Source organism: Arachis stenosperma, chromosome 8 (assembly GCF_014773155.1).
Source record: "Arachis stenosperma cultivar V10309 chromosome 8, arast.V10309.gnm1.PFL2, whole genome shotgun sequence".
Taxonomy (NCBI): Eukaryota; Viridiplantae; Streptophyta; class Magnoliopsida; order Fabales; family Fabaceae; genus Arachis; species Arachis stenosperma.
Window position 1 is genome coordinate 16,126,862 of NC_080384.1, and position 72,089 is coordinate 16,198,950.

The following is a 72,089-nucleotide window of genomic DNA, read 5'->3' on the forward strand; positions in this document are numbered from 1 at the left end:
TATAAATACCCTTTTATATTGTACCATTCTAAACAACTTGAATAGATAACTTAAATACACTAAATAATACACAAATCCTTTCTCTAGTTTAGTCTCTTATTTCTAACGAGATGGATCAATGAAGGAGAGAAAAAAGACTTTTGGAGTCTTGCACCATATGCGCACCACACGCTTGTGCTACGTGTGTCCGCAAGTGAGCAAATATGAGGTTTAGATTTGTGGAACTGATCCCTACCGTCTGTTTTCAAACTATTCAACTCTGGCCATCTAACATGCGATGGGACTCAAATTAATTTAAATATGATCGTTCAATTCTTGCATGTGTGTGTTGGCCAATTACAAATCTGAGGGTTTAATTTGATATCAAAACTAACCGTCTGATTTGTCTTAAGGCAAAGTTGATTTTTTGATTTATTTGCTGTCATCATCCATACTTAAACAAAACATAACAACATCCAATATTGATATAAAACACCTCTGTTACAACAATAACAAAATAAAAAAAAACTAAATGAAGATTAAAAAAAATTAGAGTATAAAATATAGTTAGGCTGTCAGTGTCTTCTCAGTTAGGCCTGACAGCATGGACCCTATCCGCGGGTACCCAACTCGACCCAACTCGATCTATTGCGGGTAGGGTTGGGCGCGGGGCAGTTTGGCTTGCGGAGTGGGGTGCGGGTTGAGCCTAAACCCTACCCGCACCCCATCCGCAGGTACCCAACTCAACCCAACCCGGTCGGGTAGGGTTGCCAACCCGATCTGTTGCCGCACCCCCATAATATGTGTTATATATATTTAAAAATGTTACATATGGGAGTTGAACCAATGACCTTAAGCATGTGCAAAAAGTTCCTGGCCATTGAACCAAATTTATAAACTTGTAAACTTTACTCATTTATTTTTATAAAACGTATTTCTCATTTAATGAGATATAAATACAATTTTTAACAATCTAGTGGCCTCAATCATTCATATTACAACCCTTATTTCACAGCCACTCCCTCAACGACACAAGAAGAACCCTAATCCTCTTCTCTCAATTCTCAAATTCAAATCTCTTTGGACTCTGATCGTGTCGCCGGCACTACTCACGTTACTCGCGTCGCCAGCTTGTTCGCGAAGGCTTTCTATTAGGTAGTATTTCTCTTGATGATGCTCATCATCCTGCACAAAATACAGATTGTGGACATCTATTAACTTTAAATCTATGATTCTTCATTCAAGTGATAACAACATCGGTGATCTAGTCTCTGTTGACTCATTAAACTTGTTCCCTAACTTAGTGGTAAGCTTTATACTGTGAAGTTTTATATACCTTGCATAGTATACTTCTTAGCTATAATTATTCTGAGTATTTCAAATTATTTTGTAGCTATAATTATTCGGAGTATTTTTTGAGCATGTCTTCCATGTATGATTAAGTTATTGTGTCTCTTGCTTCTTGTAAACACATTTCTTTTGGTGTATATTCCTTTGGAACTGCTTTCTTTACATCACATGGATGGAGTCAGATTATGAATTCATAATTTACCATAACACTAAGACTCACCTTTGAGACTGAAATTTATTTAAACAAAAAAGGAAACTAGGAAAGACAGCGACATAAATTAAAGGTTGCTCTTCTCGAAACTTATCCAAAGTTGAGCAAGTTTGAAGACCCCTCCCAACCCCCCCTTTTCCTGAAAAAATTAAAGGTCGCAATGATCTATCCTTAACTGCACTCTATTTCTCACTAATGAATCATTTTATTTTTAGTTCTTTATTTGTCTATTATCCTTGCAAGTTTATATTGAGAAAGTAACTAATCTGTCTTGTAAAACTCTTCTTTTCTTTTCACTGTAGAAAATAATTTAAAAATTTTAATGGTGAGATAACCTATATAATTCACCAATTAACATACAATAATGTTTTTATTTGCTAAGTTTTGTCTTTAATAAATACTTAAACGCTTATTGTTTATCTGTTTTTTATTTAGTAATACTTGTTTGATTAATTTTGACTCATTTCTACAACAATAATTCTTAATTTCTTATACCTTTCCAAAAAGAGTGAAGTTGAAATTCTATGACTAGAAAATAGAATTTTTTACTAGTTATGACAAGATGATATTTTTTCTTTTTATTTTATTTTATATGTATGTGTGTGTAATTTGATTTTATTTGGACAAGTTATTATTTGTATATCTGACTATCAGTACAAAGTGTATTTAAACATGTCACATATATATATATATATATATATTTATAGGAAATTCACTTCGAAATGTCAAGTACCAACATGGATGTAGTGGCACAAGATGTGGCTGCAGTAGAACAACAACAAGAACCCCCGGTAGAAGCAACTGCTAATTTTGTTCCAGATGAGTCCGCTTCGATTGAAAATAGCAAAAAATCGAGTGTGAAGAGTGTTTATTGGCAATACTTTAGTCGATTTCAAGAGGAAAAAGGCTGGAAGGCAAAATGCAACCATTGTAAATCTGTTCTTTGAGCCAATTCAAGAAATGGAACTACAAATTTGAAGAATAATGTGATCCACTATTGTAAAAGGATCAAATTAGCAAACTCTAGGCAATCAACAATTGCTTATTCATTGTCTAAACATGCAAAGAGTGCTGCGGATGCTTTTGTATTTGATCCATCTTTTACAAGAAAGTGAATTGCCAATGCCATATGTATGCATGAGTACCCTTTATCTTTTGTGGAACATGTTGGAATGAAGGAGGTATATGCATCAACGCAACCAACTTTTAAGGTGCCTAGTCGAAACACAATCAAGAAGGACATTTTTGAAATGTATGAGTTGGAGAAGCTTAACATGACTAAGCTAATGGATGGAAATGATATTCGGATAGCAGTTACAACTGACATGTGGACTTCCAATCAAGAAAAAGGATACATGGTTGTCACGACACACTACATTGATAGTTCATGAATTTTGCAAATGCGCGTATTAAGGTAATCTTCTAAATTATACTTCTAGTAATTGATATGACTTTTAATATTTTTACTTAAAATTAATTTATCTTTTAGATAATAATTGAAAAATATTTTTAAACGATTTTCAATTTTACTTATATTCCCGCTCCTCATACAAGTAAAGTGCTCTCAAATGCATTAATGAAAGTTTTGTTAAAGTAGAACATAGATAGAAAATTATCAACTATTACATTGGAGAATTGCTCTACTAATGATGCTATGGTTAATGAGTTATTAGGGCGCTTAGATTCAAAATATTTGTTGTTGGGGGTTCCATATTGCATATGCGTTGTTGTGCTCATATCTTGAACCTAATTGTGAAAGATGGTCTAAATTTGGTTAAGAAAAGTGTGAAAAAAATTTGTGGCAATGTGGTGTATTGGACTTCAACCCCTAAAAGACATGAAACCTTTGTGAGTTGGTGTAGTAAGTCAAATGTTCAATTTACAAAAAAAAATTAGCTCTTGATTATCCAATTAGATAGAACTCCACTTATGTGATGTTAGAGACTGCATGGTTGTATCGAAATGTGTTTCCTCGATTAAGACAAAAGGATCCTATTTACAAAAGTTTTCAAAGCAATAAGGAGTAGGACCTTGCTAAAGAAATTTGTGATAAATTAAAGTTGTTTTATGATGTGACACAATTGTTTTCTAGTACTCAAGTTCCAACAGCCAACATTTATTTTAACAAAGTATGTGATATAAATATTGCCTTGAAAAAATAGTTTGCTTCTCCAAATCCACTGATTAGTAATATGGCATGTAGTATGCGAATAAAATTTGATAAGTATTGGGAAAAAATTCATAGTATGATGGGTGTTGCTTGTAAACCCCGATTAAATTAGTAAATAAGTAGTCAATAAATTAGTTTTTAATAAGAAGGATTATAAATGTGAATATTATATCAAATTAGGATAGAGCTCATCGAAACAAGACTTTTAACACTAATTTCGAAGAAATCGGTCCAAGATTGGACCGAACGGGCCAAACCGGGCCGTGGGCCCAACTGGACCAACCCTTTAAGTAAAAGCCACGTTCTTCTTCTCTTCATTTCGGCAGCATCAGAGAGCAATTGAGGAGAGAAAATGAAGAACGTTAAACCCTCACGTTAACTTCCGTAGGCCATAACTTTCCCGTCCGAGCTCCAATCGCCGCACCGTTTGCGGCCACGCATTCACCACATCGAGCTCTACGTTTCTACCGGAACAATTTCACTAGTAACTTGTTTAATCACTCCCAACCATCTTTCTCCCCAATTTTCAAATTTTTAATGGGAAGGTTGAATTTCTTTAATTTCTGATGTTTTAGGATCCAATTAGCTTGAGGAAAACGTTTACTCTTGCTTATGTGAAGCTTGGGTAAGGTGAAGATACGATAATTCTATTTTAATTTCATTGGATTTGAGCTTTGAGTATTAAATTAGATATATATGTGTTATAAATGTGTATTAGGTTGTGAATAAATAATTGGAGATTGAAATTGTGAATACTGGAACTTGGAGGAAGCAGATTAGTTGAGGGTTTGAGAGCTGTGTTCTTTTAGGAAAATTGTCTTGGAATAATACTTGGGAATCGGCTAAGGTATGGATTAAGTTTCTTGCATTTAATATATAATGTTCTGTGAAAACTTAGGCTAGATGACCGTAGGATACGTTGGATTGCATGTGTATATTTAATACTTAGTATCCTGTTGATGAACATGGTTGGTTTGGTGCTTGTTAATTAACTGGTGATTTAGTGAATTATTGATTTGAGGTATAATTATTGTGGAGGTTGTTGTGATAATGAGGTATTTTGTGTTAAGAACCTAGAATTTGTGAACTAAGATTCTTAGTTAAATTTTGGTTGTTGGATTTGAATACTGTGTAAGTATAATTGTTGATCTGAGGTAGATTTATTGTGGTGATTGTTATGATGATGAGGAAGGGTATGTTGAGTTGAAAAGAATGCAGGTTTGGACCCGAAAAAGGTGTCAAAGTCCGAGTTTTAGAGGAGATGCTGCCGAAATTTTATAAAAGTTAGAGATTTTGTTTATATGATTATTTAAAAGAGATTTAGATTTAAAGGTTATATGGCTTGATTTTAAGTTATTAAGAAAATGAGTATGTTTTAAGTTTGAAGTTTGATTCTTAGAAAAGAATGAATTATGTTTTGAATTGGAACTATTGATGGACGGAATGGGAGGTGTGATAATGAAGGATAAGGATTGAATATGTTTAATGTATGATGATGAATGAGATGCAATTGAGAATGATGTGGATGTTGATGAATTATAATTGAATTATTTATATGGCTTATGAATTTGAATGATCTGAGATACGAGATTCCCTGGATTAAGTGCTGTGACTTGCCACCACGTGTACCAGGTTGAAAACTCGATACTCTGTTGACCCTACGACGTAAGTGTGACCGGACACTATATAAATTCCCGGGAATGTTACCCCATTGAGCAATATTGATTATTTGAGATAAATCTATGCATAGACTCTTGGGGATGCACGTCGGGGGACAGTCTAAGTATAATTCAGACTTGTCAGGTTGGCTGGATAACCGACAGATGAGCCTCATCAGCCATAGGACAGGCATGCATCATCTGCATATTACTTGAATTATTTGCTTGTGCATTAGTTGGGTGTGCCTAACTGTACTTGCCATGTTAAATGTGTAATTGTTACCTGCTGCACTTGTAACCTTCTTGTGCTTGCCTTTATCTGTTTAATTGTCTATGAAATGCATGATGGAGTGGAGGTATGGAGGAATGGCGGTATGAGATTTAGATTTAAGATTGAGTTAAGTAGGGTTTAGATACCCTTAGAAAACTACCTTTTATGGCTTCTGTTTAATATTTTAAGCTCTATAATTTGAGTGTCAGAGTTCTAGGATTGCCTCTGGCATTCCCAGGACCTTATATATTATGTGTGTGGCACCTTTACCATACTGAGAACCTCCGGTTCTCATTCCATACTATTTGTTGTTTTTCAGATGCAGGTCGAGAGGCATCTCGTTAGGCGTCTGGACTATTAAAGCGGAGTGGTTACTGGGTTATTTTGTTATGCTATGATGTATATATATGTACTTAGCTTTCTCTCCACATAACTTATTCTTTTTTATCCTCCTAGAGGTGTATGGAGAGGCAGAATTTTGTTTATGTACATTTGGATTTTGGATATGTATATATATGTATATATGTGTGTATATTCTCCGGCCAGTCTTGACTTCGCAGGCTGAGTCAGGAGCTTGTTATTTTGTACCTTTGGCACTCTATTCCTACTTCTGTTATCTTAGGCTGCGTTTGTTTGATGTCCGTGTCTTGCCAAGACATAGACACAATGAGACGTGTCTATTGTTTGGATTCTGAGACACAGAAATAAGAAGGACACGGTTACACACAAGCACACACAAGTTACATGTATTTCATGTCTGGGTAAAATGTTGAGACACGGATGAAGGGCGATGGACACGGATCAGTATCAAAAATTTCAGACGAATTTGTCCTTGTTAATTTTTTGAAATTCCAAAAGGGTCCCCTGTTTGTATCAAACCCTAAGCAGTGAAAATTTCTTGTGTAGTTATTCTGCATCATCGAAGGTGTATCACTGCTGCACAATGTCTACGTTTCTCGCTGACTCTCTTCTTTGAATACTGCATGCTGTGCTCTGGTTGCGGTGAGCTTGGGTTGCTACTCTGCCATCTTTGCGTCTCCATCTGGTAGCCGCGTTAACCTCAAATCCCTGCTGCGTGTTGAGTCTTTCATCCTCCGCCGCTGCAACATCTACCCTCACGGTGTGCTTTGCCTCGTTGTCTCTGGTATGTTTTCTTATGTGAAGTTTCTTCTTTTAATTTTGATTATTGATCAGATGGGTTATGTTGATTAATTGCTAATCCAGAATTTGGGTATGTGGACAATTGAATTGTATGTAAAACTGGGTTTTTGGGTATTGTTCATTATTTATTTTGTTTTCTTCTGAAATCTTCAATAGGCAATGGATAATCTCGGTGGTAGTTGTTTTAAATGCATATTGAAGCTTGATAAGCTATTTTTTCTAATTGAAGAGGAAAAAGAGTGGAAAAAGCCATCTGCCTAATTGAAAGAAACTTATTATAAGTTAGATTTTATAAATTGTTGTCACCATCAAACATTTTCTGGTCAACTATGCAGCAAAATCCTCAAAAAGAAAAGAGTTGTAGAAGGAGTTGTTGCTGCTGTGATAAATAAAATTTTGTTACTGATCTGCTGAGTTTATTAGTGCTGATTGTTGATAAAACTAGTGATAAAAATGTTGCTCTAATTACTGATTAATATGTTAATTAAATTGCTTATGAAATTATTAATAGGTGAGCTTCTTAATTATTATCTATTGAAGAATGCTAGAGGATAATTTACTTGTGTTGTGTTTATAGAATTGCTTATCAAACTGCTTACCAAGTTGTTTCCTATCATGATTTGTGTTATGTGGTTGTAGAAATTATTAGGATTCTTCTTTTATGTATTTACTTGTTATTGTTTCTTAGGAAGTGATGATGGATCGTTCTGAACAAATTAAGCTATGTGTTGGATATTACTGGATTATGAGAATGCAATTTGACACGTTAATGCTGCTTTTTTTAGTCACTCTATATATGTATATTAGGAATAGAAGGCGGGGTCATTCTTCGATTGGTCGAAGAGTGAACACATTGCCACTAAGGCGAGATGCATTAAATAATATCATTGGGGAGGGTGGAGATAGAAATTGCATATGGGAGTTAAGAATGAGTTTGAATGCATTTGCAACTTTATGTGAATTGCTACAAGTTCAAGGTGGATTAGACGAAGATGGTCATGTTGGCATAGGCGAGCAAGTAGCTACTTTCTTAATCATATTAGCTCACCATACCAAAAATCGCAGCGTACAGGTTAGGTTCTATAGGTCTGGTGAAACTATTAGTAGGTATTTTCACAAGGTATTGCGTTCGGTTTTGCGTGTCCAAAGTATCTTATTTGCAAAGGCAGACCCTGTACCGGAAGATTGTGTAGATCCCAGATGGAAATGGTTCAAGGTAGGTCGTGTATGTAGCTCTAATTTTTATTGGTCACGTTTACTCTGCGTGTAATAACTGTTTTTTTTTTTACATTTGATAGGGTTGTCTAGGAGCATTAGATGGAACTTACATAGATGTCACAGTCCCGAGGAGTGATAAATCTAGATATCGGACGAGGAAATCTAGAATATCCACCAATGTCTTAGGAGTTTGCAATCGGAACATGAATTTCGTCTATGTCCTTAGCGGTTGGGAAGGATCGGCATCTGATTCAAGGGTACTTAGGGATGCTATTACTCGACGTAATGGCTTGAAAATACCTATTGGTATGTCTAAATTAATCTTTTGAAAAGAATAATAACTATTGAATATGAGAATTACAATATATTTCTTATATTTTTCCATCCTTCCGTTTTAGGGTGTTATTACTTAGTGGATGCCGGCTATACAAATGGGAGAGGATTTTTGTCTCCTTATAGAAATGTTCGCTATCATGTGAATGAGTGGGTTCAAGGTCATCGGGCACCACAAAATCGTCTAGAGTTATTTAATAAGAAGCACTCTTCAGCTAGAAATGTGATTGAGCGGTGCTTTGGATTGCTTAAGAAAAGATGGGGAATTCTACGAAGTCCCTCGTTCTATCCTATTAGAGTTCAAAGCCACATTATTATTGCTTGTTGTTTGTTACAAAACTGTATTCGTATGAACATGGATGTTGATCCCGAAGAAGATGCAACTCTTGCGCCAGAACACATACCCATAGGAGATGATACTATTGTTGATGAAGGTGAAACAATTGATGTCGTGGAAAGTAGCCATGAGTGGACTCAATGGCGTGAGGAGCTAGCAATCGAGATGTGGGAAATATGGAGGGGAGAACGTGGCGAGTAGAATTTTTATGTTTGCCGTTTTTGTTATGTTTGCAATTGGCCTAGCCTATAAATTGCAATATATTTGAATTCATTTCAGTTTTTTTCTTTGTGCAATATGTATTTGCCAACTCGGATTCATAATTTGTATTCCAATTAAACATATAATTAGACAAGGTCTTGTTTTAATTGTTTTAATAGTGATTATTCTAATTAAACATATTTTAGTTTTATTTGCTATTGGGTTTTAGTTTGCTGTAAGTAATTCTAATACCATTGAACTCTAATTTTGATAGTAATTATGCTGTTATAGTTTACTTTATTTGTTCTTATCTAGCAGCAAATGGCCTCCATACCCCGCCAATGGACTGAACAAGAAACTGAACAGTTTGTGGTGTTTATGGAGGAATTGGTTGTTGAAGGTAAAAGGGCAGATGCCGGTCAATTTAAGCCAGGGGCATTTCAAAAACTGGCGGACAAGATGAATGAAAAGTTTCCTGGATGTGGTCTCACTGTGAAGCACATCAGAAACAAACACAAGCGGCTGAAAGAAAAATATATGTTTGTGGCTGAGATGTTGGGTTGTAGTGGTTTTGGGTGGAATTCCGAAAAGATGTGTGTTGAAGTGGATAGTAAACAAGTACTGGAAGCTTGGGGAAAGGTGTGATCTTAATATTTTTTCGCATTTATTCATTCTTCTTACAAGTACTTGCTCGTCTGAACATGTAATTGTTGGCTTTGTTTTATGTTGTACAGGGTCGCAATGTTACACTCTACACTCCAGGCAAGCCTTTTCCGTTGTTCGAACGTCTTGGGAGCATTTTTGGCAAGGATAGAGCTACTGGTCTTGATGCATGCAGTGGAAAAGATGCTGAAGAAGATGTCACACCGGGCTCTACATTTGCTGCGGCCACATCTGGTGGCTTGGGTTTAGGCGGTGACGATGTTGACATGGAAGATTTAGCAGCTGCCGAGAGCGAACTACCCAATACCTTTTCAACCTCATTTGCTTCATCAAGTGAGAAAAATCAAGGACGTCACACTGCAACTAAAAAAATCAATGATGCTGCGGTCCTATCAAACTTAGCAGAAACTTTTAAATCTGCAGTTGAGGATCAAGGAAAGCATGTGCAGGTACTAGCCAATGCAATGTCTGGTGTTAATGAGCAAGTGAATCTTGGCCGTACACTGAAGAGTCTTGGTTTCACTACAACGGAGATTGTTCAAATTGCAAAAAAATTTGTGCAGAATCCAGAATTGAAGGCAACCTTTTGGAGCTTAGATGAGGAAAAGGAAGCATTCGCACGAGATATAATGGACAACTTTTAACAATTGTTGATGTACTTGGTTATCTTAATTGTTAATTTATTCGGGTGTATTGCTAAACTTATCAAGATATTTTGCAAAACTTAGTAGGGTCTTCTGGTAAACTTAATAGAAGTCGCAGGGTTATGTTATTTTTTTTCTTATGCTGGACAAGTGAAGTATACTAGCTACACTGCAACTCTTTTGTGCATTCTGTTGAATTTTATTGAGTTCTGCATTATGTATGTTAATATTCTGCACTTAAATTATTTATTAGGATTCATTTACTTGTATTGTATAATTTTGCCCCAAAAATTATGCACTTCTGCAGCACTTTCAGCAAATTTTGCTTAGTATGTGATGATTTTCTGCTATTCTACACTTTCTTGGCACAAAATATACTCTTATAAGTAAAAAAAAAAATATATTCTTAGCTAAAAAAATCAGCAAACCAAAATAAATATCAAAGAAACCACTTTTCATTGAATTTTCAATTCATACAAGTTCATTACAAGTGAAGGATCTAACAAACAATTGTGTATTTCCTAAACCTATGCTAATATAACTATTATGCTATTCTTAAAGTAACCAGTGGCTGTGAGAATAGTTTCCTTGTCCCTGCAGATGTACTCTTTGGGAGACCAAGACAGCTTTAACAAAAATAGAAATGGTTATCAAGAATTGGAAGCTGAGTTGTAGTCCTGATGAATATGACTAAGAGATCTTGGTTGATGGAGGATGTATACAGATTTTGTGAAAATCAACATGCTTGATGGATAGATTGCTATGACTAACCACGACAATTCCTACAACAAACCTGCATATAGAAGTAAATGGGAATTTAGGAAACAGTTATATCATCCGTAAAAACTTAAAAAACAGCAAACTACAATGATGGGAATAATTCAAAGATTTGATAGATATGATTATCACTAAGCAACAACAAGTGTAAATGCCTTTTGATTGATTCAATTGAAAGCTATCTATATTTATACAACATAGAAGATGCTTGCACAAAAGCCAGAAAACCTAATAGAAATCAAAGCATCAGTTTTAGACTTTTAGATGATAAATAGAGAGAAAAGGTATCATGAACATTTCATCCAATTCTGATTTAACAAGCTAGAAATTAAAAAGATGTTTCCACCAACATTGATTAATTATTTATCTCAACATACATAGGAAATAATTGCGAAAAGAAGAGTAGGCTTACATACACTAATCCTATTAGAAAAATGGAATGCATCATGCAGAGACACAAACAAGATTTTTGAGGTTTTAACCATAACACCTATTTGACTATTATTATGACTAATCGCATTGCAATATCTGCCAATATTAAGAGATAATAAAAAGACAATAATAAAAATAGCAAAAAAATTCAGATTCAATTTAAGAGATAATATCAAATAAGTTTCTTAATCCTAATGCTTTTGGAGAATTCTTTGTTTCCTTTATGCAGTAGTGTTTTTTGAAATCAACCCACAAAAAATTACATCAAATGAGGTGGTTTCAATCAATTCTTATGATAATAACAACAATCACATGAAAGCAATCAATTTTATTTTCTCTCTGTTTTCACTAATACCGTGAAATTAAAAACAAACTACTGAAATTCCTAACTAACAAATTGCCCAACTTGGAGTTGGTGTGACTAAAATCAGATAGAAAAACAAAACGGAATGTGAATTCAATTTGACATTGGGTTCTTACCTCCAAGGGTTGTGTGGGAAACCTGATGCTAGTCACAAATGTGGATTAAATCAGAGACAAGTCCATATAAGGGCTTCCCAACCACTGGAAGATCAGCTGAATCCGGGAGAATTTGGAGTTTCGAAGGGTCCACATTGACTCCATACTTGAACCCGATATCCTAAACCCAGAAACAAATCATGAAACACACGGTAACAAAAGTGGATTTGCGAACACCCACACAACAATCAAGAAGAAGAAGGAGAAAAGGAAAAAAAGAGCAGAAGAAGAACCAGAGAGATTCACCTCGAAGAAGAAGAATCCTTGACGAGGAGGAACCGCACCGAAAAGATCCAAGAAAAAGCGAAGAATGAGGACGCCAACTAGGGAGAAGAGAGATTTCTGGGGATAGAGAGGGGAACCCTCGAACCAACTTAGGAAAAATAGGAATCTGAATAGCTTTTGCCTTTTTCTTTCTTTTAATTATTTAATTTTTAATTTAAATTAACAGGACAAAATGGTCATTTTCAATTAGGTAGTGTCTTGTTCTTTGTAAACCAAACATAATATTAGACATTATACTAATAACATGTCTATCATATCCAAACAGCATACATGGACACAAATATTTTATGTCTATGTCTCAAATGTCTATGTCTCAATGTCTATGTCTCAATACATACACAAAACAAACGCAGCCTTATGTTTAATAGTTATGATTTTCTTAACACGCAAGTTAACTCGTTCCTTGAGCGTTGTGCTTTTATTTTGCGATTTTTATTTCCTCTATTCTTCAAGGCTCCTAGCATATTATAATTCTTCTGCTATTATGTGTACTTATTTTATTTTAGAGGTCGTAATACCATACCTTCTCTGTTTTACGACTTAAGCGTAAAGCTTAATGTGGTAGGGTGTTATATTGCTATTATTCTAGATCCTAGGTATAAGCTTGCTAGGCTTGAGTATAAATTCTCAATGTTATGTCAAAATCAAGATGAGTGCTCAAGTAAGATTGAGAGGATCAAACAGATATGCTATGACTTGCTTCATGAGTACCAACACAATCTGTCTAATTCAAGTAATGCATTTGAGGATTCTACACAAGAGGTACAGATGAATGCAAAGCAAGGTGATCCTGCTACTTACCAGTTGTATATTAGACAACAGAAGAGAGAAAATGGTTCATTTGTGAAGACTGAATTTAATCATTACATAGAGAAAGATGTTCATCATTTGAGTGCTGACTTTGATATTTTAGCCTGGTGAAAAGTGAATAGGACTAGATTTCCAACACTTCAAAGAATTGTGAGAGATATATTTGTTATCCACGTGTCTACTGTTGCTTCTGAGCCTTCTTTTAGCACAAGTGGTCGAGTAATTGCTCCTCATCGTGGTAGTCTTCATGAAGATACCGTGGAAACTCTTATGTGTAATCAAAACTGGTTGTGGGCAGCATATCGTCAAAGAGGTTATTTATGATTTAACTTTTCTATTTGTTTATGGCAATGTTAAATTTATATATAGATTGATTAATAAATAAATTTATTATCTTTGATTTTTAGGTAGAAAACCTGATTATCAAACTGTAAATGATGATGATGATTATGATGCTGTATATGAAGTCATAAACTAGTGATGGTGTTGTTGCAACAAATAGAATGCTCATGGAGACATAAAATTAAATAATTTATTTATGTTTATGTTATTTACTTAGACAAAGACTTTTATGTGTAATTTAATATTTGATGGTTATGTTGTGTATGAGATACTTGTGTTATTTGTGGAATAATTTGTGTTGTTTGAATACTTGTGTTATTTGAATGCTCATGGGATAACTTATGTTATTTGATGGTTATGTTGTGTATGAGATACTTGTGTTATTTATGAGATATTTGTGTCATTATAATGTTTCTTTTTGTCAATCCACGGGTAGGGTCGGATACCCGCGGGTTGAGTGCAGGTAGGGTTAGGGTTGGGTATTTCTCAACCTGCAGGTAAGATATGGTTGAATGTTGGTTAAAAACTCAACCCGCGGGTAAGATTAGGGTTGGGTTCAAACCCTATCTTACCCAATCCATTGTCAGTTTGCCACCCCTATTCTCAGCTATTTGCGGTCTTGCGTCATTGATAAAGTTTCAATCAAAGTACGTATATGAATAGATTTTCAGATTTATAGAGAATTAATTTAACCTGTTAAATTTAGAGATATTGTAAAAGTGAAAATAAAAAAAGTAAAAAGCATGGTTTAATAAAACTTTGATTTTTTAAAAAAATAGTTTATTAAAATTAATTTTTCAAACATAACTTTTCAAATATTATAACGATTATGTTGGTAAAACAAAAAGTAACTTTTATTTCGATAAGTATAATTTACAAAAATTTTATTTAATGAAATTGTTTTTTAATTTATAAAATAATTTTAATATATATAAATATTTATCAATATATAAATTTGAATTAAACTCTTTAACCTTAAAAGAATACAAATTAATTTAAAAAAATAATTTTATAAATTTTTACAAAATTCTTAACAGAATGAGACATAAGTATAGCACTCCTTTGTCCTTTATGTCAACTAATTTAATTTTATGCCTGTAATAATTGCTGACCTTATTATCATAATTAGCTATTTAGCCATATTTTTCGCTATGGTTAACAGCTTAATACATAAGGCTAACTATATTTACACAAATTATTAAAATCTTTTTTAAAATTACTAATATACAAAGAGAAAATATAGAGAACTAATGAAATATTTGTATAATGTGTATAATGGAAGTTTAAGAAATATTAGAGATATAATCATTAGTGTTAATTTTTTCATCGGTATAAGTTTTTGGGATGAGTAATATCATGACATGGTATTAGAGCTCTAGATATTATGGGTGATGTTTATTTTATAACTCATATAGCCCATTATACATATTATACAAATATTCCATTAGATCCTTAACAGGACTCATGTACAAATATTTTTAAAATTTGATTGAACTCTAACTTAAAAGCAATATTATGGTATATTATACTTTCTAGTAAAACAAAAAATTACTCTTTTATAATAAAAAATCACAAAAAATATTATATACAATATATATTCTCTATAAATTTAATAAAATTCATCACTTTTCACTTAATCTAATTCTGTGGCTAAAAAATTGATACAGAAATAAAATGAATGATATATTTTAATATTGTAATTTTTAGTGTTTTTTAAAATTATAAGAGTATACAAATCAAATCATTCGATTTGTGTTTAAAAAATTAAAAACAAATTTAGAGTACACAAATCGAAAATCCAATTACTGTAATCGAACCGTTCGATTACTCTCCCTCCCGTCAGACCCCAATTTACTTGAAGCAGTCACTATATTCCCAATGAAAAAGATTTCTCTAATCTAATTACACCATTACTTACTTCATATCTAATAACTATGTCGTACACCATTACTTACTCCATATCAAAATTAAAAAAAAGTGTTATATTTTGTACCCAAAAAATTTCTCTAATCTAATTACTTTAGAAAGTACAATGACATGATGTTGAGTTGAGCAGTGACCGGTTGGGGTGACAAGTCTAGCACTTTTTCACGTACGAGTCAACTACTGAATAGAATGACCCATGAACCGACCAACCCCCTTTCTTATTTCTTGCTTCTATTTCTTCATTTTTTGTTCTCTTAAATTCTCACGATCTGTGGTGGAAGAAAAAAGGAAAAGTAAGGGAAAATCGCAGAGAAAAAAGCGCTTTGCTTTATTCAGGGCTTAAGCAGTGGCCGGTGGAGAATCCAACCTCATAAATGGACCCATTAAGGCATTAACCACACCACTTCGGCCCATTTTCTTTTTCCACCCCAAATTGATTATCATTCAATGGAATTCATGAACCCTTTTCGGTCGAAGTATATATTCAAATTAGTCTCAAATAAATTTTATATCAAATATTCTAATTTTAATAATTTTCTATTATTTTAAAAATATCTAAAAACTACACTTATCAGATATATTGATTTCTCTATTATTTTAAATAAATTTTTTAATATGTATTTTAAATAAATAAATTTATAATAAATTATAAATAAAAATTTATATGTAATTATTTTTATATAAAATCAATAATTAAGAATCGTTATGATTTTTACCTAAATTTTATTATTAGACAATAAAATCGTTGATAAATTTATAAGACAAATGAATCCTTATTTCAGACGCACTAGTATCGAAAAATTCTAAAATAATAAAATTTATTTAAAATTAAAATATTTAATTTAATTTAAGAAAGAAACTAATTTGGATGTTTATTAAAATTTCAACCTCTTCAAACCAACCAAAACCGAATACTATTCTTGGTTATAGGATCCATCGTCACACAAAATTCACAATGACAGAAAGGACAATGGGTGCATGTCCAAAAAAAAAAAAAAAAAAAAAAGAGGAGGAGGACAGTGTGTAAGAGAAAGAAAGACTAACCTTTATCGCCCACACACAAGAAGAGGCATCAAAACCCCGTGTTTGCCAGCTGTCGCATTTTTTAAAATTTTAAAAATATCAAAACCAGCGAAGAAATTCCAAATTTTAAAATGTCCAGGTAACCGACAATGGTGCAGAAAATAAAATAGTAATTAATCACACAATAAATACAAAAAATAAAACGATCCGACGGTCCATATCGCGTTTCAGAAACGGCCCCACCCACGCTTCGCAAAACGCAATTATCGGACGCAGCAGACTCAAAAACCACCCCTCTCACTTTCGCCTTCTCCGCGTTCTACCATCTCATCGCTCTCTATTTCATTTTCTCTCTAGAAACCAGATCTCTTCTCTCTCCCTCTCTCTCTCTCTCTCTCTCTCTTTCTCTCTTTCTCGCTCTTACGCTCACTCTCTAGGTTCGGAGAAATGGCGGCAGCACCATCGCCACGGGAGGAGAACGTATACATGGCGAAACTGGCGGAGCAGGCAGAGCGTTACGAGGAGATGGTTGAGTTCATGGAAAAGGTGTCAGCCGCCGCCGATAACGAGGAGCTGACGGTGGAGGAGAGGAACCTTCTCTCGGTGGCGTACAAGAACGTGATCGGAGCTAGGCGTGCGTCGTGGAGGATTATCTCTTCCATCGAGCAGAAGGAGGAGAGTCGCGGCAACGAGGACCACGTTGCGGTGATCCGTGACTACAGATCCAAGATCGAGTCGGAGCTCTCCAACATCTGCGACGGGATCTTGAAGCTCCTCGACACCCGCCTCATCCCCTCCGCCTCCTCCGGCGATTCCAAGGTCTTCTACCTTAAGATGAAGGGAGACTACCACCGGTATCTCGCCGAGTTTAAGACCGGCGCAGAGCGCAAAGAGGCCGCCGAGAGCACCCTCGCGGCTTACAAATCTGCTCAGGTATATCAGTTTTCTTGTTTCTTGTAGATCTCTGTTATATTTCGGTTCAGATCTGTTAAAGTTTTGTTAGCCAGATTTCAGATCTTAATCTTCTATTTTGTTGTGATTCTTCAAATCTGCACTCTTTCTCTTGGTTATTCTTGATATTCTGCGGTTACGCATGTTTGGTTTTAAATATTTTAAATATTTTGGTCATCAGACATGGTTGCTAAAAATTTCCATGATTATTTGTGAAATATCTGTGAGATTATCCTTGTAAACAATTTTGAATTAGGAAATTTTGATGTGACTTTTTTTTGTTTTATCTTATTTTGTTATTACTTTTATGCATGTAGTAAGTTTTACACGTGATTAGGTCTAATACTGTGTGCTTCTTTGTGTTGTTAAGGACATTGCTAACGCGGAGCTGCCACCAACTCACCCAATCAGGCTGGGTCTTGCTCTAAACTTCTCTGTGTTCTACTACGAAATCCTCAACTCTCCGGATCGTGCTTGCAACCTTGCAAAACAGGTTAGATTTTGCTAGATCCTTGTTATTTTACTGTTTACTTCTATCAGATGTTTCGATGGATTGCGATAGAAAGGGAAAAACTGTGGACTGGGCCCGTTTGCAGTGCCATCATCAACGGTTACTGTTTAGTGTTTTTTGAATAACTCAAATCAACCTGTCTATTTTACCACTATGGCAAAATATTTATTGAGTTATTGCTAAGCAATAAATGTTTTGAAGTTCATTAAAAATAAAGCTAATAAGTAATAAAATATTTGACAAGTCATATCCTCGTAATAGATGAGCGATCCCCTTCAAGCGTTAGGGAATAACTTCATGATTTGTCCTGATCTTGTAGTATATTGGTTATATACTCATGAACATGATGATGAATATTTTCACTTCTATATTCAATAGGCTTTTGATGAAGCCATTGCTGAATTGGACACACTTGGAGAGGAATCTTACAAGGATAGCACTTTGATCATGCAACTCCTCCGTGATAACCTCACCCTGTGGACCTCTGACATGCAGGTATTGATCCGAACCCTCATATTATGTTTGTCCGTCACATCATTTCATGAGCTATGTATTGAACTTCTATTTGTTCTTTGTTATGGTTTCAGGATGATGGAGCAGATGAAATAAAAGAAGCTCCTAAACCAGATGAACAGCAGTAAACAAATTTTTACTGCTAATTAGAATTGAACTTCTCCTCTATATGTTTTTCAAAGGAGAAGCTGCTTGTTTGATCTCGTTTGGGTACTGAGATTTTAGGCATTCATGTCTGTTATGAATTATGGATGTATTGGGCCGTTTTTAGTTTGTCCTTCCTTTTAAGTGTTTCTAAATTGCTTATTTTCTTGAGGACACCCAAGTTTTTATTACATGGAATTGGAATTTTAAGATTCACTTCACCTCTAGAGAATTTGCCGCTGCTGACTTGTTCTTAGTCATTGTTCTCTTCGCCTGTGTTCATATCGGAAACTACGTACTCTGAATTAACTACTTAGCCCGAAGTCGCCGTCCATACGAATAATTAACCCGAGATTACTGCTTGTTTTTTACGTACGTACCCAATTCCTGTATTTTCTGTTGATTCGTGCCATTTCTTGATATTCATAGTCATAAAATGCTCACCGCTAAGGACAAACAATGAAACAAGCATAGGACGGCTTTGCTTGTTAGTGAGAAAGCCGAGACACATGCGGTACTGAATTCGTTGTCCTGATTGCAACAAACTGTTTCCTCTGCGCAAAGTACGGCTTTGATAGCTCTATCCCTAATGTCACCGTTCTATTTTAACTTAAATCATATAAATAAAATGTTAAGAGGGACCTAAATGATGCGAGATAAACAAAAGAACCTGAAGCATGAACTTCAACAATCAACAAGTGAGAAACACCATCGGTCCATAGCAACACCATGAAACCACGCTGTCCCGGGAAGTATAATGGTAGTATAAACATGATTGGCGTGGAAGGATTTTGTGGAAGCCTGGAAGGAAATGTGAAAAGGTGTTCGCAATTTGATCTATTTGGAACCTATAGGATGGTTATTGTTGGAGTTGTACCGAGGCCTATGACGCCTAAACTTGATTATCGGAGTACTGAAGAAAACTTACCTATTCAACTGTCATACTCAGAGTCCTCACATAGTCACATGTCTTTTCCAGTTGTCAAAATCGTCTTGATGCAATTTATTCACACGCTCCACCCGTGTTTTATATTCATATTTCCCAGTAAAAAAATAATTAAATAAATAATTTTTTTATTAATAAAATAAAAATTTGCTAAAAAAGGCTTTTGCTAAGAATATTGCAAGTAAACAATTTTAATAAAAGGTGTAAATCAAATTTCTAAAGTTTTTATATATTAAATACATTGAAAATTTCAATTTTTTTTACTCTTTTATCGTATAACTTCTTAACATATTTTAGATAAATTCATAAAAATAACACGATCTAATGACTAAAATAAATAGATACTAAGAACTTCCATAGTACTTGTATAATTTACACACCAATTTTTTTATTAATTAAAATCCTATTTAACATAAAAATTATTGCATGCAAAAGAGCTTAGATTCAAATGGATAATACAAAATGTATACATAGCTTTATTTTTCCTTCATTCTTTAAAATAGTTGGATGGTAATATTACAACTTTCTTTTCTATAATGGTCCCACGAACATGTAATGTATTATGTATGTAAATGAGAATGAGTCAACGCTGATTAGGGGTGGTAATGGGGCGTTTGCCCTGTCCGATCCGCTTCGTCCTACAATAACTCGTATTTAATTCATCTATTTTTATCTGTGGATAATAAAAAGTTAAATCTTAGTCTATCCTATCTCTATTCGTTCTTATAATTATTAAAATTCAACAAATAAAATTAAATTTTAAAATTTATATAATCATCATTATATATATAACATAAATTAAAGTAAAAATTTAAATATAATATAATATTATTAATTATTTTATTAATTATTTTATATATATTACATATATTATATATTAAAAGTATATATATATATATATCGGGGCGAGTAAAGACGAGTTTAACCTAAATCCAATACCATTCCATTCAAAACTTGTTCTGTTAAAGATTTATTCCATTCACTAGTCCGCTTAAGCAAGGTCGGAGGTTCGAATCCCGCCTTGTGCATGCAGCAACCTATTGGCCAGCGACAAACCCTTAAATGGAGCTCAGTACCGCGACGGATTAGTCTTTAATCTGTCGGAACGAGGGATACCTTAAGAAACCCAAAAAACGATTTATTCCGGTGCAAAAATAAATAATTATTTGTCCCGAACAGATACAAATAGAATGAATACCTATAAATTCTAATAGTGTTGTTACTCTAACGCTGATGTAATTCTTGATTATAGGAAAAAAAAAATTTGTGCCAAAATTGCTGGGAGTGGAGCGATTTGTGGTTTGACAGGTGCTAGATGTTAATTATATTTAAAATTTTTATTTTTTTTTAAAAATTACTTCCACCAAACATTAAATCACCCTTAGTATTTTATTTGTCTTGTTGCTGATCTATATAAATTATTGGAAGCAATTTCTTTAATTTAAGACTGCTTTTAATATGTCAGTAAAACATACAAGTATATCATAATTATGCATTACTCCCATTATCACCCAATATTAAAAAAAATAAACCTTAATATCAAGTATATGCATTATGGTGTATTATTGATTCACTTGTCATGTAATTATTATTATTACTATTTTAGTTTTTAGATATTACGTATACTTATGTATATACAAATTTTCTTTTATCATAATAAGAATTTTTGTACTATTACAAAATTCTAACCGTTGTTTTAAGTATATAGGAGATTTATGTCACGATAATTTTTATAATGGTATATTTAATAGTATTAGTATGGTATTTTAGAGTGTTTGAGGTTATTTTAGATAATTTTAAAATATTTTAAAAGTTCTAAAAGATCATAGAAAATTTTAGAAAACTTTAAAAGGTTATAGAACATTTAAAAAAATGTGTATATATGTAAAAGTATAAAAAGTGATATAAAATAATCTAAAAAAATTTAGAAATATGTGATCGATTAGATATTTAATAAAGATTCTGGACACTCGATTTAGACCGTTGATTAGATTTAATCATAACTGTTTATTAGGTAGCGTTTGTTTTGAGGTACTGAGACAGAGACTGAGAGACTGAGACTCAGTATGATGTTTGTTGGTTCAGAGACTGGTACTGAAATTTCTTTCTCTGTCTTTAAAATTTCAATATTTCAGTACCTCCAAAAAGTGGAGACACAGAGGATTAAAATTTTTAGAGATGGAGACTGAAACTTTAATAACATTTTATACCTAAAATACCCTCATTTAAATTAATTAATTTCAATTTTACCCTTTGTGCAAATTAAATTAGAGTCTCATTCTTGTTTCAATTTCTGTCTCTCATTTTGCACCAAATAGAATACTGAAATTTATTTCAATCTCTGTCTCTTAGTCTCCGTCTCTTAGTCTCAGTCATTCCGTCTCTGTCTCTCTACCAAAGGCTACCTTAAGGAGGTGAATTGCTATAAATAGGAGTAAAAATTTTGGTATTGGGTGTGTGAGTTATTTTTTTAAAAAAAATTGTGTAGTAAAATATTCTTCCTACCAAAATTTCTTTTCTTTTGTATTCATAATTTTTTTTGCTAAACATTGAGGGTTAAACTTTCTTGATCTTAACTTAAGAGGTTAATTAAGTCCAAGAGTCGGTACGGTAGCGTTGGAATGTCTTTAAGGCCGTGACAATTTGGCATCAGAACAAGGTTCGAGAGAAAACATAAGTGATTCGTGGTTAGGCTTCTAGTGTGACAATTGAGCATGTTGAGACTCAAAGGGGAATAGATGTTATTCCTTCTCAATGAGATAGAAAGAAGGTACATTCCTCAAGTGAACCTAAAAGCAAAGACTCTAATTTTTTTGAAGAGCGATTTTTTTTGTTGGAGAAGGTTCTATCCTCTATGGATGTGTATCTTCACATGATAGAACATGTTAAGGAGACCGTCAAAACTCATGTATTAAAAGAATTAGATGCTTTGAAAGCATACTCCAAATATTTATCGTCTCTCTTATAATGGTCGGTCGAGATTTTGCCTCCTTGAATAGTTTTAAGGAATTTTTAAGTTTCTCTTCTATTTAGAGCACGCTTTCCTTGAAAGCATCTAGTTCTTCTAACACATGAGTCTCAAGGGTCTCCTTATAATGTTCTATCCTTTGAAAACGCACATCTATAGAGGATAGAACATTTTCTAATAAGAAAACACTCTCTACAAAAAAGTTAAAGTCCTTACCTTTAATCTCAGTTGAAGAACGCACGTTCTTCCTTTTTCATTGAAAATGAATAATATCACTTTTTCTTTATGCTCCATAGTTATACTAGAAGTCATACCCACGAATCAATTGTGCTTTCTCTTGAATCATGCTCTGATGTCAAATTGTCACCACTTTGGACACATTCCAACGCTACCGTGCTGATATTTGAACTTACTTAACCTCTTAAATTAAGACCAAGTTAGTTTAATCCTCAATATCTAACAAGAAAATTATGAATATAGCTGAACACAAGAGAAAAGAGATTTTGGTGAAAAGAATGTTTCACTACACAAATGTTTGTTATAAATAACTCATACAACTAATGCCAAAACTATCGCTTTTATTTATAGCCAACCACCTCCTTACTTGACGGTTATGATTAAATTTAATCAAATAGTCTAAATCAAGTGTATAAAATCTTCATTACAAATATCTAATTTATCGCATTTTTCTAAACTCTTTTAAATTATTCTATACCACTCTTCATACTTTTATATATATCCACATTTTTTTTGTAATACTTTATGATATTTCAAAGTTTTTTAGAACTCTTTAGGATTTTTCGAAACCTTTTTGAGATATTTTAGAACATTTTAAAATTCTATCTCAAATAATCTAAAATATTATACAAATACTATAAAATATAATATTCTAAAAGTTATAATGACACTTAGAGCCTGTTTGGGAAGTCCCAAAAGTTACTTTTTTGACTTTTGAATTATGAAAAGTTACGATAAGCGTGTTTGACACCATTTTAAAGAAGAGCTCTTGACTTTCCGAAAAGTTAATTTACAATTTTTGGAAGAAGTAGAAATAGATGACTTATCTCCTTCTCCATAAGTCATTTTATCACTTTCGTGAAAAAAAAATTGATTTCAAAACAAAAAAAAATCTACTTTCATTCTTAATTCTGTGAAAAAATATTTCCTGTTTCTGCTGAAAATATTGGCCCTCCACCACCATTTTTATGCAAGGTCCATCTTCTAGAAGCACTCGCCTTCCACCATCATCTTCACACAATGTTCCATCTATTGAAAGTGTTGGCCCTCCACCACCATTTTCACGTAATGATTTATATGCTGAAAGTGTTGACCCTTTACCACCATTTTCTGTTCAATCTGAACCAGTATATATTCCTTTCAGGTATTTTTTTATCATTTTATCATTCTATTTTATTATTAAATTTGTATTGAACATTGTGTATGCTATGAAATCTCAATTTTAATTTTATTTTTTTACATGTGATTTTAATTTTATTTTTTTATATGTGATTTTCTTTTTATATAACTTGTTATTATTTTTATAATTAGTTTTATAATTTTCTTTTTTTATGTTCTTCCCCAACAAATTCATGAAAGTGGCTAGTTCGGAAGAAAATTTAAAGCTGATTGGAATGAACGAAATTATGTTATATTCATAAAAATATGTAAAGAAGAGATGGTGGCTGGAAATAGACCTGGAACACATTTTAACAAAGTTTGTTGGACAAATTTAAAAACAAAATTCTTAAAAGAGACTGGTTTAAATTATGAGTCTAAACAATTTAAAAACTCTATGAAAAGAGAATGGGACTATGGGCTAAACTAAAAGGAAAAGAGACCGGTCTTGGTTGGGATCCTATTAAGAAGACCATACAAGCAAGTGATGATTGGTGGGATGCTAAGACTCAGGTATGTTGCATTTTTTAAAACTATTTTAGAAATATCAATTTTAATATCCATTCTCTTGTATTTCAGAAATATCAATATTAAAATCAACCTTCAATAATGGAAAGTATTTGTTATCATCGTTATTTTAATATCCATTTTCTTATGTTAAAAAAATTGGATTTTTTGAGTTATTTATCCAAACGTTACAACTTTAAAATAAGTACTTCTATAGTTAAAAATCTAAATACAAAATAACTTATTTATTAGCTACTATTAATAAAAGTCCTTATACTTTAAGCTCTTTTTCCAAAAGAACTTATTTAAGTTATTTACCCAAATTGGGCCTTAATTCTTTGAATATCAAAATACTTTTTATATATTCATATAATATTTAAATCGAGTAAATACCCATAGTTATCCTTGAGATTCGCGTAAATACTCAATCTAATCTTTAAGATCCCGATTTTTCTATTGTAGTCCTCCAGATAGAGCTCCGAGCACTCAATATTTCTGGTGATGAATCATCACCGAAGCGCTGACATGGACTCGGTTTACTACACTGGAGGGGTCCAATGGCTAGTTGAGTTGGCTAATTTTCAATTTGCACCCATGTTGGTTCCTAACCCTAAATTCCCAAATTTTCATACAGTTTATCTCCTCTTCGTCTTCATCTCTTCTTCTTCTTTTTCATATGGGTATTTACTCGTACTTCCACATACAATGGATCTCTTCAATTGCCGCGGTGATGCTGAACTCGCATTCTGAAATTGGCAACAAATATCCCTGCTTTGGGACAACAGTTGTTTGTCCATGATGCAGCTGGTGGTAGGCGTGACTAATGTTGAGGAACTATCTGGTCTGTGAACAAAGAAAAAAAAAACAAATATTTTAGGGACAGTGCAGATTAGATTGTTCTGCAACGAAAAAAGTAGAAACTTAATCTAGCTTATGATTATGACATTTCACAGTAAATGATAATAAAGCAGCATAGCATGTAAGTCCTTGAAAAAGTAGAACTTAAAACAAGATTGAATGAACTCCTACCAACTAAATCTGTGATTCTCTTCTACTTCTTTACAACTATCAAACCAATCACTAGTCACAATTATCTCAATCACTAACTTAAGCTAGCCCTCACACTTTAAGCCTCCTCAGAGTGGCTAGTCGGATTAATTTGAATAACCAGACTACAATGCCAAATACTAAAAAATGAATTAGAATTAACTACCTTTAGTACCTGATTAGACGAAACTTCACGATCGCCATGGAATAGGATAACCTTTGAGCACTCAGAATAGCCAAGATCATGAATATAAACCATGGAGTCAAAGGTAACTAATCCAACAAGGGTGTTCTCCGGCAACTGTTCCTGAGATTCACGCACATTTCGGTGGGCTTTGCAAGCATAAAGCAGAGTCCTCCATGCTACAACATCCGGCTCACAATTCATCTCCTGAATTAGCTTAACCATGTCGTCAAGCTTCCCAACTATTCCAAGAAGATCAAGCGTGCAACTATAGTGCTCTGTTTTAAGATCTATTCCATAAAGATTCTTTATAGACCGAAAGTAATTTCAGCCTTCATTGACCAGCCGTGCATGACTACATGCAAATAGAACCCCAAGCATTGTTATATAGTTTGGTTTTGGACCCATAACTTTCATGGAGTCAAACAAATCGAGAGCTTCTAAGCAGGTATCAAAGTTGTCCATGAAACAACAGTTCATTCGGACATTTCGTCGAATAGCTTGTGTGCCTCTTCCATAAGCGAATTTAACCTCCATAATCTTTGTTTTTAACATCTATATACAAGTCTGACGGCACCCAAAGAACAACAGGCAACCCTACAAGAGGAGCAATCATAAATTATATCAAGAATATCCAAAAATATTTTACCAATTAATGACACAAGGCCACAAAGACAACTGCATGAATTGTAAAACATTACCCTTGAATTTTTCAGATGTTGCTTCGTCAACAGTGCATGGAATCCTATGTAGGTGATGGTGCTAAAGACATACATGTTCTTCTTTGCCTCTTTCATGCTTACAATACACAAAACAAAAGCATCAGAAGCAAAACACCAGAAGAACAAAGTTCCTCCCATATCACACACACAATACACCACTACCAATGTACCATAATCCACAAGGCACAAGTAGTGATTATGCAGTGAGCATGGTCGAGCCTGAGCCTGAAGATCTGGGCATTCTTCTACTCGAAATCGAGCTTGTCCTTATTCTTGGGGTACTTTCTGAGGTCGGGAGCAGGGCCTTTGGGGGCACTAGGGTGGCGAATGGCAGCAGGAAGGCCGTTGGAGGTGGAGGGTTGGGCATCGAGGTGGGTGTAGGTTTGGAGAGCGTAAAGGAAGAGAATTGGAAGCCTAAAGAATGCGATGAAGAACGCGAGGAAGAAGGAGAGTGAAACGTGCAGGAGCGAGGCTTTGTACAATAACACCAACTGTGAGGGACCAATGTGGGTACAAATTGAAAATGAGCCAGCTCAGCTCTAGTCTGGCAAAACGACGCCATATAAGCGTTCTAGTGATGACACATCACTAGAAATATGTTTAGGGACCACTATGAATACTCAAAATTCTATCTGAAAGACTATAATAGAAAAATTGAAATCTTAAAAATTATATTGAATATTTACGTAAATTTCAAGAACGACTATGGATATTTACTCTGTTTAAATTATATAAAGTTTCTTTCTTTTGGCCAAATTATCATCCATGTGGCATGAATAAGTACACGTTACAATGTAAATCTAACATATATATAAACAATGCAAGCATAGAAGATTTCTTTAATGTAAAAGAAATTTGAATAATTAAATGAAAAATAAACATAATATTTTCTTTTTGTTTTGGGTTTTTCCATTTTGGTTCTCTTTATTACAAATACATTGAACCCCTTTCCTTGACTAGATTTTCTAAAATAAAATTGATAGGAATGTGGGTGGAATATGGGTGGAATTGGAATCAGCATGATGTGTGTTTTATGGCGTGGAATGAAAAAAATAAATAAATAAGTATTGATAAATTATACATAACATGCTACATGTGTGATGTGTCAGCAGTTTACAAAGAAATCGTAAACGCAAAAAAGAAAAAAAAACTTCTCATTTTAAAAAAATTTATGAAAAAAATAAACAGATAAAAAAATTAATATAAAAAAATCAATTTTTTATGCCACACACACAAATTTTGAGATGTAACATATAATTTTTTTAAGTTAAACACACAAAACTTTAAAGAGAAACATGAAATACAAATATAAATTATTTAACGATAAACACACAAATTTTTTTGAAAAAACATAAGAAGCAAATATAAAATTTTATTTTATCAATAATAAAAAATTTTGTTATGATAAACAAATTTTTTTTAAGATAAACACATTTTTGAAGATATTTGAAGAGAAATATAGAAACCAAACATAGAAAATTTTTACGGTTAAATTCAAAATATTTATGTGTTATTTAAGTTACATTTTTATGTTTTTTATTTAAAATTTCTATTCTTTTCTTGTATTACTTAACTAAAAAATTTACACAATTTGAAATAATTTATGTACTCCTCAATTAAAATTTATGTATTGTTCTTCTGCTTTATTCAACTAAAAATTCTATAAATTTAAAATATTTTATATATTTTTCAACTAAAATTTTTGTTTTTTTTTTGTGTTATTTTTATGTTATGTTTTTATAATGTTAATTTAAAATGATTTATTTAAATAAAATATTTCATTAATAGTAGCAATTTGAACAAAACAGAAAGAAAATTAAAAGAGAGAGGCATCGGAAAGAAAGAGGAAAATTTTGGTGATAGAAGAAAGAAAGAAAAAAAAATCAACAAAAAAAAAAAGAATAAAGAAAAGAGAAGTTGAGAAAAAAATAACATCAAAAAAAAAATAAAAAAAAGAAGATGTAGAAAAAAAAAGGCGTGTATAAAAAACATAAAACTTTTAATTTTTAAAATTTTAGTTGAATTTAATTATAAAAATCGGTTTGATCATAAACTTAAATAGATTTGATGAGTTTTGATGAGTTTAATCGTTTAGTTAAAATATGTTTTTTGAAAAATTTATTATTAATACAAATTTTTAAATATTTTTATTTAATAAATATAAAATAAATATATTAATAATTTAAATTTTTTATATTTTTAATTAAATTTTTATTAGTTTGTAAATTTAATATGTGCATAGATATACTCAAATTTTATTGGTGAATATATTGGTAACATGCTAATATAATATACTACTATGCTATTGATGGGAAAATATAAAAATGCGGATAACTTCTTTATGGCATAGCACTGATGAGTGCTTTTGACCAAACTTTAGATATGGAATTGAGCTCATTGGTTAGCATTCCGTCCAAATCAATGAAAATCGGAATTCGCATGATGCTCTTCCAATCACATCAGTGTCCTAGTAGAAGAGTAATGTCCAAATTATTTTTTTTCTTTCCTTCGCATTAATTAGATACGAATACCAAGATTGATAAATTGGTATTTAATAGTTTTTATAGTGAGAAAAAGTTTTTAAGTTTTTCCAAAAAATTATTTAATAGAAGAATTATTTTGTTGGAATTTTGAATGATAAATAATTTATTTTTTATTTTACTGAAATTAATCTAATACTATAAAAAAAACAAAAATTAATTTCTCTAAAGAGTAGTAGAAATCAATTTAAATTTTAAAATATTGCCACTAATGGAAACATTATTGAGTAGTCTGAAAAATTTTTTATTTAAATTAAATAAATATAGTATTTATTAAAATAAATAAACATTGCAAAATTATTAAAATATATTTTCAGTCACATATTGAGTACTAAGGGTCATTGTCTAAAATGACCACATCTCGAGTGCACTGACTTTATGCTGCGATATAGTATCTACGAATCATATTTCGAATGCAATCGTGATATGAATATAAGCATATCTCAGATACACTGCATCCGAGATACGCACATTTTCTGATTCGAGTCAGTACATCCGACATAAGGGAAAATATCGAAATGCCCCTCCTCAACATCCGAGGGAAAATATGGAAATGCCCCCTCAACATCCGAGATATAGTTAAGATTATAATTAGGGTCTCGGCATCCAAGATATGTGCATTATGGTATAGATGTCTATGTACCCAAGATATGTTGTAGTATAAGTCTATTTATAAAGACCATCCCAATACCTCTCTTCACATAATTCACAAACCATTGTTCTCTTTCTCTTCTTTCGGAGAACAATTAATTCTTCTTTGTGGTGGTTTTTTTCAATGGAGCCGGTGGATGATTGGTCACAGAATTTATATCGCGTTCGTCTGACCGAGAGTACATGTGACTGCGGACTGTTTCAGTTGTTGCATTACCCGTGTTAACATGCCCTAGCGGCATGTGCAGCTGCGAGTATTGAGTGGGGTCATTTCGTGGACCCCGTGTACACAATGACCTCTATATTCAAGGTATATGAGAAGGTGTTTCGGTCGATACCAGACGACAAGATGTGGCCTCCATGGTACGGTGCACGCCTAAAGCCCAACTCAGCCATGCGAAGGAAGGCATCGGGAAGGCTGATATACACTCGGATCCAGAATGAGATAGATGCCATTGAACGTGCGAAGAAGAGATGTGGGCTCCGTCGCGGAGAGGGCCACACCAGACGTGGGTGTCCCAATACGCCCCATCCATGACGATGCATGCAGTTTAGGGTTTAGGCCTTTTGGTTCCAATGTTGCCACTTTGATGTAATGATTGTTATTAAATGTGTTTAATGTGTAATAAAGCATGATTTCTGTATGGAAAAGTATAGGTAGACAATGAAAATATAGAACAATGTGAACAATGGATATATCGGATGTTCAATTCTCTAGGTGTGTGGATGGTTATTCTAATATTAAGATTTAGGTGAATAATTTGGGGTATAGTATGTTTTACTTGAATTGGGCCAATTTTAGGGCCTATTGTTCATGTTCAAGAAAGTCATTGGTTACCTAGTATAACCCTTTCTGTATAACTAGTTATTTTCAAAATTACGGGTCCATTTTTTATCTACAACGTTACAATATTTTTGTAAAAAAAACATTCACCAAAATAGATAAACAAATAGAAGATTAGTCTGGTAATATCCTAGTAATTTTCCCTTATCTCGGATATACTGACCCGAATTAGAAAACGTGTGTATCTTGGATGCAGTGTATCCAAAATATGTTTATATTCATATCACAGTTGCATTCGAGATATGATTCGCAGACATTTTATCACAACGAGTCAATGCACTCGAGATGTAGCCATTTTAGACAATAACCATCAGTACTTAAAATATGACTAAAGATGTATTTTAATAATTTTTTAATGTTTATTTATTTTGATAAATATTATATTTATTTAATTTAAATAAAAAAATTGGTGGCCGAAAGGCCTTACTTCACTTATGCTTTAGACGAAGAAAGTGGAAATCAAGTGAGCAAGAATCCAGTCCAATAAAAAAAAAAAAAGTGAGCAAGAACAAGTACAAGAAATATTACAGAATTGAACAATGTATTACAGGAGCAAAATCTGTATACTAGTTTCATAAAACAAGTACATAATATATCTTCCGTATTGCGATTATTATGGCTATAATCTACACAAAATATTATTTGAGAAACATATACTATGTCTTTGTTATTGGATGCTCTACTTAATTTTTGTGCTTAAATATAATATCATTAATTGAGCTTTAAGTGGGTAACCTTTCTACCAAGACGAGAACTGAACCTTTCTGGATTGAATTATTGGTGAAACTTTTTTTATTATTAATAATAATTTCTTTGAGTTCGACTATCATAACACTGATAAAAATTGAGTTTAAATATCAGGATGATAGCTTGCTAAATGACCAACCCTATTTGTTTTATCAGTGATATTTGAAGACCAAACTCAGAAATTTAGATCATTAAAGAGTGTGTTTGGTTTGTATTTTTTTTAATTTTATAAAAAGAAAAACAAAAAGTGAAAAAAAAAAGATTTTATTGTCTGTTTTTTCTACACAAAATTTTAAAAATAAAAAATACTAAATATAAAAATAAAAAATGCAAACTAAATCACAATGGTATGCCTGAGAAACTCCAACACTTGGGACAATTTACGTTTTGCAATTTGCAATTAATTAATACCAAGAAAAAACTAAAGCAAAAGAAAAGAGCAAGGAATTCATTAGTTTCTTTCAACCCAAAAAGCAGGATATTTCCTCGTAATATCCAATCCCACCATTTGTCTTTAGAGCATAGACCATTTCCTTTGCAGAAGTTACTTAAACACCAAAATAGATCCAAAGGGGGTCACGTAATAGTGCAATACTTAATAGATATTATAGACAATATTTATTGGTTGGTGGTTTTTTTAATTTTTCTCACTGAGTCAGTCATCTGTGTTGGAGATTTGGAGATGCCGCCCAATAAATTTTCACTCCATTTTCTGAGAAATTTCATTGAAATTACACACTTTCGCAAACTTTTTAGAAAAGTGTTTGAGTTTTTAAAAAGCATAATTTTTTTAAAAAACCAAAAGTTTAATATAATAAGGTGGAGAGAGATGAGAGAGAGAGAGAGTGTGGGTGGAAAACACAGAGAGGGGTAGAACGTTAGGCCAGGTAAAGGATCCTAGAGTTTGGAACCGAGAAGAGTATCGACGCTTGGAGAGCGAGTCTTTCTCTATTTTTGTGGATAATCTCCCATTTGACATCTCAAGGAGAGAGCTGTTTCAACTGTTTAACTGGACTGGACACATAAACGACATATACTTATCGAGAAAACACAAGAATGGTGGCTTGTACATCTTTGCGTTCATACGATACACCACGAAAGGAGGAGCCTCAAAGGCTATAGCAGAGATGAATCATATGAGGTTGAGAGGAAATGTTATTTTTGTGGGAGAAGCTAAATATAGAAGAACATCAGAGGTGAAGGACGCAAACAGAATTCCTCAACGAGGGGACCGCCGAAATGCTACGGATCGACAAGTACCAGAAGAAGGAGAAAAGGCTAAGAAGAACACAGATTCTCCAAACAAGGTTTTGATCAGTGATAATAAGGTTCAGGATCCACACCACAATGGGTGGACAAAGAAGGTAGAAGTAGAGGTGGCGAAAGAAAATCTGGACTGGCTACAGAAGAGTCTGGTAGGGGGGTCGACGAAGGCTATTGATTTCAAAACTCTGAGGGAAGCGATTACGATAATGTTTCCCCATGTTATCCAGGTGCGAGAAATGGGTGCTTTTAAAGCACTGTTGACCTTTGACAGTCTCTTGAATGCAGAAGAGGCTTACACCTTCAATATGAATGGCTTACTTCAGTTCTTCCACAGTGTATGGAGGTGGGACGAATCGGAGAGAAGTGAAACTCGTAGGGTGTGGCTAGAAGTCTTTGGAGTGCCATTACATACATGGTCTGGTGATACTTTCAGACTAATAGGCAGTCAATGGGGTGAGGTGGTTCGCTGTGATAATGCGACGGAATCGTGCTCCTCATTTAGTTCTGGTCGTGTAGAAATTGATACATGTGTAATGGACGTAATCAAGGAATGGGTCCATATTACAATAGGCACTAGTGGCTTCGACATTTTGGTAAAAGAAGTAGGCTGTGAAACATATGGAGTGGACGTAAAGGAGGGAATGATGAGGAATGATGACGATAGCGGTAAACAGCAGAGGATTTTAAATACAAAGCCTTGTGATGTCGTAACTGTACCGGCGGTGAAGCCCATAAATTCGACAGGCAGTGTGGACCAGGTAGCAGAAGTTCTTATCGGAGTGATACGAAAGGAGGTTGAAGATGAGGATAGAATGGTACTTTCAGAAACAATTTTGAATGAATGGAATTATGACAATTTAAGACACAATCAAACAGAATTGGTAACTTATCAACCTAATAAAAGAGGTAATGAAGGCAGGGCGGATCTTGTGGGATATGACAATGAGGATTCTGAAATGACCATTTCATGTGATTATGGTTATAAACATAATGGGCCAGGTAGAGGAAATAAAAATGCCAACGTAGCTGCTTGTGCAAGGAAGCCCATCCATAGTTATAGATGCTGCAATTGTGTTTTGGGCCTTGAGAGCTTACGGCCCAAAGACAGCAAGCATTTGGGTGAAGCTATTGTCCATCAGGGGCCACACTTGGATAGCCCGTACATGATCTGCACCGGGTCGGGTCAACAGCCAGCGGGTAGGGGAACCAAAGGAGAGACGCGCCACACTGAACCCGGAAAGAAACTGCCTGGACCTGAGATACTTCGACAGCTTGAGGCGGCGGTTCCTATGGCTGGTGCAGCTCGATCGTGCCCCGTGGAAGAACGGCTGGCGATCGCGACTTCCAAATCTCTGCGTAGACCAGATCACATTGCTGGCGGTGCATGTTGGGCGAACGCGGTTGGAGGAAACCAGGGAGATGGAGGCCGAGAAGAGAAGGGTATCATCGAGATATCAACGGCGGTGGCTTCACAGCCAGAAGACGGCCAATCCCTCCCTTACGCCGTGACAGGTGTGACGCGTGCTGCTGGCCATAAAGAACGGCGACAAAATAAACAGAGGGTGGATGTGGAAGGAGGCAGAATGGCAACCCATGGGATTGGGCCTGATGGCAGTCCAGTAACTATGGGCGCGGAAGATAATGCTGAACACGGTGATGATAATGAATGGAATGGTGAAGAAGTTGCACAGTTTGGTGAGACTGGGCCGGGTATAAGATCAGTTGATGACAGAACCTTACCGGAGCCTAACGAGGAAGATGGTTATGACGTGGAAAACGGTGGCTTGGAGGATGTAGCTCAGGTCAACGACGATGAAGCCAGCGACAATGAGAGTTTAACATTGGAGGAACATATGTTAGAAAACAAAAGAACTTGGGACTTGGCAAAGGAATCAGGAGCTATGCTGTATGACGAAGAAGATGACATTATGGCGATCCTACAGCAGCAGAACGAAGAAATTGCTCTGAAAAAAAGGTGGCGAAACAGCGGGCTAAAGCGAGGCGAAGCAGACCAAAAGCTCATAAAAAGGTGTGCAATAAGTTATTGAAATGATTTTTAGCTCTTGGAATGTTAGGGGTTGAGGGGGGATGGTAAGCTTAGGATGATAAAGGACCTGAAAAGAATTTTTAGATTGAACATGTTAGGCCTGGTAGAAACTAAAAGACAATTAGTGACCAATTGTGATATAAAAAATATTTGGGGGAATAGTTGTGCGGAGTGGGATTTTGTTGAATCTGATGGTGCATCTGGTGGGTTGTTGTTAATATGGGATGGAGAATTTTTTAAAATAAAGAATTGTCACAAAAGAGAGAGATGGTTGTGTGTTGAAGGGGAGATGCTGAAGTATAATTTTAATTGTGCTTTTATTTTGGTCTATGGTGCGCATACTAGAGATGAGAAACTTGGTGTTTGGGAGGAGCTGAGCTACATAGCTGGCTTATGTCAGGTTCCCTGTTGTTTCATGGGGGACTTTAATGAAATTCTACAGGTGGAAGAAAGAAATGGGACAGATACATTGCCCTTGTCAGCTGAAGATTTTAAGAATTGGATACACGACATGGGTGTGGTGGACTTACCGATCACGGACCGCAAGTTTACATGGTTTCGAGGACGATCGTGCAGTCGTATCGATAGGGTTCTGGTTAGTATAGAATGGCTTGAAAAATTTCCAGAGACTCGAATGCGAGGTGGTCCTAGGGGTTTGTCTGATCATTGTCCTATTATAGTGGAAGATAGGAGGCGAAGAGACGGGCCGAGACCTTTTAGAAGTCTTGATTCGTGGTTTACCCATGAAGGCTTCCTAAGAATGGTTAAGGAGGAATGGAGAGGACTTGGGGAGGCACAATTCACTGATAAATTGAAGGCTCTGACAGTTCCTTTGGGAAGATGGCATAAAGATAACTTTGGGGAGATGGACAGGAAAATCATGAAGTTTGAGGAAGAGATCAAGAAGATTGATGACAAGGTGGGAGATGGTGTTTATGATGGAACAATGGAGGCTAGAAGAAAGGCACTGGTGACTTGCTGTGAGAAATGGTATGTACGGAAGGAACTACATTGGAAACAGATGTCACGATCCAGACATGCGAAGGACATTGACAAGAACACGAGGTACTTCCACAATCTAGCTTCTGCGAGAAGGAGAAACAACAGGATTGATGTGTTGCTCATTAATGGAAGATTGGTAAGAAATCAAGCTCGGATTAAGATTGCGATTAGAGACTTCTATAAGAGTTTGTATCATCAGGAAGAGTCTCCTTTGGTAGGGTTCAGGGATGGACTAGTAGAAAGAATTGGTGAAGATGATGCTCTGGCTCTGGAGGTGCTGCCGAATCCTGAAGAGATTAAAGAAGCAGTGTGGAATTGTGAATCTGGCAAGGCGCCGGGAAGTGATGGGTACAACATGAATTTTATAAAGAGGTGTTGGACTGAAATTGGATCTGATTTCACAGCAGCGGTGATGAATTTTTTCCTTACATCCAAGCTACCAGCGGATGCGAATCTCACTTGGGTGGCATTGGCCCCTAAATTCACTGGTGCTAAGGAGATCAAAGATTTGAGACCAATCAGTATGGTAGGTTGTGTGTATAAAGTCATTTCAAAAATACTAGTCAGGAGGATGCGAGCAATCATGCCACGACTGGTAGGGGAGACTCAGAGCGCCTTTGTTAAGGGACGAAAGATTCATGATGGGGCGCTTATTGCTTGTGAAACTGTTCAATGGATAAAAAGAGAGAAAGAAGGAAGCGGTAATAATAAAGTTAGACTTCCAGAAAGCATATGATAGAGTCAAGTGGAGTTTCGTTGACCTGGTGTTGCAGAAGATGGGCTTTGGACAGAGATGGAGGAGTTGGGTTATGGAATGTGTCGGTACAAGTTCTATGTCAGTGCTGATAAACGGATCGCCATCCAAACCTTTTAAGATGGAAAGAGGTTTGCGACAGGGGGACCCGCTGTCTCCGTTTCTGTTTGTGCTTGTGGTTGACGTTCTACATAGGATGTTCGGAGAGGCGGTGAGAAATGAGCGAATCTCGCCGCTACTGGTGGGGAGAGACCATGTCGAGTTGTCACATCTTCAGTTTGCGGATGATACTGTTCTGTTCTGCCCCCCGGAGGAAGAGACCATAAAGAATTACAGGAGGATCCTTCGCTGCTTCGAGCTAATGTCAGGGCTGAGTATTAACTTTGATAAGTCTAGCTTGATTCCTATTAATTGTGACGCTCAGTGGGTACAGCGTATGTGTAGAGTTCTGGGCTGTAAGACAGCATCTCTTCCGGTAAAATACTTGGGCATCCAACTAGGAGCGAACCCAAGGCTGGTGAAGACTTGGAAACCCATTATAGAAAAAGTGGAGGAGAAGCTGAGCATTTGGAAATCCAAGGTTCTCAATAAAGCTGGTAAATTAGTGCTTATTAAATCTGTATTGAACAGCTTGCCTATCTATTATTTGAGTTTGTATAAGATGCCAAGGGCTGTTGCAGAGAAACTGATTTCCCTACAGAGAAGATTTCTATGGAGTAAGGAGGATGGTAGGATGGGTATGGCCATGGTCAGGTGGGAGGTGGTACAGGCTCCCAAAAAGTTAGGCGGGTTAGGTGTAGGGGATGCCATGGTGCGTAACACGGCCCTTCTATTTAAGTGGTGGTGGCGATTTTCGAAGGAGGATTGCCCGTTATGGAAGAAGGTGGTATGCTCTTGCAACAATCTGAATCCCAGGGTGATGCTGTCATCCCAGGCATTACCCACTCGAGGGGGGCCATGGAAGGATATATGCCAAATACAGTTCAAGGATCAACAAGTAAGACAGAAGATGATTAATGGTTTGTCCATGGAGATTGGTGATGGGAGAGGAACTCGATTCTGGGAGGATGTCTGGTTGCATGGTGGGCCCCTGAAAGATATGTTTCCGAGGCTCTTCTCAGTTTCAAACCAAAGAGGATCTGTCATAGGGGATTGTGGGTTCTGGGACGGGCTAGAGTGGAGATGGAACTTCCAATGGAGGCGAGAGCTATTCCAATGGGAGCTGGACCTTCTGAACCAGCTGCATGATACATTAAGACTGGTTAATCTTGTATATGACAGAGAGGATAGAGTGGTGTGGAAGTTTGATAAACAAGGTGTATTTTCCACTAACTCCTTTGTGCAGGAATTGCAGGTGGAATTGCTTCCAGAGGATATAGCAAGTTTCAGCTTTACTAGGACGGTATGGAAGGGTCTAGTCCCACCAAGAGTTGAATTGTTCATCTGGTTCGTCTTGACTGGAAGGGTCAATACAAAGGAGAGGCTGAGTAGGTTGGGAGTGGTTAACGAAGAAGACGTGGTCTGTGTTTTGTGCAATAAAGGTGTCGAAGTTGGTCACCACTTGTTTCTTGCTTGTGAGTTTTCTTGGCAGGTTTGGTGTGCATGGCTAACGTTTGCTGGGAGGCAATGGTCATGCCCAGGGACATTAAAGGAACACTTTCAGAGCTGGACTGAGTTATCAACTAGTAAGCAGGAACGGAAAAGGTGGATGGTATCTTTCTGTGCTATAATATGGAATATCTGGCTTGAACGAAACATGAGGATCTTTCAGAATAAAGGAAAAGGTGTTGACGTTGTTATCCACCAATCGTTCATGAACTTCAAGGAGTGGCTAGGTGATGACCCCTTTTGTTGTTGATGGCAATGCCGAAGATGACAAGGAGTCATGTAGTTGCTGAATAGTTTATGTCTTTAACTGGTGCTTTCCTATTTGTTTTGTTTTTTGTTTTTTCTTCGTTGCTCCACTTGTTGTGTTGAGCTTGTTCATTCAAAAAAAAAAAATAAGGTGGAGCAGTTAGAAAGTACCAAGTTATTAGGTAACAAAATAGGAAATTAAATTGTAGTAATCTCGGCATTATCATCAATAACTAGAAGAATCAAAATCAACTCACTCTTTATAGTTCCTAATAAACTTGTTGATAATTTTCACAACACCTGCATTTTGATTTATGAATATCCTGTTATTTCTTTCTAACCAAATATTTTAGATGATAGCACAAAAACCAATCAACCACCTATTGTGTTCATTGTTTCTAGCAGGAGTCCATGTCCAACTCTCGAAGTGTTGCTTAATTATTCCTGGAACAGACCATAGTTTCTTATAGACGAACAATCAAGAACATCACACCTGCCAAGTAAGCTTACAACAAAAAATAAATGGTAATCATTCTCAGAATCCTTTTTACACAACACACAATTAGTATCATTTTGATCAATAATGCCAAATTTGCTTAATCTGTCCTTAGTATTAACCCTGCCAACTAACACAAACCAGGTGAACAACTCAATTCTTGGTGGAACCAACCCCCTCCAAATGGAACAAGTGAAACGATAAGTGAAAATGTTCTCCAAGAGTGTTTAGCCTACAAAATCTGCACAAAGGAGTTAGTAGAATAAATGTCTGATCTATCAAATTTTCACACGATTTTGTCCTCTCTCTCGGATGCTAAATTGACAGATTGTGCACCTCATAAAGCTGATTCACTAATTTCAACTCCCATTGGAACAGTTCCCTTTTCCATTGAAAATTTTATATCCACTCTAACTCATCCCAGACTCACAATCCTTAATTACAGATCCCCTTTGGTTTGAAACTGAGAAAAACCATGGAAAAATGTCTTTCAGCACACGACAGGCCAGCCAATTATCTTCCTAGAATCAAATTCTTCTTCCATCCTCTATCTCCAAAGACAACCCTTTGACCATCTTATCCCTCACCTGCTGATCTTTTATCTGTAGCTGACAAATATTCCTCCATGGACCTCCTCTTTTAGGTACAGGCTTACTAGAAAATGGAATATTTGGGTTCATGTCATTGCAAGGGCACACAATTTTCTTCCATAATGAACCATTTTTCTTCGAAAACGGCCACCACCACTTAAATAATAGTGCAACATTTAGAACAACTGCATCACTCACTCCCAACCCTCTTAGCCGTTTTGGAGTTTGCACAATTTTTTATTTCACCAAAGATACCCCGTGCTTGCCATCCTCTCCACTCCACAAGAACCTCCTCTGCAAGGAGATCAACTTCTCTACTACTGCTCTGGGCATCTTATATAAGTTGAAGTAGTAAATTGGCAGGCTATTCAGTATAGATCTAATAAAGATGAACTTACCATTTTTATTGAGCATTTTGGCTTTCCACAAACTGAACTTCTCTTTCACTTTGTCAATTATTGGCTTCCAAGTCTTGACCAATCTCATATTCGCTCCCAGAGAAATACCCAGATATTTGACTGGCAGCGAAGCTTCTTTGCACCCCAGCACTCTACACATCCTTTGTACCAACTCATGCTCACAATTAACCGGAATAAAGCTAGCTTTATAAAAATTAATACTCAAGTCTGACATCATCTCAAAACACCGCAGAAGCCGCTTGTAGTTCCTGACAGTCTCCTTTTTTGTGGGCAAAATAGTATGGTGTCGTCTGCAAATTGCGTGGGATAACTCAATATTGTTCTTACTAACCAGCAGAGGAGCAATCTTTCCATTTCTTACTGCCTCTCTTACCATCCTATAAAAGACATCAACAACAAGAACAAATAGGAATGGAGAAAGAGGATATCCTTGCCTTAAACCCCGTTCCATCTTAAAGAACTTAGAAGGCGACCCATTTATCAAAACTAACATCGACGCCCTGCAAACACATTCCTTAATCCACCCTCTCTATCTTTGCCCAAACCCCATCTTCTGAAGTACAATATCCATAAAAGTCCACTTCACTCTATCATAAGCTTTTTGGAAATCCAGCTTGATTATTGCCAACCTCTTCTTACTCGTCTTCAACCACTTTATCGTCTCACACGTAATCAAAGTCTCATCATGTATCTTCCTACCATTCACAAAATCACTCTGAGTCTCTCCTACTAATCCTGACATTACCCTATGCATTCTCCGAACTAGCACATTCGATATGACCTTATACACACATCCGACTATGCTAATCGGCCAAAGATCTTTGATCTCTCTAGCTTCAACAAATTTCGGAGCCAACACCACCCAAGTAACATTAGAATATCTTGGTAACTCTGTTGATTGAAAGAAATCTATGATAGTCTTAGTGAAGTCAGACCCAATTTCTTCCTAACACTTCTTAATGAAGTTTATATTGTAGCCATCACACCCAGGCGCCTTTGACGACTCGCAATCCTACACTACATCTTTTATTTCTTCAACCGAAGGAATCCTCTCTAACTATGCGGACTCCTCTTCATGTATCTTATTAACTAGCACATCACGGAAGCCTATCAAATGTGACGCTTCCTGATGATACAAGTTCTTGCAGAAATCTCTTATGGCGAGTTTGATCTTGGCTTGATTCCTCACTACCCTTCCATTTATCACTAAGGCATCGATGTGATTGCTCCGTCTTCTAGCTGAGACTAAATATCTAGTGTTCTTATCCATGTGCTTAGCATGTCAAGACCTTAACATCTGCTTTCAATGATTCTCCTTCCTGATATACTATTTCTTGCAAACACTAACAAGAGCCTTCCTCCTTGCCTCCATAGTTGCACCATAGCATCCATTACTAGCCAACTCATCTACCTTCCAGATTTCATCCTCTAGCTTGTTTATCCTCAATTCAATATCATCAAACTTCTCCTTATGCCATCTCTTGAACGGTATCGTTAAAGCCTTCAGTTTTTTAGTAAAATTAACCTCTTCTAGCCCTCTCCATTCCTCCTTTACCATTCTGAGAAAACCATCATGCGTGAACCAAGAATCTAAACTTCGGAACGGCCTTGACCCCCCTCCCCGCGCACTCTACTATCCTCCATTATCAACGAACAATGATCCGATAAACCTCTCTATCCACCTTTAAGTCGCGTCTTAGGAAACTCTTCAACCCATTCCACGCTAACCAACACCCGATCAATACGACTGCATGATTGGCCCTTGAATGAAGTAAATTTACAATCATTCAACTCTAAATCTACCAGCTCCATATCTTGTATCCAGCTTCTAAAATCTTTTGCTGCTGCTATTAATGTACTGGCTCCTTTTCTCTCATCCATTGTCACATCCTCATTAAAGTCACCAATGTAGCAAATTAGGACTTGACATAACCCAGAGATAAAGCTCAACTCTTCCCACACAATCAATTTGTCCTATCTGACATGTGCACTGTACACCAAGCAAAACACACAATTGAAACTATTATTCGTCAACACTCATTCCACGCACAACCATCTCTCCCCTTTATAATAATTAGTCGACTTAAACATCATGTCATCCCACATCAACAATAAACCCTCAAAAGCACCATCCGATCCTACAAATTTCTAACTCACCGCATCATTCTCTCAAATTTGCACTACATCAAACTTAGTCACTACCTGTTTTTTTCGTCTCTATCAATCATAACATGTTTACCTTATTTTTTCTCTTAAAATTTTTTTTCCATTCCCAACTTTTCAACACCCCCTATGCCCCTCACATTCCAATAATTGTAAATCATTTAAGTACTGTGTTACACACCTTATTTCGATTTTTAGGATGACTCCTTCTTGCTTTCTCCTTTTGTTTTGCTTGCCTCCTTTTCTGTGCATTCGCTTTATTCTGAGTTTGAAGAATAGCCATAATCGTCATTTAAAAAACATAATTATTTTATTTAGTATTTGATAATTATTTTATTTATTATACTTTATATTTATTAAATAATTTTATCAAACACAATATTTATAGTTTGTATTTATTAAAAATTATTTTATTTTTATTTATCAAATATAATTACTATAAATGTTAAAAATTATTTTTTTAAAAAGCTAATTTTAACAAATTATTTTTAAAAAGCCTAAAATTTATCAAATCGAAACTTAACCTTAAAATGTGATATTATCAATATAAGAAAATTTTATACCTTCATTTAATTATACATAAAAAAATTATATTAAAAATTACTTTGTTTAACTATTCATTTTTTTGGAAAAATAATTTTAATACATCTATGGTTTAAAACATTTTATGTGATTATTAGTTCAACCACAAAAAACTGATGAGAAACTATATATGAAAAGTGAATAACCAATAGACACGTTGCACTATTTACATTGGACTTAGTTTTTGGTCAGAGTAGAGGGCCTACAGGCCCAAATGAAGAAAAGAAACTGAAGAAGGCAACAGAACAGGGACTACTAATACAAACCGCATGTGCCTGAATTCGAAATTTCGAATCTCCAATAACTTCTCTCATACCTTCAAAGAGGAATGATCCTCTCACAATTTTTTTTTTTTTGAAAAAATAAAGAGAAAGTGAAGTATCAATGAGAATATAGGAATATTCGATTCAGTAGGATATCAGATGTTTATTATCTCTAGTATCCGGATGGTTATTTTGAATAGTATGGGTGGATTGGGTTTGAGAAATTAGTAGCATTTTATCCTGAATGTTCATTTTTTAACTCATATTAGACCAAATAAATAGCCTATTGTACACATTGTACAAATACTCGATTAACTCCATAGTGAGACTCAATAAAATATGATCTCTCACCGTATATTTGGATGGAGAATTGGAACGGGGCTTACTTTTTGGGACGTTCCGCCGAAGGAGGTAGCCATGCCCATGAGCACCTTCCCTCTGGGTCTGTGGCCCCATCCTTTCCTCTGGGCCTATGACCCATCATATACCAAAAAAAATTGCTTGGCTCATCTGTATTTGACTTTAACCATCTCCAATTTAAGTCACACCAATACGAAAAGGGCCTCCACTTTTTTTTCGGTTAACATAACATCTTTGAATCAATCATGCCTTAGATTTGGAAAATTATTAAAGGGATAACAGAATTTTACGCATCACTCTTATTGTATTAAACTAAATTTATTCCTTAATTCTCAGTCTTAATCTTAAATTTTACTATTCCTTTTGTTTTTTGGTACATGAAGGGGCATTAAGCCCGAAGGTTATAGGACAAAAGAAGAAACATTGTGGGGTAACATTACCCCCGATTAAAAATAGATTGGTTCGATTCGAATAATTGGATACCCGATGACTTTGAAATTTATAAAAAATTCAAAATTTTATTTTAAAAATTCAGCAAGTACAATAAACATGTAACATCAATAGAAATAATCTAAACATGTTGAACACCAAATATATTAAAAACTAAACATATTAAAATCCAAACATATTAAACACTAAACACATTAAAATCCAAACATATTAAATACCAAACATATTAGAAGCTAAATACAAAAGTGTAATAGAAATGTATATTTTTTATTTAATTAATATATGATTAAGTTTACGAATTGGTTCGGATTTCGTATCCTAGAACCGATTTTCGAATCAATTACTATAAATAGCCATCGATTTGGTTCAGGTTAGACTTGATTACCCGATGATTTCAGAACCAATTTAATTGGTTTGATTCGGATTCAGACGGATAATCGGGTACTCGCTACCCGTACTCACCTCTACCAAAATAAACTAATTCATCAGCTATGGGCTTGTCCCATGCCAACGTACTTGGCCAAATCAAGTTTTTCTCAATCTTAATATGCTCAAACTTGTTTAAAATTCTTGTTAACTTAAATATCAAAATCTCTTATATATACCCCTTACCCCTTACCCCTTACCCCTTGTTCGGAGCTAACCTGAAAGCACATTCAAGACTGTCCCCGCCACCTCCCACCTCTTACTTTCAAGCTCAGAACCCTTTACAGCTTTGGAACACTTATATTCCCACGATGTCTTTTTTTTTTGGGTCAGTATTCCCACGATGTCTAAACATGGCAAAACAACTTTTTTTTAATGGTATCACAACCCAAAGATTTTTATTCCTAAAAACCTCACGAGTCTCATGCAGAAGCACTGGGATAAACACGTATACCATAGAGTTGGAAGAGGCTTTCTTATCTTTTTAAAATATAATATTCAACGTTGTTTGTTAATGTACATGCCAATCCAAAATCCGAATTTTAAGGTCAGAATAGAACCATCTAAAGTGATAACAAAGTAATCCAAAAGATGCTATCTACGTGAATTACAGGGGAACGCTGATTCTCAATGAAACTTTGACTTTCAACTGATTCCAAGGCAATTTTCCTCTACACCCTAAACCTAACCATCATTCTCTAAACTTCAACATTGCACCTAAGACAATAGCTATAACATCCAAATGAAACAAGAATTAGGGACTCTTTACACTGCTCATCCAATTTAATCACTATACCAGTTCAATTAGTTTTTGTATGCATTTTCAATTTCATTTTCTCCATTGCAACGGGAAGTTTGAGGAACAAGGAACAATCCAAAATGAAGCAAAGAAATCTCTACACAGTAATCAGTTATCATGAGTTTAACCCACTCTTGGGTTGAGTTAACATAAAATTTATCAGTGCTTTCAAACTGTCATTGTAACCACTTAACTTGGAACTCCACATCCATACTACATCACATAACTTTATACATGAGTAATCAAATCAACTCAGAAGCAAATAGATTGAGAGCTTTCCACCATGAAAACTTTATCCAAAAGGCTAAGTTCAAAGAGCAAGAATCACAACCAATATAACCAAATAAACCTACAAGTATATTTCGCATCTCTCCTCAAATATGAAGTAAGAGAAACTTCATTAGCATTAGACAATAACAAGGATGTACCCCCAGAAAGTCTCCCATGTACAGCAAGTACCTTAAAATGTGCCAAAGCATCATAAATGGATATAATAATCATCCAAGCTTTACCAGTGCATTATATATGTATATGGCAATCATCTAAAAGTGAATAGTGGAATATAAATAAATGAATCCAACAATCATGTATAAGTAGCCATGCATTATAGAGCATGAAGCACTAAAAGAATGCCCATGTAATATAGTGAAATCTCTACAAGGTAGAGCCATTGGCATTCTCCAACAACACCAACAAAGACATTTCTTTAACCATGATTCCAATGGAAGAATTTCAAACCAAATTTTCTTCACCATAACATTTCCAAGGAACAAGACTGCTCCCTAAGACATTCACAGCAAAACTGGTCAACTATTTCTAATTCAAGACCATTGAGGCTTCCAGATGCAGCACTGCAAGACCACAACCCCTTAAAAAAGAAGGTAGGGGACCATTATCTCAAAACCAACTAATTCAAGCCAGAAAATGTTGCTAATATAGCTAGACTGACAAACAGCAAAGAAATAGCAATATCTACATTAGTACATTACAAGACAATTACATATTCAACTAAATGAAATAGAAGATTAAAAAAAAAAGCAAAAACATAAAAAAGACATCATAAAAAGAGAAAATGTTGAAGGCAACAATAAAAGGTTTTTACATTTAAAAAAAAAAAGAAAGAAAGAAAGGCATGATCGAACTATATTTGTATAAACCTAATTTCTCCTGATTCCCCCCAAATATCCAAATATCCCTAAAAAAACCATAGATAAATGCAAAATTGTTCCTTTCTCATGTCTTTGATATCCCATTTACAGAAAATAAAATAAAGCAAAGTAAATTAAGAAGTAGCAGTAGACTAGTTTAAGTCCAACCACCACAAATTGAATAAACCGTCATTGCCGCCACCACTGCCTCCTAAAACCATTTACAGAACCAACAAAAGAACCAATCCTATAACCTGAATCTCGAAAAGCCATCATCAACATCATATTCTGGCCATTGCCCATTGCTTCTTACCTACCTCAAAGACCTCTCCACCTAGGGCTCGGAACAGGCACGGTTGGTGAAAGAGGAAGCTGCGGAAACCCTAATTGACCTGAATTTGGGGAAAATAGCAGACCCGGAGATAACAGAGGGTAAGAGGAAAGGCCGAACGGTGAATTCAAGCACCCAAATGGTGAAGGAGGAGATGGAAACGGAAATTGCGCCTGCGATGTAACCGTTGGCTGCGGCTGCGGCTGCGGCGGTGCCGGCGCTTCCGAGGGAACCACCGCCTGGTGCGTCAATGGAATCTGCTGTGGTGGTGGTTGGGATTCTTGCTCCGACGCAACCTGAGGCTGAGGCTTTGACTCTGGTTGTGGCTGAGACTGCGACTGAGGTTGATGCTGAGATTGGGGTTGCGGTTGCGGTGGATTGAAGCTGTTCCAGCGTGGCGAGACCAAAGGTTGCAACGGCGAAAACCCTGAGAACTGCTTCGAGCTTTGGTCCACGTTGTTACCGTGAAGATACCTTAGGTAGGCGGAAACAGGGGACTCAGCGGCAGCGTGGACAGCAGGCAACGGCGGAAGAGGAGAGAGAGGCGGCGCTGCTGGCCTGCCGAAGCCAGAAAAGCCTCCAAGGCCAGCAGCGTTGACGGCGGGCTGCGGAGGCGGCATCTGATGGGGGCGAAGCATAGAGGGCGGGCGGTTAGCAATCTGAGGAAGCGGAGGAGGGCGGATCCTCTGGAGACGGGAGCTCGGGGGCCTGGGCTGGTGAATGGGGGGAGGGGTGGAGATTCTTTCATGGGCCGGTGAGCCCGTGAGCTTCTGGACAACATCCCTGAAGTCGTTCTTGTTGATGTTGTAGACTGGTGGCTGGTGCTGCAGGTTCTGATGCTGCGACGACAGTTGAAGGCTGTTGTTGTTGGCGTTGGTGGTTGGGTTTTGATTCTGGTGGGCTTCGAAGGGGTTGGGCTTTTTAGCGACGGTGGTGCTGGTGGTGGCGGGTTTAGAGATCTTTTGAGAGAGCTTGTTGAGTTGCCTCAGGTAGTTGTCTCTGCTTGTGCTGTTACTTTGAGGTGCTGCTCCTTCTGCACTATCCATTTCCCACAACAACGCCACTCTTCTCTTCTCTCAAGATCTAAATGTTGCGACTTCTCTGCTGCTACCCTTTCTTTGCTCTTATCACACGCCCACACTATGAGAGACTAGGGACCCCAAAACTCTACACTCCTTCAATATTAATATTCTCTATATATACCTCTTTTTCCTTCAATAATTTTCTCTTAATTAATTAATCAGAGATAAATGTTGCAAGATGTGGATACTGAATAACTTTGAAAATGGTTGGGGAAAAAAAAGATGGAATATGTCTCTGTCTATTTGGTGCTTCTGTTCTTTCACTGCTTTTAATAATTAATATTTATTTTTATTTATTTATTTTTTCTTTTACAAAGGCTTCAAAGAAGAGAACAGGACAGAATGGCACAAAAGAAGGGAATGGCTTCCCCTTCTCTCTTCTTTCATTTTCTCCCCCTCCTTTTTCCGCTACTACTCTTATATCATCATGTGTATCTTATCTCCTACTAATAATTCATATATTAATTGCCTAACGTCACACTACACTCGGTGCTATGCTATGTGTCATAGACTCGTAACTCCAGTGAGACAAAAGCTGAATATTACCAAAATAAAAGATAAAAAAATCTCATCCAATTATTCTCGCTATCATAACCTTCGCTAAAACTAAAAAGGATTGCTGGATGAGTATTGTTTTTCAGAAATGTAACGCTAGACATTATCATTTAGTTATTAAATTACTAGCAGTATAGTAGTAGAGGGAGGGGACGATTCAATCATTCACGTGGAGTGTTTGGGTCAAAGTCACTGTTTTGGGTCAAACCTGTTAAGGATGCCTTCGGCTTTTGGCAGTGACCGGTTCGGCCACGACACAGAATCTTAAATCAGCTTATGCCCATTGCCCAGCACGAGAATGATGGCTCCACCCAAAAATAGAAAACACGAATATGGCCCTCATACACCCAAACCCAGAATCAACCAAGCCTTTACTATTTTTCACATTAATTTAGTTATAATAAGTGTCTTACTAAAGAAGTAAAGAAATGGATACTTAACCAACAAAAATAGAGATTAAAAAATTTACAGAGTCAAACATTTTTATTAAAATTTAATCAGTAATTAATCAATAAAAAATAAATAATTTTATATTATTAAATATAATTTTATATTACTAAAAATACTAATAATAATTAATTAATATCTACAAATTATAAAATTTGTTGTCTCTTAAGACCCTTGCGTATATTTAAAAAGTCTTGCCGAGCTTTCCTACAGTCATTAGAAACGAAGTTGATATTTTGTATATTTTTTTCCTTCATACTAATTTCTTTTAGAATAAGTGTATGTTTGGACGTTATTATTTTGTAAAAAAAAAAAATTTAATAAAAAATATTTTTTTTAACATATTTGACAAATTTTTAGTAATAAAAATAAAAATATTAGTAAAATCAAAAAAATATTTTTTTTTTAGAAGCTCTAATTTACATTTTTTTTAAAAGATCTTTTTTCCTTAAAAAAAATGTTTTCATGTAATAAATAAACAAAAAAGTACTTTTATATTGTTATACCCAAACATAATTGATAGATAAAAAGATCTTTTTATATGAGATATCTAAACAAAAAATTACTTTTACTTCTCTATAAGATCTTTTAAAAAAAATAACTCAAAAAAAGATATTTTCTTAAAAGCTCACCCAAACAAACTCTAATTCTTAAACATTTTTATCAAGTAAAATATTATATTTTTTTGTTAATTAAATAAATTTTAATTTTTATCTATTATATTTTATAGCAATAGTTCAAATTTAAGATGTTTTATTTATTTTTAATTTTTAATAACAATTTAATTTTTAAAAAATAATGTACTCTTTACTTTCTCAAAACTATTAATATTTGCCTTAATTCTCACCAAAAGAATTAATTTATCGCATTCCTTTATCGAGTGAAAACCTATTAGTCTTAATAATAAATTAGTATATTAGTAATCTTTTTAAAAAACATGAAAATATGGTTAATTATTGTTTAGTATATTGTTTTAGATGTTCTGTTTGAATTATTCAAAGGTATTCCCGTAAAATATAATTTGATAATTGACTTCAGATTAATAAAAAAGATATTAAATTACTAATACAAGATATTCCATATAAAAAGAAATAAAGTTATGTGTCTAAATTTTTTTACGTTAAGTCTTTAACTAAGTCACAATGTATTTTTTCTTAAAATATAGTATATATGCAATCTGCTTCTTTTTTTCCTTTTTTTTCATTATTTTTTTCTACACACTTTTTTTAATTATTCTTTTTTATATATTTTTTTTACTATATTTATATTTTTATGTATTATGTACAAATTTTTTTGTATTATGTATAAAAAATATATTTTATTTAATGATAATTTAAATATATTTTTTTAAAAATATAATAAATCATATTTAATAAATTCAATGTTAAATAAAAGTAAATACGGTCAATGTTTCATATATATGGAAAATACTCAATATTATTTTGACCAGGAAAAAATATTCTTAATTACTATTTAATAAATACTATTCTAAATAAAAATAAATGTAGTCAATGTTTTTAAGATATAGAAAGTACTCAATATTATTGCTAAGAATATAAAATAGTTATTAATTACTACAAATAATTAAATAAAATAATTATTAATAAAATGATGTTATAAGTGAAGTTAAAATGATTTGGACTTTAAGGAATTATTTTTCTTTTGTTTGACACCATGCATTTTTTTAAATAATACTGTATAGTGGTAATTAATAAAATTAACCACTTCATGTTTTGGTCAAAAGTCCATTTCTCTGTACTGTGCTGGTCAACAATTCTATTGAACGTTTTTTCATACTTCCAAAGAGCTTTTTAAGTTGAGGTTTTGATGCATCCTCATCATAATTACTTCTAATCCCCTGTTATGAGTAACAGCCGAGGTGCTTTAGGAAAACAAAATTTGTCACTTTGATTAGTCTATTTTATTATGAAAATGATATTTATATTATTTTTTGGACACATCTTATATTATACATTCTTCTTTTTTTAAATGATACATAATTATTTCCTTTTTTTTCATTATATTCACGTTTATATCTAAAAATTGAAAATGTACACATAAATATACTAAAAGACAAATATCACAACTCTTTAATTAATTAATTAATTAATTATCATTATAAATGAGAAATACATCGATTTTTTTTAGCCATAATTTAAATTTAGTATGAAAAGATCTATGTATTTTTTGTGTATATATATATATATATATATATATCAAGAATTTATTTATAATTAAATTTAATAAAAAATATTTATCTTTAAAATAAAAAGATACGAACTTATTTATATAAATTTTTTAAAATAATTTAACAACAGCCTATAGTTAATGCTAGGTATAGAGAAAGCAAGATTAGACAATGACATAAGCGAATATTAAAAACAAACAAGGGAGATACTACACTACAAGGTTTCAGTCAACAAAGTTTAATTGAAAGCCAATCCATAGGCTTAAGACTTTTTATCCGTTAATGCCACTAATACTACTACTAAAGTGATTTGCATCAACATAAAAGGCCAACAATGTGGGGCCTCATTTTATAGATAGATATTAAATTATTGTCACCGCTTAAAAATCAAATTATTTAAATTCATTTCTATTTACATTCCTAGTTGTAACTTATGTAACGTCTAAAATATGAACGGCCGCATGTGGAGACGCTTATTAAAAGGTGCGGAGAAAGATTAGGTGACTAAAGAGTTTCTTCAACTAATATATAATTAATTTTGGTCTTATGAATTGTTCACTACAAATTTTTAAATAAAATTTAATACTACAATGAATTAGAATGTGTTTGAATTTACGTTGAAAAAAAATGTATTTAAATTCTTTAAACGCTTTATTTTTATATTTATCAATGTTTTTATTTTTTAAATACAGAAATAATTTTTATCTTTAAATTTATATTTATCAAAAGTTATAAATTTTAATTCTTCCGTTTATATTTTTTATGTTGGATTAAAATTTATGTTTTTTATATTAATTATGTCTTTTATTATTATATGTATATTATTTTTTTATAATATTTTTTTTAATACTCTTTTATGTATATTATTATTTTTTATAAAACTTCTATCTTTTTTATATGAGTTCTCTTACTGTTATTGTTATCGTTATATTTTTTGTATGGAATATTTTTTTTACTTTGTAGTATAATTATATTAATCTTATTAGAATACTAAGAAATACAAATACAGAGAGTACTAACAAAAATATTAAAATATATTTAAACATTTAAAATAAAATTATAAGACAACATAAAATAATTATTTAAATTCATGTCTTTTTCTATAATTTTTTATCTAAAAATTATTTTAAATAATGTAATCCAAACAATATTTAGTTTACTATCATTCATTTTGAATAAAAATTACCAAACATAAACCACGTTAATACGAAATTACTTTTGATCAAAATCAATTTTACAAAATCAATTTTATACCAATCTCTATTTACAAATTGTAATCCAAACACACACTTAATCTTTAATGTATGGGTTGGAGAATACCGTAAAAAACTAAAAAAACTAATATATAGTTAATAATTTTACTTTTATGTTCTCACTATTTACAAAGAAATATTTATTTACTTTTTATTAAGTTATGTCGGTTATAAAATTACTAGTGAAAACTCAGGTGCAGTCCACACGTAAAATTGATAGTTGAAAGCCATTAGATGAAAATTTAGTTAAATTAGTCAAATCATCTAACGACTCTCAATTATCAATTTCACGTGAAGTCTTACCAAAATTACTTCTCATAAAGAAATATCATGAAATCAACATTTCTTATTAATACAAACTAATATTTTATTTTATTAAAATTTAAAATTAAAACATTTTTATTAATTAAATATTAATTAAAAATAATAAATTTTATTAATCATGTAAATTTTTTTAGTAAGATATGGAGATTTTTTTAGTTAGTATAATTTTGCAGCCCATTAACCTTTGGTTAAAGAAAAGATACCACAAAAAATTTAATTTTAATATATTATTAGTATAAAGTAATTATATCTATATAATTATTAATTATTATATCAATAAAAAATTTATTTTTATATTAATTTTATAAATAATAATTTAAAAAAATACAATTAAATAATTATATAAAATATTTTATATTATTATTACATCAAAATTAAAGTCACGATACAAATTCCAAACTCCTATTTCTTCTGCTTGGAATGAACCTATCTATAATCGATTTCCTTCTTTTTGTAGCCCAAATTATAATGTTGGTCCTATATCTCTAATATCTATGGTGATGTTTGGCATTAGCAATGCAAGCACCTGCTTTGTTCCTATGAGTCTATGATTAAACTCACATTCAATAGGCAAATAATTATAAAAATCTTCAATTGGAAATATCATTAGTTAACTTTTCCAGCCTTATGTCATGGTGGTGTTTCATACTTACTTTACCCTTGGGACCCTTTTGACTGAGAACAAGGAAAGCAACTTACATAGTGTTTTCTTGCTGCGTATTAAAGGGGCAAGCGCGTTGGAATCTCAAGTTAGCATGTAGTTTTTTTTCCCCCTCTTCAAACGAAAAAAGAAAAGAAAAAAAATAAAGCCAAATTAATTATTGGTTTAGTTCCTACTTAAATAAATAAAATGATGGAACTCATTCTAGCTAAGACTGAAATTATATTATATATTCCTCCGAATTTAAAACAGTATTTTTAACCATAAAATTAGCTGTGTAAGTCATTATTCTTTAAATTAAAATAATGCAAGACTTTTAGTTTTTCTAACTTAAAGTCTCTTAAATCTTTTTTGTTAGAATTTTTTTAGAATAATATCCTAAAACTTTTTCTTGTGCAGTATAAGAGTATTAAAACAATTTATCTCACAAAAAACATCACAAAAATTATATTTTCAAACAAAGATTAAATCTTTTCAAATAGCATAGAATTTACTTTGGAAAACATTAGTATTTTTTTAATTTTTTAGAATAACTTTTTATCTAATATCCATGAAAATTATGAATAAGACAACCAAAATCTATTGATCGTGTATATATAGTTTGTTTAAAAAATTAAAGAAGTTATCATATATATAGTTTTTCATTAATAGATGATTTGTAAATTTAACCATATATAAGATAAATACCCATAAACTATTTGCATAAGCTTAATATACAAGATAAAATAAGTATAAGAAAATGTTCGTGCCATTGGCTAGTTACAATGGCTCTTTCCCCCCTTTTTCTCTGTCCTTTTTTACATATCGAATTATTCATTGATCTATATATCGACAATATTTTTTAATGAACATGTTGATATCGACGTTGTGTTCAGCTGTCCCTTTTCTATTGAGTTTGGGATTAGAAGCTTAGTTATTATTAGTATTTTTATTTGTAATAATATTATAAAAATATAAATTTTTTAAAATTACGACTTATTGTGTTTTGATAGTATAAATTATATATAGTACAAAAATTTTATAAAATTAAATTATTTTTACAAAAAAATTATAGGTTAACAAAAGTTTTTAACTAAGAAAAATAAAAGTTTTTATAAATAAAAAAATTAAATAATAAAATTTTTACTTATTATTTTTATATAAAAAAATAATTTTTTATTAATAATTAATTTTAACATTTGTTATCAAAAATTTGAAATAATTTAACGTGTATAACCATATATTTTTATATATAATTAGGTGTTAAGTTTGTTGTACAAATAGAAATAATTAATTTTTATATTTATTGTTTAAAAATAATATTTTTTTTCTCTATGTATATAAAAATATAATTAGATATTAGTATAAAAAATTATATTGATAGTTATAAAATTAACTCAAAATTATTTTTTTAAATAATTGAATTTTGGTTCTAACTTTTAATTATAACATTAGTATTTTTTTCAAATTATATGTAATAAATCTTTGAAAGAAGAGAAATAAAAATATAGATTAGAAAGATAAGCGGTGAAAATTTAAAACTAAATAAAAAATAAAAAATATATAATAATATTTTTATTTGAATTATATTATTTTATTAATCTTATTTTCTGTGGGACAGAAAGGTAGAAAAAATAGAGAATAAGAGAAAAGAGAGAGAAAGATAAAGATGAAGAGAGTGAGAGTTTGTTAATTTTGAAAGAAAATTTTTTATTTTAATTGTAAAAAAAAATATCGGATCACTACAAGGGATGCGCTTTTTTTAACGATTAGCGGCGGTTTAATCAAAGGCTGGCGGCTCTCCGTACCGCCACGGTTATGGATGCGGGCATTAGATTTGGCGGCGGTTTTCAGTAACCGCTGGTATAACCGGCGCTAAATCAATATTTCGCGGCAATCGTTTAAAAAATCGGCACCAAACACTAGTGACACAATTTATAGTATGTTCACCGGCGGTTCTAAAACCGCCGCTATTCACCTTGCTATTTTCATGTTGTCGTGTGTTTTGCTGCGGTTTTAAAACCGCCGCAAAAAAGAATTAAACTTTCCAAAATAGTTACCGGCGGTTACACACTGCCGCAATCTCTGGCAAATGGATTAAAAACAATCCAAGAAATATAAAGTTTGAAACTTTGACTATGCTGTTTTAAAGCCCTTTAATTAAGGGGGGCTAATATGGGGTTATTGTGTAGTAAAAATGCAGGTAGCATTGCTGTTTTTCTTCTCAGTTTTCTGAGAATTCTACCCTCTATACAATGCAGTATTCACATTCCCACAAGAGAAGAGAATGCTGATAAAGGAAAGATCTTAGGAATGTATAGGCTCTCTTCCTACTTCTTAGCAAGAACAATAGGAGACTGGCCATTGGAGCTTGCACTTCCAACTACATTTGTGTTCATAATTTATTGGATGGGAGGACTCAAACCTGATCCATTTACTTTCATCCTTTCTCTTCTTATTATTCTCTAAAGTGTCCATATTTCATTACTTAAGAGTAATATTAATGGAGCAATTCATTCTTGGTGATCATACACAGCTGTGCAGATGTATGTATACTCTAATTAGATTAATCTTTTAAAATAGCTAATTAATCATACATAGAGTAATATGCTAATTAATCATACTCAATTCTTGTTGATTATACACAGAGTAATATGCTAATTAATCATACACAGAGTAATATGTTAATTAATCATACTCAATTCTTGTTGATCATACACAGAGTAATATGCTAATTAATCATACTCAATTAGCTATCTAGCTAATCAACTCTCACGTGTTCAAATAGTTAAAGTTATGACAAAAACGGATAAATAATGAGCTAGCTGAGCTTGCTCATAGTGGATCAAATCACATAAATCAAATTCCTAACTCTATACAACAGCAATTAACCCCAATTAATAGAAAATATAGACAAATTCTTGTTCAGATTCTGAACCAAGAATGAAAACAAGAAGAAAAGATCAATATGGAAGAACGAACCAATGAAGGGGGAGATGCTCAACTTCAACCCCGGTGAGAGAAGCACTTATGGCAGCTGCGCGACTCGACAACCAACACGGAAGCGCAAGGTGGAGCAAAGGTCAGGTATTTCACACACCGTGACTGAGAGAGTATGGTTTCAAGAATTGTGGATGAGAGACAGTAGCTCAAAAATTTTGGAGGTTTCTGCAAAATTGGGGGACTCGATTAATGGGTATAAGATGACAAGGAAAAATGGACAAATTAAAATTATGATAAGATTCTCACCTGGGTGGGTTCTTCTGCTGAAGTTCACGGCTCTACTCTTGTTCTTGGTTGGCGCACTACTAAAATCAACTCGCGGGTTTCTGCACAATTGGGGGGAAGCGATTATTGGTTGTAATATAAAAGGAGGAATTGAAACAGTGAATTGAAACTCACCTAGCGGCGTTTATGGAAGTAGTCGCCGGGTATGTTGTGGCACAGGGGGTGGGTGTGTTTCGCGCTTCTGCTCTGCTTTGCTGCGCGCCAAGAAGATAGGGTAAAACGAGAAAAGTTGACGATATATATTCTAATTTCGCAGCGGTCTTCGCTGCCCAGTTGCTATTCATGGGCATTTTGCGGCTTTTACCAGACCGTCGGTCACCTCTGCAGCGATCTGTCCAATGTGCGGCGATTATGGCTACGGCCGTTATTTCTCTGCCGCTACTCTTCGCCTCTGCCATAGTGGATGACATATTTTGATTTGTCAAATTACTAATATAAAATATAAATTATCCATAGAGTGAAAATGGTAGAGAGAAATAGAAAAATAGAGAGAGGTACATGAGAGAACTTAAAAAGGAAATTTATTTATTTTGGAGGAAAATATTTTCTCTTAATTTTAATAAGAAAGTGTCATGTGACACATTTAGTTATTAAATTAAATAGTATGTAATAATACATAATATAAGTAGATTTTAATTTTAATTTTAATATTTCAATTTTAATTTTAATACAATTAAAAAATGTCATGTTGCACATTTTGATTATCAAATTTGTAATTAGTCATTACTAATAATATATAAAAGAGATAAAGTGATTGAAGGAATGAGAGAGATAGAGAAAGAAAAAAGGATGAGGGGAAAACTCTTTAATTTGGAGGAAAATATTTGATTTTAATTGTAATGAGGGAGTGACATATGGTATATTTTGGTTGTAAAATTAGTAGAAAAGAGAAAATAATTTTTTAATTTTTTAGGAAAAGATTTCATTTCAATTACAATAAGGGAGTGACATGTGGTATATTTTAGTTATAAAATTAAAAAAGAAGAGAAAAAAAATTTTTAAATTTAGAAAAAAAATTAATTTTAATTTTAATAAAAAATGGCACGTAACACATTTTAGTTATAAAATTAATAATATATAATAAATATAATAGATTTTTGTGGCCTACTAATTGATGGACTCAAATTGAATATTCATCCATCACTGAAGCAGAATATTAGGATATATCATTGGAGGAGTATGATTGAACGGAAAAAGTTTATTCTCTTTTAATTAAGTATTCAATGTTTAGCTTCTGTTGTGAGTAGGAAAAAAAAATTAAAATCTTAAGCTGGTTATTTTATCCATTTAAGTGCTTATAAATTATATTAGTAAAAGAAATCATCACTATATCCAACTATAATAAATACTTTGATTCTTAGGGGAAAAATGTTAGAAATTAACATTTTTAGTAAAAAATAAACCAATATTTACTCGAATACAAAATAAGTAAAAAATATTAATCACCTGACATTTAAAAAAAAATAGAATATGCATATTCCAATATTCTATATGTAAGCAAATCTGCAAGCCGACACTAATCTTTTCGTGGAACTATTGAAGGGATTGTCCTTATATGGAGCATATATAATATAAGCAATTAGGTGCGCGGATATTATTACATAATAATAATGATTAATGAAGTATAGAATAATAAGGTTGTTATTTTAGACAAATTTTTTTATACAAACGTCACGTTGTAACCAGCGGCGGATATTGAATTTGAATGTTCCTTTTGGCCTTTTGCTTCTGCCATCAGGTTCGGATATTAAAAACTGTTCTATTATGCATGAAAATTTATATGTTGATTAAATATATATCAACTATTTTTTAAAACTATTTTTCTCAATTTATCCTATTTAAAATGTTAATTAACAACCACAACAATAATAGAGCAATGTTGAATCTGAAGTTATCACATTTTATTTCTTCTTTTTTGAATATAAAAATTATAATTCGAAATTATTCCCCTAATAATTCTCTTATATATGTCTAAAATAATATATAGATTTATAAAACTTATCCTTGAACAAGTTCAATTTTGTGCCTTTTTTGTCATTTTTAAACACAATTTTCTCCCAAACACAAATTTCTGGCTCGTCTATTTTATAAGAAAAACCAAACATTATCATAGACCAGTGAATTGGAGGAGGAATCGGAATAGAATCTAAGAGGAAAATATCAAGAAGTGGTGGCTTGATTGGCTTCATTCCTGAACACAAAGTAAAATCCAATAACATGGTGAGATACAAGTTTTCCAAATGGTTTCAAACGTCGCACGTGTCTGGACCATAATAAGTCTTCACATTCCAATAATTATGTTTTGACGGGAATCTTCAACATGAAACACATTAGATTAGTAATAAGAGATCTCTAGTAATAAACTAATAATATGTTACTTTGCATTTCAAAAATTAAGAATGAAATTAACTATGATATATTCATATGTATTATTTTATGAGTTAGTTTAACTAATACATGTTTATATTGAGATTATTGAATAACTTTTTTTTTTATGAAAAATAAAATATAATGGTGTCTTTGATTTGTATTTTCATTTTATATTTTTATTTTTTAATTTTAAATTTTGTAAAAATAGAAAGTAAAAATAAAAAATTGATTTTTTTTTATTTTTTATAAAATTCTAAAAATAGAAAAAAATGCACACCATTAGAATATTTGTTGGTCAAACAATGATAAATTTTTAATATATTTATTGTGTATTTATTAAAGTAGAAGTTTAAATTTTCTACTAATAATTATGTGTTTTTAGAGGATTTGTTAGTCAAACTCTTGTTTTATATATTTTAATATATATTTTATATAAATATCTGATTTGTGAATAATTTTTTTATATATATACATATATAATATGATTGTTAAAATAATTTACAAAAAATCTTTTAATGCTCCTAATAATTGTTTCAAAGATATTCTTTAAAAATATCATAAGTAAAAGATTTCAATAAAATATTAAGGAGTAAAGTATCGTTTTTGTCCCCAACGTTTGGGATAAATCCTATTTGTGTTCTTAATGTTTAAATCGTCCTATTTGTATCCCTAATATTTGTAAAAGTGATTCAATGTTATCCTGCCGTCAATTACATATCATGAACGCTTTAGTTTGAGTTTTAAAAATTTCTTCTTAAAGTTAAAATACAAATGTCTCGGATAGAATCGATGATCCACTTCGAAAAATAGCTCATCAAAAGTTGAAACTAATTCCTACAATATTTACATAATTCACTTTTCTAAGGACATAATTGAATCTAAACACAAATAGTAGGTATAATATTAAAATCGAACGCATCCAAATGAGACCTAATTGAGAATAAATACATCCAAGTGAGAATAATTAAAAAATATAATCTGATTTATTAGTATAACTGATAGTAGGATAACATTGAATCACTTTTATAAACGTTAGGAATACGAATAGAACGATTTAAACGTTAAGGACACAAATAAGATTTTAGAGACAAAAACTATACTTTACTCAACATTAGGATATTACTAACTAACACTCTAAGGACATTAGTTAAGGATACTAACAAAAAAAAAATTGCAAACTAAATGCCAATGTTTTAAAATTTGTAAGAATGCATTGGAAAACAAAAGCTTTTCTCTTTTACTTCCTTAAGCAATGCCCCTTCAGGACAACTTTTAGAGTCTTGCTAATAATAAATGTGCCTTTATACTTTAAGAATATATATATATCTATATATATATATATATATAAAGTATTTAACTAAATTTCTTTTAAAAATATTTTTATATTTTTGATACATTAAATATATTAAAAAATTTAATTATTACATTTTTAATATATATTCTTAGATCATATTTTAACTAAATCTTTAAAATTGTACTATATTATGAATAATATTTTTCTTGAGGGTATCAAAGAAAGCTATCCACAAAGGAGTAACCAACAGAGAATCTGAAAGGGATTAAATAGAATTATCCTATATGTATACTAAAATCAACTACTAAAGTCACTCACTAATATAAAATTTTGAGTTCTTTTATACTGAAAACATATATATAATGATAAATTTCATATCTAAATGAGTTTTTTTTAATCTTTACATTAATTTTAGTAACTAACTTATAAATGATGTTGTCCAATATTTGTTCTTTCTGAAAGCGTAAGTTAATTTAGGCATAGCAGACGTTCAATTGGCTATTTAATATAACCACCAAAACGTTGTTATGTTAACAATAATGTAGGTGAGTTAATTAATAATTAACATAGTAAGTTGAAGTGTTACCTTTCTGAATTGTAAAGTACTATGATGGCTGATCGAATTGCAGATATTCCTGACTAAATTAGTTACTCTGTCATCATCCCTCTTACTGTGTAGTGTGGTACATCTGATCTATAACCTACTTTTATCTAATCATATCAACCATAATTAGGCAATCTTGGACATTTTTGGTATTTCCAATAACTAGCACACTATACACAGGCCAGAGTTACCTATACTTTCCTATTTACGTCAAATACAAGCTAGTCAATATAGTTCATTTCAACATTCTATAGTTATCGGAATTATAAAAACGATGAGTTTTTAGCTTTTAAGCATTATGAGGCAGTTTTATTTGATTTTTTATAAAAATATTTATTTTTTATTTTTTTAATAAACAAAAATTATTTCATAGCTAAATAATTTTTTTTATTATTGGGCCAGTTTTTGTTTATGTGAACTGTTTGGTGTGTAATTCAGTTTTATGAAAAACAATATTAAAAGGACTGAAATCGCGGAGTCCAATCATCAAACTCAAATGAAAGAGGACGAATTATGACTGTGCCAGAAAAAATGAGGGTGGCGTTGGAAATGAAAGCCCAATTTAAGGGACATTTTCGGGATTTCATGACAAGGCATTGGGCTGGAGAGATGCCAACTGTCCAACATGCAGCTGGGCGCGCGCGTTGGAGGACGCATGGCTCGCTGCTTCTCTTTCTTTTCCACAAGTGAACCACAACAAAAGCGAAAATGGATCTCATTGGGCTTTACCAAAACAAAGGAAAGTGAAATGAAGCCATTTTTATCTTCACTCATTAAATTACAAAGAGGGAAGCCAATGAACCTACCTCATACGCCATTCTGTCCCTTTCCATCTCAAAAATCTCGGACTCAACTTCTATTGACTGCATCTAATGAAAAAAGAATTAATAAGTATGTGAGAAATGTATGGGTGTGTGTACTTATTAAAATTTTAAATCTAAAAGAATGAAATAATAATGATGGCTCATACTAAATTTGAAGAACATATTATTTAATTTTTAGATATTTTATATATGTAAATTAATTTATTTAATATTAATTTTAATTAATATTAATGTTGATTATTAGTTAGTGTTGTTTAGAGGCCTTTAATGTGTTAAAAATTGTTAGTGTAGTTTAAAAATTTAGTTTAGTTAAGATATTATTAAAGTAATCAGTACTCTAATTTTTATAACGGAAAAGCTCTGCATACAAGCCATTAGGGCTGGCTTGTATGCTTTACAAGTTCATTAAACAATAAAATTAAAATACGCGCTGCTCCACGTACGTTGATTACACGCGCTATATAACATTCCGCGTATATCTAACTACCAAATTTAGAATATTTGTTTCCTTCTTCGTTTTCGTTATTTTGAGATTTTGTTGTTCTTCTTCTCGCGCGTCTTCCCTCCTTCTTTTCCATCGTTCTTTTCCTCTCCTTTTTTCACTGGTATGTTCTTCGTTTACGTTACCCTTTTCTCTCTCTGCAACTCGAGCTTCGTTTTCTATTTTGATTTGTTGTTTTCTGAAATCAAAATTTGAACTCGTTTTGAAGATAATGGATCATTCAACCTCAGATTGTCAGCTGAATCCAGGCGAAGTGGATTATGAATTTGAATCTAATGAAGTTCCTGAGGTTTGATTTACATAGGATTAGTATGAATTTTCTTTCAGTAATTTGTATAGCATTGTGTAGTTGAAAAATTGCTGAACATTGACTGTGAAAGTAACACGTTAACATGAATCTGTCGATTCAATGTATTAGTTGTGATTAATTACCTGAAATTTATAGCAGACGCTCGAGTGTAGATCAATTCTTCTTTGGGTGTATTTTAGCTAGAAGTGTGGGTGTATCTACATTTTACTGGTTTTTTGTTATTTTAATTGAGTTGTTGTTGTTCAGGTGTATATATCAGACATGATTGGGTGTGCTTATAGTTTTTGACATGGTGTATTCTGCAAGTGTATTTACAGTTTATGGTTTTAAAGGTCATTCTGTAGTTGGTTGTTGCGTTTCGGGTGTATCATATTAGACATGATTGGGTGTATTTGAATCATCTATGGGTGTATTCACAGTTCTGACACGGTGTATTGTGCAGCCTCTCGGTTGTTGATGACGAGCTTGTTCCGAAGGTCGGAATGGCCTTACCACCCTTGAGATGCTGGAAAATTTTACAGGAACTACGCCAAGGCTGCAGGTTTCTCTACAAGAGTTCGGTGCACAAATAGGAAGGGAAACGAGATTAAGAATCAACTGATTACATGTAGCAGAGAGGGAAAATAGAAATCTAAAATATCTCCGACCGAGAAGACCAATCCGACAGTTGGTTTAAACTGTCCTGCAAGAATTTATATACACACATTGAAGGATGTCGGTGCTTGGATCATTTCAAAGGTTGTGCTGGATCATTCACACCCCTGCTGTCCAAGCAAAGCAGAGATGCTCAAACAGCACAGGGAACTAAGCATGTCCATTCGTCGTACGATAGAGAATAACGAGGAGGCCGGTATCAGACCAAGCAAAACCTACCAATCATTTGTTGCGGCTGCCGGGGGTCACCGCGAGTTAAATTTTATCGAAAAGGACGTGAGGAATTACATTACCAGGGAAGTGCAGAATGTTTTCGAACAAGAAGATGCAAAGGAATTCGGGAAATATTTCTTAAGAATGAAAGAGAAGAATCCGAATTTCTTTTTTGAGCTCAAACTCAAGGAGGATCAATCGATTAAGCTGGCTTTTTGGGCCGATGCAAGAAGCAGAGCCGCCTTTGAGTATTTTGGAGACGTCATTTCGTTCGACACCACCTACAATACAAACAGGTAACAAACTGTCTCTGTTTATGATGCTAAATTAATTTAGTTTTTTGAATCCGCAGCAGAGGTGTATATTGACTGTTTCATTGGGTGTATTCGAAGCATTTGTTGGGGTGTACCTAATGATTTTGTATTCTGGACCATGGTAATTTGTTTCAGGTATAATTTGGTCTGTGGTTCTTTTGTCGGTGTGAATCACCATGGTCAGTCAACACTTCTCGGATGCTCTTTGATGAAGAACGAAGAAATTGAATCATTCAATGGTTATTTCAATGCTGGCTTCGTTGCATGGGAGGAAACGCTCCGAAAGGGTTTCTCACCGATTAGTGCGCATCAATGAAAAGGGCTTTAGAGGCCTGTATGCCAACAACAGTTCACCGCTGGTGTATTTGGCACATCATGAAGAAGATTCCAAGCAATTAAACGGGTACAAGGGACATGCCGATATCGAATAAGAAATAGCCATGTTGTTTGGAACTCTCATAGCAAAGACTCATCGATAGGAATTGGAACGATTTTGCTGAATTTTGGTCTTGCGAACAAACAAGTGGCTTTCAGGTAATGTGTTTTTAAAATCCGCATCGAGGTGTAAATTGTATGTTCTGTCGGGGTGTATTTACAGTCTGTGTTGGGTGTATTATGCCGATCTGTACGAAGACCGTCACATATGGTTCCTATCTATCTGGATCACCACTTCTGGGCAGGATGAAGCACACAAAGGAGCGAGAGCATGCATTCATTTTTAACAAGTACATCACCCGGAACAGCTCGCTTATTCAGTTCGTCAAACAATACGATAATGCCTGAAGCAGGGAGCAAGCAGAGAGAATCAGATGCTGCAGATTTTCATACGGTCATACCGTGTGCAACCAAATCCTCCATTGAAGCTCAGTTTCAAGATGCGTACACTCAAGCAAAGTTTAAGGAAGTCCAAGCGCAATTCAGAGGAAAGGCGAATTGCATCACCAGATTAAAGAATTTCGCTCTAGGCTATTCAATATATGAAGTCGGAGAACAAGTTTGCAGCTCAATATTCAACAAGTTCGCAGTTACCTACGACTCAGTTGCAGCCGAGGTAAAATGCCAATGCTTATTATTCGAGTCGAGAGGGATACTGTGCCGTCACGTACTAAGCGTGTTAAGCTTCGAACAAGTAAGCCAAGGTCCCCTAGATAATATGGAACGATGGAGCAAGAGTAAAGGCGACACACACACATCAAGAGCAGCCCGACGAGCCACTAATGGAGCCAAGAAGCAAGAGGTTCGACCAATTGGTTTTCGTTCGCAAAATATTTGCGAATTTGCCTGAATCGGAGGAGCTGACTGCAATTCTACACCGTGCGTACGATAACGTCATGGCCGAGATGGAAGCATTAAAAGCCAAAAGGAAGGGGAGATCTTCTTTATCCCACGAAGACGCCAACTTGGAATCCGTAACGAGCTTCAAAGTCCGCCAAGGATTCGAACAAGAGGACGTCCAAAAAATAGGCTAGGTTCAAAGCGGAGAAACAGATTGCAAATGCCACAAAGAAGAAGAAGACGAAAGTTTTAAGCGAGGTACAAGGAAATGTTCTTTAAATTTGTGGCGATGAGTTTATTTTTCTCGTTAATAGTTTAGCTAATGTGTGAGTGTTATATTCAGATAAACGTGTTTGATGCTGCATCAGCGGCGCATTCAAATTCTAACCAATATCAAGGACACGTTATGAATTATCAGCTCAGGGTACCAGCAGCAGGGATACTCTTTGGGTGTATAGTTTTATAGAATATGGGTGTAAAGCACTGTTTCTTTTGAGTGTATTTTTGTTAATTCACAATTACATATAGACACATATAATAGACATATAGAACAAAAGCTGTAAAATTCGCAGGTTATGGGTGTATATTTCATTTGATGTTTTTCTTCATATTTTAGTACATGTAATTCATACATTTGAATACAGCACAGACAGTTGGGTGTAATTTTATGCAATCTTGGGTGTTTGCGACTGGGTGAACATTTTATAATTTGCGTTTATATATTCTTGATTTTTTGCTTCATATTTACCACTGTAATACAATTTTTGAATACATCACAGACAGTTTACCAGCACAGATAGTTTAACTATGGGTAAAAATATACATGGAATAGTTGTGATAAATGACAAATATTTACATCATTGTTCAATTTTACATACCTAGCAGTTTCTATATCAGCAGAATTAATCTGACAAAACGGACTCAATAATACAGAGGATGGCTTCGACAGCCTTATAGCACTACTCTTTCTAATTGCCCGATCTCTCTGTTTATCATCTCACTGAATAGTATCCGGGAAGCATACTCCACTCTATAGTGGTCCACCTCCTCCTACAATTAAAAGTATATTCTGTTAAACAGCAATATAATTCAGTAAAGTAATACAGAGTTATATAGTTCTAAAGACAGTTACCTGTGGCCAATTATTCCATTCATACTTCCCCTTTTTGATGTTTTCCGGCTCAATTAACTCAAGCTACTTCATAACGTAGATAGCGCAGTCATAGCTGCAGAAAATAAATTACAAATCTCATTTAGGAAAGTTTAATGTTCAGAGTCACAAATTTATACCTTGTTTTTTGGCCTGATATTTTAACATATGATGCTTTAATTTTCTTCTTGTTCTCCCCTTTCTGCAGATGTTCTCCTCCGGCATATGTTATCAATCTTGAAAATACATATCCCTTAAATACCAAAACAAATCAGAAAATACACCCGAATGAATGGACAAGATACACCCAACTGAATGGACAATATACACCCAACACAACTAACGAAATAGACCTATCTATTAAAGTAAAGAAGACAGAGGCAACTTACAGTGAATTTATTAATGTCCTTTCTCTCATCGTTTGGAGCTTTTTTGTGTAGCGGGTCAAGTATTGACATTTCCGCTTTGTTGTATTTATCAGCCATAACCACCAATGCACCGAGTGCAAACAGGAGCAAAAATCTGAAGGATTGCCACATTTCAACAGTGTGTTATTTTATTGGCATATAAGTAAATAAGCGTACTAACAAATTTAGCAAACGAAAACTTACATATGGATGCGAAGTTAATTTTTCTATCTATGAAGGGAATGAAACTCGGGTAGGCTTCCACCCTGAATTCCTTTTCGTTTTCGGTGATATGAATTCCCCCTTTGGGTGATCCGAAAGTGCCATGCTCTGCAAGAATTGCGAACAAGAAATGAATACTGAAACACAACTTACACCCCAATCGAACCTAAAAAATACACCCAAATCAATGCAGAAAATACACCCAAAGTTCGTAGAAGTAACACTTACCATAATATCGGGGGGGGGAGACAGTATATTTGTTTCTGAAACCTCTTTTCATTTTTCTGGTTCAGGATGAGGCAGATGGCAGATACAATCTAGAAATATATGCCGAAATCAATTTTACATTAATAAACATTGCAGTTGACTTTGGTGTAAAAACATTAATGTTAGTCTAATATTACCTGAGATTCTATATCACTTTTTGCCTAGAGGGATGCAAGGTGCATTCTGATCAAAATGTATTCTCCTTGGCCAATCAGAGTGCACATCTCCTTATACTCGTTAGTATTGCCATCTGCGTCTTCCTTCAGTCTCGTCCCCCAGATGTAGCACTTTTGTTTCATATCATCTGGAATTTGATTTATTCCCCCAGGAGTTTCAAACTTTGCAGAACTTTTCCCCCAGTCCCCCTCTGAATTTGTGGACTTTCGTCTTTTCTCTTTGCCGCATTGCTTGCTAATTTTTGGACCAAATTGTCTAATTGTTCTAGCATACTTGCAGTTTCTGGAGATTTTTCCCTTTCTATCTCCTGCGTTGACGCCCCCTTATGGCTTGAATCAGTCAATCCAAGGCTGAATGATGGCATCCCTGGATCTGTTTTAGGAACATAGGTTGTTGTCCGTGCCATCATCAACAGGGCAGCAGCGTCTTCTGCGGCTGGATGACTGCGTCATGATGTATAAGAATAAGAGTAAGAATAAGAATATACGGATGATAAGCAAAAATTGATTTTAGTCTGATGAACTTACATTTTAGTTGGAGTTGGGGGAAGCGTGGGTGTGGTTTCTTGAAGTTGTTTGGGGGATTCAGGAGTGCTGCACAGTTACACAAAATTAATCATGGCGTAAAAAAAATTTGATCAGGAACAATATACACCCAAACTGTTAGCAAATATACACCCAAACCCTAAACAAATATACACCCAATACTATTTCTTACGTTTCTCTAGTCCCTTCAATCCGTAGCATAGGGGTTGGTTCGAAATCTGTGTCAGTGGTTGTTTGGGATGCCGGCACAAAAACCTGGATCGGGACTCTAAACAAAAAGAAAAATGAAAGGTTAACAACGTATTTGAAAATAATAAGGTTAGAAGGTTGAAATATTCTTGGGAAAACTCACATTGCAAGCGCTTCCGACGATGTTTGTTCCCTCACAACCATCATATTCGAATCAGTCGGACTCAACCTAAAATACACCCAAAGAAGGTCAAAAAATACACCCGAACAATTCAAAAAGAAGACAGGCTTTGTTTTTTGAGAACTTACATACTTGCAGTTTTTGCTTTTTTTGCTGCCTTTTTTTTCTTGAATAAAATAATAAAGGGATTTTTTTCTAAAAAAGTATATATACAGAATTAGAAGTAGAAGGTATTAGAAGAACAAAAGTAACGGTTATTTGAAAGAGAAATTACATGCTCTGTGATGGCTGGTTTACACTACTCTGTTCTGTGCGTCCTTGATAGGAAGGATCATCACTTCCCAAGTTCACAGCCGGTAGTCTAAATAGATTTCATGTTATTCAGACAAAATAAGATACAGGTATAAAATACACCCAAATGAATGCACAAGATACAACTAACCGAATGGACAATATACACCCAACAAAACAAACGAAATATCCCAACTTAGTAAACAACATACACCCAACTTGATCCACAAAATACACCCAATTGTTTCACAAAATCATCCAAATCATGATAACAAGATTTTATTAAATAATAAAGCTTCTTACGTTTCAGGACACATAGCGACCTTCTGTCGATCGCAGGTCAGCTTGGTTCTCCCTGCGAAACAAGATACAATTATTAGCAAACAAAAGACACCAAAATCTCAAATACACAGCCCAGCAAGACATACCCCTCTGCAGCAGATTTATCAACGTTTTCCCTTAGCCATTCATCGAGTTCGTCACTTGATATTTCATATCTCTCACTACATTCATAAATAAGTTAACAAAATAATTACGATCATAGACCGTAGTATAGCTTACGAGGTACTGTACCGTCAAGTATTGATCTTCTTAAGGAGGTGAATCCTCCACAACAACTTTTTCTTTTTTTGTTGTGTTCTGGGTGGAAAAAAAAAGAGTACCAATCAGAAATAAAAAATTAATTTTATCACAGAATTTTATCCAAAGAATTGCTTACTTTTTTGGAGTGTTTTTGTTTTTCTTTTTCTTCTCCCGCGGTGATGATTCTTCGCTCCTATAAGTTAATAATAGACACTTCAGTTAATACACGAAATCTTTATAATGAAGCCAAAAGAAATGAGTAATAATTCAGGACATTACTCATCACTTGGTTCAGATTCAGATTCTGAATCAGAATCTGACTCCTCTTGCCTCTGCTTCTTTTCTGGAGTCCATTCTGGAAGACAAACAATCATCATTTAGAACATACTAATAATACACCCAAATGAATTCACGAGATACACCCAATTGAATACATATACACCCAGCAAACGAAACACACCCTGCTTAATAAACTACATACACCCAACGTGATCAACAAAATACACCCAACTCAAAAAAGAAATTACACCCAAGTATGGTACTTACTTTTTCCCCCTTTTGCGGGGTGTTTCTTCCGAATCCTCTGAGTCTTCTGAGCCTCAACTCAGAGGTAGAAGTGTCACTGTCAGTAGTTTCTGTCTCGAAGACGATGTTGGACTCGCCTTCCTTTTTTTGTTTTTTTATTCTGTTTTTTTTCTTTTTTTTTTTTTTCTTTATTTTTTCTCTTGTCTCTGCATCTTCACAATCCCTAAAATATGAGATATTTTAGCAGCATTCTGGTAAATAAAATACACTAATATTATGTTTACTTACCAAAATTTCTCTCTTTCTGCAGTCATTCTTTCCCAACTGCTCCTTAGTCCAGTTGGCAATTCAGGGCTTTGGTGGTCTTTCAGCCCTGTTCTTGCCTTTGTTTTTTGAAAGATGAAGTAGATATCATCAGGGCGAAGAGGCAGCCATTAATTGCCTTCTTCTTCTTCTCCTGGTAGTCTGTGATGCCCTTTACTATGAAGGTCAAAACATGCCCCCCAGTTTCTTTCCGATATGCCGTCCATCTTAAAAATTGGGGCCAGGTGCACGAGCGATATTTTGTTTATCGTCGTTGGCAAAAGGAACGCTATCTGTATGTAGAGGATGAATATCCTCTTGAACATCAGGCGTTCCTCTTCGTTGCCAACGCCGATTTCCATCATTTCATCAGTAAGACTTTTGAGGGTCTTACCCTGGAATCTTCTATAAATTATTTTGTCATCATCAGAAAGTTTCTTATACTCAACTTTCTCAGGAAATAGATCTCCTACAAAAAGGAAGACAACAAAGTATCCAAGTCGGTTCAGATACACCCAAGCATCAACTTAAATTCACCCAAGCAACAACTTAATATACACCTATAATTTTAAGCTAGTTACCTGTTGCATTGATGCCAAGCGCATGACCTATTTTTTTTTGGGTTATTTGGAAAGAACCATATCCTGTCTTCAGTTTGTTCTCTCCAAGTTTGAAGTTGTTTGCCATCTCCCTTAAGAGTTGGTGATCCACCCTTAGTGGTGGGATGTGCATCAAGCCACCAAATTCGAGATCCCTCACAATCGCCTTCTTCTCCTCAGTCATGTTTCTGAACTTATCACTCAGGAGATGTGTGGCACACTTAAGGTCTTTTGTTTGGTTTCTTGCTTCCATTTTCTCTGAAACGAACAATACACACCCAAAGATATCAGTAAGATACACCCATATATATGAGTCAGATACACCTATTAATAACAATAAGATACACCCATTGAATAACAGTAAGATACACCCCATATATATGAGTCAGATACACCCATTAATAACAATAAGATACACCCATTGATAACAGTAAGATACACCCATATATATGAGTCAGATACACCCAAAGATATCAGCAAGATACACCCATTGATAACAGTGAGATACACCCATAGATATTATTTAGATGCATGCGTATAGATATTAGTCAGATATCACTCAACCATGCTTCAATATCAAGCCACATTACAAGGTTAAGCAGTATACACCCCCCAATCTACGGAATAAACCCCTAAAAATCAACAACAATAGCAGGAGAACTTAGAACAACAACGTAGAACGACGTAGAACTTAGAAGAACGACGTAGAACTTAGAACAGTGTAACAAAGAAGCAAGAATAATAGTAAACCCTAGAAGAACGACGTAGAAGAAAAGTAAAATATACAAGAATCTTAATGGACTTACGTAGAGTATTGTTGCTTTGTTTGCTCTTCAGATTCTTCACGGAGAGTTTGATTTTCGCTCGAAAATGGGAGGGTTTCCTTGTTTTCAAAGCGCCTTGAGAAGTGGAAGAGTCTGCCATATGTAACCGTTTGAGTGTTGAGCGCGTGATTTTGACGCGCCATGTTATCTTTCTTCATGCGCGTGAGTTCTATTTGGGCTGGGCCAACTTGTAAGCTTGTAAACTTGTATGTGTCGCAGGCCCGTTTTTATAAATATGTTTGAAAATAACTAGTTAAAAAAGTGTTTACAATTAATTGAAATGTTAGAATATGTAGAGTAAATCTTTTTTAAATATTTAGAGTTAATATAAAATTGATGTGATTAGTTAAAATTTAAAATTTTGTGCTATAACTTTTTTTTGTAATATATTTAAGTATAATAAAAAAAATACGTGATTAATAAGAGTGGAATATTAAAAGTTATAACTAATATTTTTTTTAAAAAATTGTTACTAACGGTAATAATATGTTTAGAATGAAAATATTAAAAGTTATTATTAATATTTTTTAAAAATATGTTTACTAACGTTAGCAGTATGTTTATTAATATTAGTTAAAAATATGTTTATTAAAAGTTATAATTTCATTACAGATAATAATAATACTAGAAGATAATTAGTATCATTTTTATTTTTATGTTACCATGTTAAATTGTAATAATAATTGTATGAACGATTTTTTTAATATATTTTATTATATTAATAAAATAACATAATAAAAAAATAACAACGGAAAATATATTTTTAATAAATTATATTTTATTATGTTAATATATTTTAAAAATATTTTATTAAATTTGTGTAGAAACACTGTTTTATCGAAAAGTAAACAAATTGTTGTTTTGCAAAAAATAATAATTAAAATAAAAAAATTTGTTTAGAAATAGTATTTTTTATATATGTAGTTATTGTATTTAAATGTTAATGAAAAAAACTATTCAAAAGATGAAAAGAATGGTTATAATTCGTTTGTTTTAAGTTAGATTTTTATTTAAAGTATGAAAAAAAATTAAAGATATATGCTTTATATTTAAGTTTTATCGTAATTTTTTTATTTGTTTATTGGAATCTAGACATCTGAACGTGTTAGAACTCTGTGATTCAATTGCTATTGAACTTTTAAATAAGACTGAATTTGGATACATATCTCGCATTGAAAGAGTATAAGAACACTCGCCAATGTTGACAACTTTGATTGAAAGATGGCATTTAGACATACATACCTTCCACCTTCCGATTGATGAATGCACGATAACTTTGAAGGATGTAGCAATGATTCTTGGCTTTTGAAGCGATGACATGCTAGTTTCAGGATTAACAATAAGCAGTCACAACCTCCCTCCTAGCGGATGAGTGCATGGATCGGATTGGAAGTGCACCCACAAAAAAGGATTTTTAGGGAAGTTTCATTAAGTTGATGTGGCTTAAGTGGTATAAAGATAATGTTGACTTGATTGATGTTATTGCTATACAAAGGTATTTAAAAGCTCACATTATGATACTGTTTGGAACGACCTTGTTCTATGATAAATCTAGCACTGGAGTCCAATAAAAATTTCTAGCGTTGCTCCATAAATTTCACCGGATAAGGAAATTTACTTGGGGTTCAGCATGTTTTACTCATATATATCGATCATTGTGACGGATATCACGTTTTAATTGTAAGGACATAGATGGTCTAGTTCTTCTCCTCCACATATGGGCTTGGGAGCGGATGCCTTTACTAGCTTCGGTTTCTCAA

General features: G+C 33.7%; 4 protein-coding genes and 1 long non-coding RNA gene across 5 annotated transcripts; 2 read left to right on the forward strand and 3 right to left on the reverse strand.

The window, feature by feature from the left end:
- Positions 1-7,596: 7,596 nt before the first annotated feature.
- On the forward strand, positions 7,597-8,889 carry LOC130945462 (uncharacterized). Its single transcript, XM_057874174.1, has 3 exons — positions 7,597-8,016; positions 8,099-8,197; positions 8,584-8,889. The coding sequence occupies exons 1-3, from the start codon at positions 7,597-7,599 to the stop codon at positions 8,887-8,889; spliced, it is 825 nt and encodes a 274-aa protein (XP_057730157.1).
- Positions 8,890-16,602: 7,713 nt separating this feature from the next.
- Positions 16,603-18,650, forward strand: LOC130944182 (14-3-3-like protein). The gene is made up of 4 exons (XM_057872371.1): positions 16,603-17,243; positions 17,632-17,754; positions 18,151-18,267; positions 18,360-18,650. The coding sequence occupies exons 1-4, from the start codon at positions 16,758-16,760 to the stop codon at positions 18,411-18,413; spliced, it is 780 nt and encodes a 259-aa protein (XP_057728354.1). The 5' UTR covers positions 16,603-16,757; the 3' UTR covers positions 18,414-18,650.
- Positions 18,651-24,503: 5,853 nt separating this feature from the next.
- Positions 24,504-26,724, reverse strand: LOC130946281 (uncharacterized). Its single transcript, XR_009072232.1, has 3 exons — positions 26,178-26,724; positions 25,468-26,073; positions 24,504-25,088 (listed from the first exon to the last, which is right to left on the reverse strand). It is a non-coding gene; the product is annotated as an uncharacterized LOC130946281 (long non-coding RNA).
- A 12,202-nt stretch (positions 26,725-38,926) lies between these two features.
- On the reverse strand, positions 38,927-41,289 carry LOC130945464 (uncharacterized). Its single transcript, XM_057874175.1, has 4 exons — positions 41,091-41,289; positions 39,954-40,299; positions 39,245-39,785; positions 38,927-39,145 (listed from the first exon to the last, which is right to left on the reverse strand). Exons 1-4 carry the CDS (start codon positions 41,287-41,289, stop codon positions 38,927-38,929), a joined length of 1,305 nt encoding a protein of 434 aa, XP_057730158.1.
- A 4,073-nt stretch (positions 41,290-45,362) lies between these two features.
- LOC130943434 (VQ motif-containing protein 9) lies at positions 45,363-47,373 on the reverse strand. Its single transcript, XM_057871309.1, has one exon. It carries the CDS (start codon positions 46,974-46,976, stop codon positions 45,918-45,920), a length of 1,059 nt encoding a protein of 352 aa, XP_057727292.1. The 5' UTR covers positions 46,977-47,373; the 3' UTR covers positions 45,363-45,917.
- Positions 47,374-72,089: the final 24,716 nt, after the last annotated feature.

Bases quoted from the DNA above. Each gene is read 5' to 3' on its own strand.
- LOC130945462 (XM_057874174.1), top strand. From the start codon at position 7,597: ATGTATATTAGGAATAGAAGGCGGGGTCATTCTTCGATTGGTCGAAGA. The intron at 8,017-8,098 runs GTAGGTCGTGTA...TACATTTGATAG, and splicing joins CCAGATGGAAATGGTTCAAG to GGTTGTCTAGGAGCATTAGA. The intron at 8,198-8,583 runs GTCTTAGGAGTT...AATGTGATTGAG, and splicing joins AATCTAGAATATCCACCAAT to CGGTGCTTTGGATTGCTTAA.
- LOC130944182 (XM_057872371.1), top strand. From the start codon at position 16,758: ATGGCGGCAGCACCATCGCCACGGGAGGAGAACGTATACATGGCGAAA. The intron at 17,244-17,631 runs GTATATCAGTTT...TGTGTTGTTAAG, and splicing joins CGGCTTACAAATCTGCTCAG to GACATTGCTAACGCGGAGCT. The intron at 18,268-18,359 runs GTATTGATCCGA...TTATGGTTTCAG, and splicing joins TGTGGACCTCTGACATGCAG to GATGATGGAGCAGATGAAAT.
- LOC130945464 (XM_057874175.1), bottom strand. From the start codon at position 41,289: ATGGATGAGAGAAAAGGAGCCAGTACATTAATAGCAGCAGCAAAAGAT. The intron at 39,786-39,953 runs GTTTGGGCAAAG...TGTCTTTTATAG, and splicing joins ATTGTACTTCAGAAGATGGG to GATGGTAAGAGAGGCAGTAA. The intron at 39,146-39,244 runs GTATCTTTGGTG...CTATTATTTAAG, and splicing joins GAGAGGATGGCAAGCACGGG to TGGTGGTGGCCGTTTTCGAA.
- LOC130943434 (XM_057871309.1), bottom strand. From the start codon at position 46,976: ATGGATAGTGCAGAAGGAGCAGCACCTCAAAGTAACAGCACAAGCAGA.